General features: G+C 44.3%; 1 protein-coding gene across 3 annotated transcripts; it reads right to left on the reverse strand.

Annotated features, from left to right (window-relative positions):
- Positions 1-17,550: 17,550 nt before the first annotated feature.
- On the reverse strand, positions 17,551-43,495 carry chl1b (cell adhesion molecule L1-like b). Of its 3 annotated transcripts, XM_070903525.1 has the most exons (30): positions 43,396-43,495; positions 41,679-41,696; positions 40,761-40,869; positions 40,356-40,546; positions 39,602-39,724; positions 38,293-38,463; positions 37,993-38,019; positions 37,705-37,816; positions 37,342-37,523; positions 36,448-36,579; positions 35,481-35,621; positions 34,448-34,559; positions 34,008-34,174; positions 33,761-33,926; positions 33,542-33,666; positions 33,048-33,149; positions 32,562-32,759; positions 32,270-32,340; positions 31,265-31,487; positions 29,882-29,997; positions 29,487-29,691; positions 29,232-29,354; positions 25,509-25,688; positions 24,227-24,256; positions 23,319-23,390; positions 20,969-21,076; positions 20,624-20,785; positions 20,120-20,251; positions 19,045-19,117; positions 17,551-17,755 (listed from the first exon to the last, which is right to left on the reverse strand). In XM_070903525.1, exons 1-30 carry the CDS (start codon positions 43,493-43,495, stop codon positions 17,551-17,553), a joined length of 3,876 nt encoding a protein of 1,291 aa, XP_070759626.1. The 3 variants fall into 3 exon arrangements, with proteins under 3 accessions (XP_070759626.1, XP_070759628.1, XP_070759627.1); XM_070903527.1 differs by lacking the exons at positions 20,624-20,785; positions 20,969-21,076; XM_070903526.1 differs by lacking the exons at positions 23,319-23,390; positions 24,227-24,256; positions 37,993-38,019; positions 41,679-41,696 and having other exon boundaries at positions 20,936-21,049.
- Positions 43,496-72,089: the final 28,594 nt, after the last annotated feature.

Here is a 72,089-nt window from a genome sequence, read left to right on the forward strand (position 1 = left end):
TACTTCAATAGTCATTGTTCATTAGGGCTTTCACTTTTTATTCAAAATTTAAACCATCATTCGAACGTTGGGGGTAAAAGTTCATATTCAAACTGTACTGACCTGTTGGTAGCAGTTAATGGGCAGACTTCCTGCAAGTGTCATTGAGGATTTTTTCAAATGGTGGATCCTGCTGTTTAGCCTCTGGATCAGACTTTGAATCATGTGTTTCCCAATTTTCCCCGACTCCTCCTCTGACTTTAACGAGGCGAGGGTGGGACGGCATCATTTTAAGGGTTTCAAATTTGCAGCTTAAATGCCCAGAAGAATACTACACGTGCAGATCCCCACAGAGAAATGCTGGACCCAAATTAAATAGGTAGCAAAGACAACCTGAGCATATTGATTAGACTTGGACTTCCTACCACTGAGATGAAAGACGGCCTGGGTCTACATCAGCAAGGCCTTTTCTCTTCTTAATGGTGTGCTATGTACATTTCGTGACCTTTTACAGTATGTTAAAGTCCTTAAGATTTTCATGGTATCAAACCCGGTTTTTGATACTGCTTATGGTCAACTTTTTTTGTATTTGCATTATATAATAACCTTTCTATGTAGTAGCTTTTTATTGTTAGTGGTGGAGTCCGCCATTCCTGCCATGGATGCAATTGCTGTCACATGCGCGAGGGATTCACAAGTGAGCGTGGAATCCAACAAATCCAACTTTTATCTGAATTGCATAGTAGCCCCACTGTTTACTGTGTCCTCTCGTTACACCCAAAGCCCCCGCACTCTCTATTTTCACTAACTTGCAAAGTAAAAAAAATAATTTACTAGGATGACAGGTAAGGTGTCAAAATTCCCAGGGAGAATGCCATGTGTTTGCCCAGCAGGTGCACGCCGCATTGCCGAGAGTGTGATATTGAGGATATATTGAGGTTGCGTTGCTGTGATGTTGCTGCGACTGGATTGGCATTAGCTTTTTGATGTTAGCAAGCCTTTAATATGATACGGCGTCTTAACTGTGACCTTTTTGTTTTAAATAATAGCTTTAGGCTCCTGTGTAAACCCGGGGATAAAGAAAACATACATTTCTAGTCAAAATTCTTTATCTCATAACAAACATGGTATTAGTCATCGCTCAAGGCGTTTGCTCTTCTGTCAATTCAAATGCCATCTGGGTAAACACGGCTGCAGCTGCCCATCTGTTTGTTCAAATTAATTTTTTGTTAATTTCAAAGACAACCACAGCGCGCACTGCTTCTAACTTGACAGGTGGGAAAGGTGTGAAGTTGGCAGCGTGCCACAACATCACAGCCAGCAGGCCAGTTGCTTCTTTGTGCGAAACTGTAACTGTTGAACAATAATGATGATCAATATGACTGGCGTCGGGAGGTGGCTACGTAAGAGGTTTTAAAATAACAAGTCAAATTAGAGCGTGTGACAAAATATTCTCAACTCAAGGTTCACTTCCTAGTGTTTTCCACAGGTTTTAAACCCTGTCTTACCATCTCATGTGCAGGAAGCTGGCTTCGTGACATCACGTGTGATGTCGGTCAGGTGAGTGTCTTGAAATGTTGTGCACAAGGCTGGCGCTGACAGTCCTGGATTATGTCCTCAGGAGGCTTTTAAGCTTTTGTTTGTGGCATGTGAACTACAAACGCGCACATCCTGCGCTATCTATTGTACGCCAGGGGGGCATACAAATAAAACATTCAGTGACGAGCTTGACCAGAAGAACACCATAGACCAAACATGGCTGCGCACTCTGCTGTACAGCTCCTCAATGCCGAGGAAGAATTGCAATTCATTGTGAGCTCAGGTCTATTCATGATCGTATTCTGATGAAACCATGGTTGAATACACTGTAATTCATGTTCTCAGTTGTATTGTAATGAACTAACGTCATGTTTGAACTTTTTGTATTCAACAAAGCGAGGTGGGGGGAAAAAAAGCAAACAAAAAAATGAATATCGGGGGTCTATTTTCTCAACGCAAGAGGTGCCGGGCAGTCCTGCAGCAGATACTGACCAAACACGGTCCAGCCATACACCAGATTTCGCCCTAGTCTTGTCTAAACATGCTGGGAGAGAGGGTTCTAGTAGAACTTGAGGGTAGTTGCCCTTTTAAAGGGGCTTGAGCGGGACATAATACTAACACAATATGCATTAGATGGTCCAATCACATACAGTCTGCTCATCACATTCACAACACCAGCTCTTCTGCTTTCACTTTTGCATATTCACTTAAGAGAGTGTGAGAAATAATAAAGGAGGTGATTTTCCATCCATCATCCCTCCAATCATTAACCAACTCACAGCCTTGCAAAGACTGCGCAGTCAAAGGCTAATGAAGAGCGCTGGTCAAGGAGCCCCCCGTTTGAAAACAGACTTTAAAAAAAGCATTTGTATTGGAACATAATGAACCCCCCCCCATCCCATGGCAATAAACTAGTCTTTGCTGGCTCAGCAAACATGAGATGATAAAGGGATTGACCGATGCACATTTGATTCTGAAATCTCCGCTATAAAAGAGAGGATGAAGTGATTCTAAATCAACCATAAAATTGCAGATGGTAATCCAGTGTATGCCACTAAATATGTTAAATGACTATCATCATTACCGCCTCTCCCTGCCTGACCCGTGGCACACACCATTACCTCATCAATGAGATGGAACTCCATCTTTCTGGGAGGAAAGTGTTTTTATTTGATTTCCACAACAAAGCAGTCATTTTTTTCCCCGTCTTTTACAAATACAACGAAGCAACGTATTACTGGCCCTGATGAGGTTGTAAAATCCTATCTCCTGTCATCGGCGAAGTTTAGGCTCTACTTTTATGGATTAACCTTTTTTCCGTTCGCTAGGAACATTCTCGAGACACAGAAATAAACACAAAGCCTCGAATTGATTTATGCCCCGAGATCAAGTTAAGATATGTGAGCTCCGCAGAAGCAAAACAGTAGCAGCAGGATTCCGGTCAGTTAGACAACGAAATCAGATAATCTGCTCAGACATCAGATAAGACATCACCTCTCAACTTCTTTCATCTCCTCTCACGTGGAGAAGATCGATGTCAACGAGGTCGTCGCTCCTGAAAAGAATCTTCTGCCCTGGCACTGCTGGTGTGTTACGCCTTTCTAAGCTTTTTTTTTGGCAAGTCAAAACTCACTGTGGACCCAACACGCTATCACTATGAGCTCCTGCATACAAATGTGTGTGCAAATGTGTGTGGTCAATACATTTGGCTCCGTTTCCCCTGGAAGACATTTTGTCTTTTTCTCCTGTCAGACGTATAATTACAGGGAGCTGTTTGTTTTGCTGCCTAAATGCAACGTCACACAATACTTGGAGTTGTGGCATTAGTGTGCACATAGATGCATCTATGTATAGATTCCCCTCTGATCCTTAAAGTAAATGACAAAATATGGCGGCAGAGAGACTGAAAACACAGTTTATCGCATGTGTCATGGCTCCTCCAGGGCTGCGCAGAGTTTGGACTTATACTTACAGTGAGATAAGAATAGAAATGCCAGACTTATTGGAGATCAGGACTCATCCTGAGGACATCTGCTTCATTCCAAACAATTTGAGTGGATAAACTCTGAATTTGTGTGAGTGTGTGTTAGGGTGCTTTAGACAGACAGCTGGCAAACCGCACCACACCACAGCAGCTATGCACCTAGTATAACCTCATCATGTGGCTAAATAGAGCAGGTTGTGGTTTAGAATAGAGGAAATTATGACAATATGACATTAAGTTTTGTTAACTTGTACCATAAATGTTGTGTCAGACTGGATAATCAAACTGCAGCTGACGCTGTTGCTCCAGTATCATTTCTCTTCATGGATCTGGTCTGTTCCCTGTTGGTGAAGAAGGGGAATCATTCAGGCCACTAAGGTACCCTTAAAATCAGCTCCTGGATCGTTCCCTGTGCTGGAGTTCACGTGGCTGCCGTGGTCGCAGAGCAGCAGCACGCGGCGGCAAGCTTAAATACTCGGAACCATCATAAACTCCATACGCAGCGTTTTCATTGAGGACTATGAAGGCGCGACCACGAGCTGACCGAGAGCACCTTTACAGCCTCTCTGTCCGATGTGGAGGAAAGCACAGAATGAAAAACTCTAAAGTCAACATATATGAACGGATGCTTGTTGTTCATGGACCTTTCTTGGTGAATGTGGAATTTAAAAGCTTGGGAGCAGCCTAGTTAACCTATAACGTACAGCTGCTGTATATTTCTGGGGTGGCGAGAGACGAAGCCTGAGCGCGTGTCTCATGCCAGAAATGAATCAATTTAGTCATTTGTGCGCACAAATTATTAAATATACACAAATGTGTATTTTTTTTCTCTCTCCATGACACTGCCTGTGCTCTGAGACAATGATGAGCGCAAAGGAGGGAGTCAGCTCACCATCTCCATGGTAAGACATTCTTCTCAATGTAGCTATGAACACTGTCATGCATGAAACCTTTTCCCATATCAGACAATAAGATGGTTCCAGCTTTTTTGGCCCGTGCCGTTTTTCTTTGGTTTAATTCCGAAAGTATGGCAGCTGATGATTCAAATTGACTTAGTTGACTGAATTATATGAAATATAATGCTACCGTTTGTTGTTTCCTTATCTGCTTTGCATTCATCTTTGCAAACGGATGGACTTGGAGAGATAACTTAGCTCAGGTAAATACCGCTATTTATACCTCGCTGTCACATAATGTTAGCTTAGCGTTTATGCACAAACCATCTAAACCGTCAACCACTGTTTTTGCAGGCGCGTCCGTGACAAGTGACTTAAAGAGCCCGCTGACTCTGAGCATGTACACGTAGCACAGTATGTAATGTAAACACTTGCAGTATTTATCAGGGTGTGGGGGTGGAAAGTACAATATGAAACAGAAAATGGGAAACATTAGTCGAGTAATTATCTTTGGTAAAAAAAAAAAGAAGACACCTCATATTTGTATGAAAGTAATCAAAGTAATATTAAAGTGAGAACTGTAGCAAAATCAGACCAGTGACTCTAACCATAACGACGCAGCAACTTGCCAGAAATTGCCTGACTTTATCCTGTTGCCATGTCAACATAACTGAAGGTGGACTTACTTAGTAACTTGCTGATGTACTTGAAAACACTGCTCAGCAACCGAGGTATCTGCAGCTACTGTGAGTGACTGTACTGTGTCCTCGTTTCACACAGTAAAGGGTGTCTTGTATTCTGAGGCTGTGTCCAGCTGGTAATGGAGCTCTCAGGTCACGGCGGTCACCCTGAGACTTTCCAGACGCTGCTGGCCGCCGTCTTGTCGTCAGGCTGTCGCTTGACTGAAGCCTGACGCCTGCCCGGCGATGACTTCCTCCTCTGATGCTGTGAGGAGGGTCCTGGTGGGTTCCAGGAACACCTCATCTAACAGGAGCTTCATCGGGTCACTCAGGTGATCTGCAAAACATGGCGGATTCAACTAGCATGTTTTATCAGGGCCAGCCATGTACAGCTGCAGATGCATTTGGTGGTGAGTGGAGGAGGAGCATGTATTTAACAGGTGTGTGGTGATCACAGTGCTAACGTCAAGGTGATTACAGTATGACTAATGATGTCGTCCTGCTAATAGGCGCCACATCAGAAAACGCCTCATTGTGTTGTTCTAGAGGGCGTGGACAAATCTCACATTTTGTCATTTAGTTTGGAGTTGAAACTTGTTGGTTTCTAGCCAACAGAAATTGTCTGACTCTTTAGCTGCTAAATGCTCCGCTGTGTTCACAAGCTTGTTTACTTTGCCTGTCTGTTGTTTGGGGGGGGGGGGGGGGGGGGGTTTATTGGAGCTTTTTAGCTGGAGACAGTTACAGAGAGTGGAGTTTGAAGGCTGGAAAACCAAAACAATACTAAAATCCCTCGTAGACGGGCAGAGTTGGGCGGAAATCCTCTGTGGGTTAATCACAAGGGGGACACTGTTCTTAGTACACAGTAAGTCATTTGATCCATTGTTTATAGTACAGATTTGAAATAGCTAGAAAAGTTAGAAAAATGACATAAAAAAATTGCCATATTGTAATATATGTATTCCGTATATACATGTTCCAGCATATGAGTGAAGATATATGATGCTGACATCGAATTTAATATTGCAACCCAACATGCCTCATTACATAATATGAAAATGTTCCAGATGTCATATTGGACATTTTATACACATTCCCCCAAAGCTCACCGTGACATATTTGGCATCTTTATAAAAACTTTGACATCCTGTCTGGAATTATAAATAAAGTCCTGCGAGTTCGAACAATACTCAACATGCATTTGTAATGATGGACGCGCGTTCCGCTCCGGCAGGATGGAGGAAAACATCGGAGGAGGAGATGCTGTGCATGACAAATTCTAGGCCAGAGCGGCATGTTGATGTCAGGTGGAAAGGGGGCGACTACCTGAGGACACATTGCTCTGAAACAGAGAGGGCAAAGTTTTGACTCCCAGAAATCTCACCTCCTGAGCCATTTTGCGGTTTGTGTTAACAGAAATAAAATCAAAATTATTATTTCTTTGTTTACTGTACTATCCACTCTCTCGTCCTCCTGAAGGTCAGAAGCAACAGAGCCTACACCTCTATGACTCATCCTGATCCTCTCAAAGTAGGAGGGCACTTCAGGAGCCATATTAGGGGCTCGGTTCAGAGCTCATCCCGCGGTGAACTGCAGTGAAAACGTGGAGCGAATCTTTGGCGGCGCAGGCGAACTCACAGAAGTCCTCGCCTGATTGGATCGGGGCAGGCGGCGGAGGAGCCTTCTCGCCTGCGCCGCGGCAGCTGGGAGCCAGAGGGAAGGGCCACGGCGAGGCTTAGGCCACTCAAGCCAGAGAGTCATTAGTCTTACCCTGAGCTAAGACTGGGGCCCAGGGGAAACACCTCGCCTCATACCAAGCAAGAGTGTCAGAAAGAGGCTCTGTCTGATTGATTACACTACAGGAGTTTTTGCAGGATAACACACATTACTAAAATTAAAAGGACCATTCTATAACCTATATTCATGCGATGGGAACAGAATCAACTGCGTAGTGCAGTCGGTGCGCTGACGCCGGAGAAGACTTCTTGGTCAAAAAGACTGTTTTGCACAATTAGCTGTATTTATTTGAACATCAGTATTTCCCCCTGCTTTGCCTGCACATTTGATGCATCAGTTTGAGTTTTAGCAAAGACTTGCTTTTTTTTCGTCCTTTTCTTGCCCAGCTTTGAAAATCAAGTCAAGCACAGAATCATTAGACCATGCATTTTTTTGCCCCCCGCAATATTCCTTGCTGCACTGCAATAAAACTTTATTTGAAGGAGAGTTGCCAACATATGCATGAAAACCCCCCACGTATTCTAATCTGGCCACTGCATTACACTTCCCCATGATGGCCTGTAAATTAAACTGCTAATGCCCTGAACTGCTTATGACAACAGATACCAAATATTAACATATGTATTGGCACACACTTACATTGAGGAGTCCATTTGTCCTATGCGGAGGTTGTGTCCGGGGTAATAATTGTCAAACCAAAATACAGTGGAGCGGGATCTGCAAGGAGCCATTTGGACAATAAAGAAAATGTGTTCAGTGCCCTCAACGGCACTTCAATAAATAATCGAGGCAGCTCTGAAATTGCATTGTTATTGAATACAAGCCATGGGCAATTCCTGGATTACCCCCCCCCCCCCCCGTGTATCAGGTCACATTACACAGAGATGGGGAGTATTTACTATGGAGGAACTTTGATAGGGTTGGAACTTTTGACTTTCTGTAATTATCTACTAATCTAGCCGTTACACGTATTAAGTTGACAGTGACAGCGTTTTAGCTGGCTGAGGTGCAGCTAATCTGAACTACTTTATATGCTGTCGGGTATATGTTTCATAAAATCATGATGTGCATTTAAAATCACAATCTGCAAAGTCACCAGTACCACCACAGCTGTCAAATAAATGTGGAGCAAAAATCAAGAAGCACGCAAGAAAGCGAAGCAGCGGGATACAAAACGCTGTATTTAAACCTGCAATGACAAAGTGTTTGGCCACTTGGGTGCAGCGGAAACAAGTTGAGAACACAACATTGACATTATCACCTTTTTAAGTAGACAGGGTGAAACAGTGATTTGTTTACACGTCCAGGGGTTACCGAGCAACATTATCTTTCAGCCGGAGTCGTGTTTCTGGCCACTCGATGAATGTAGGTTCAACTTTCACTCCACCAGCTCCTGAGGGAAACATGTGGCCCTTATCTTCTTCTTAGGTTCATCACTGCGAGTGACCCCTTTCACATTGTTTTCCCATTGTCATTTGATACATAGCTATTATAGAAATATGAACGCTAGCCACTTTAATGGTATGTAATTATTCTTTGTCAACATGCTAACAGCATATAGCTGTGGGGTTGCTTTGGGTTTTTTTTTAACTCTAGCATTTAGTTTTTTTCTGACATGATTGCCCTCATAGCTAACAGGAAGTACCCGGATTACTGAATAAAATAACTAAATGCATCACTTCCTGTAGTATTTTTTTTTGTTGCAGGATGTAGGATAAATCTACCAGAAAGTGTTGAGGACAGCAAAACATGTATATATGTATATGAGCGTGTAATAAAGCATCACTTTAAAGTTGCACTAATCAATATTTTGATATAAACAATGATCAATGGAATGACACTAAGAAGCCCATACAGAATGATCACCAAACTCTAAGCTCTAAGTTGCTTCACTGGGTTTTTCTTTAGCTTCTTTTAGCTCAGTGTTTTGGTTTTCCAGAAATTATCCATATCAATTTGTTGTTTTGGTAAAAACAAAACAAAACAAAAAAGTTTTCATAAGAATTCATAAGCAATAAAACTCTTCTAGACTTAAGACTTTTGCTGCTACAGTCAGTTCAGTATGACCAGTAGCTTACGGTGGCTAATGTTAGCCAATGTTAGCCAATTTTATGTCAGATCTACTTGTAAGAAAAGTTGTGCTATATTTGAGCATTTACCATCGTCCTGTTACTATAAGTTGTTACTGTATAGCTGTTATTTCATCCAAGTATGAATCCTTAATTGAGCCAAAATCAAAAAGCATCACTTAGTTTTGCTGCTAGAAGGAAAAGCAGGTGGCTCTTCTTTTTGCCCGTCAATGCGGTGCAGAGCGAGGCGCCGACACGTGGCTGCAGATGAAAGGAGAAGCGAAGTCAAACATGGAGCCACCTGGATCTGAAGAGGCCGATGCTTCACTCTCTGACCTGACAGTGTTGGGCCGTGTCCAGGGAGAAGCAGAGCTATCTGAGATGTGTAATATAGGCCCATCTGCCTGCCTCCCCTGGGGTCCCTTGCTACCTTTGCCCTGCCATGTGTTCCCCCCCGTAGCCTACATTCCCAAACCGGTGGCGGCCGAGCCCACATTCAGCATCTGTCTGCGCTAGATACATCAGACTGTGCCCGCTCGCAGCCCCTCCACGACTACTAGAGAGGGTATTCTTGCACTCCAGGCGTCCCACACCTCTCCAGTAAATGATCACCTCCCCAGTAAGAAAGCGGTGTGTTGCCTGAGAGTTTGGATTACACATCATCAAGTGCTGGGCCCAGACAGTTGACATTGCTGCGTAATCATCATTACCCTCACAACTGCTTCTCAAGTAGGGTCACAAGGAAGTCAGCGCTCAAGTATCATACAATAAATGCTATGTAAATGCTTGAATGTTCAAACTGCTCCTTGTCTGAAGAAGTGTATATTTAGCTGAGCTCTGAAGATTTGGAGACATATCTGGGATAAAAGCAGGGCCATAGCAGCATTGAAAATATCTGTTTTGTTTATATGGTTCGTACCGGAACTATACAGTATATGAGGAAGTTTGTTTTAATTAGATTTAGGGATTGAAAACGTTTTTGTGTGGGTTAGGGTTGCAATAAATACGTCACACATTGGTCTAATTTTCCAAATAATTTCCAGTGGCAGAGTGGTAATCTGGAGGTTCGGGAGAAATCCAGTGGACCGGTACGGTTTCAGGCCCATGTGGGTTAACTCGGCCAAACCAAAGTCTGGAGTAAATGGTTCAGGTTGGAGGGATAACGGTGGTACAAAACTCTGTTTGTAAGTGGCTTCAGAGTCCAGTTCTGACTTAAAGTTGAAAATTGATCATTTTTTTGTTTTACTTGATTTTCAGTCAGTTGAATGTGTTTTTGTTGGCTTGAAGAAGTCAAATACAGGATTGTTGAGGTTAGACAATTCAGTATAATACAATTCTGCATAATAAAGTTTCCAATAATGATCAAAGAAAATTAACTTAGTTTTAAATGGTGCTTTTCCATCAGTGAACTGAACACTTCACTGCCAAATCACATGGTTCTTTCCAGGAAATGAAGGACACGTAAAGTAAAGCGTTAGCCAGTGTTCACACCCAAGTGCGTCTTTCTTCTTAAACTTCTCAAACTGGCAAAAAAAAAAAAAGAAGCATATATATCGATGCAAATTAAGTACATTTTGCATGGAGCATAACTCCACCATATACAGTACCATTTTTTCATTCATTTCCAGAGGACATTGATGTCTCTAGACGTGAGAACATTTCTGCTGCACCTCATCTGAGAAATATAGCAACCTGACAGGCTCCAGTTCATGATTAAGTTCCACAAATGCCCCTCAATGCCACATGGATATTCAGCCCTGCCAAAAACAGAAAAAAAAAAAAAAAAGTTTTGCTACATTTCTTTCCTACTTTTTTTTTTTTTTTTTTTTTTCAAAAGTTGCTGCTCACAGGGAAAAAAAAAAAGTGTGTTGATGAATGAAGCTCTCATACAATGTGAGTTGCTGACAGCTCCCGGAGACCTGGGGGACCAATTCATTTGCAGCGCAAGTGCGATACGTTGAGATCAGTCCCTCAGATGTCCCAGATGCCGGAGCACTTTGAAAGAGTCACAGGCCTGTGCCGGCACGGGAAATTCAGCGGCGCTCCAAATGAATCAGTGCTTCAGAGCACCCGAGCCCTCGCTGCCACTGTAACGCAGGATTTCTCATTACCTGACAGTGTGAGTCAGACATCCACCGGTTGAATTTCCACTTATAATTTCTGATGCATAGTACAATAGGCCGGTAAGTGGCTTTACATATCTGCCTATTGAAGAAGGAGATCGTAATGTGTCTTGCTTTATCAAGGAATATGAAGTCGTCTGGCATGAGGCACCAGCATGCGGACGTTTTATCACTCCTACACTGTGAAATGATAATTGGATCCACTGTTTCATTTGCTTTTGTGATGTTGGCCTTACGGCATTCTTTTGGCAACATGGGAGGAAATTTATATGGCAGGGGAAGGAGTCCATTTTTCCTCTTTACTTAATGCAGCTTTTTTTTTCTTTCCCCAGTGCGGAACCTTCAAGGCAATTCTGACGTTCATTTGAGTCCTGTATTATTTCTAACTCCGATTCCGATGAAACACTGTCGGAGCGCTTTTGTCTGGGGGAAAAAAAAAGGCTCTTTTGCGAGGTTGGCGCTCTTAAAAGTCCACCTTGTGCTTTAAGTCATTGACCCTCCCTCTCCTCTATTCATCACTCAACAAATGGCGATGCCCGTAGAGAGGCTAGCTTCTGCTCCCCACTGTGAATTCCATTAGAGGTGCGGACACACAATAGAGCCTTTTTTAAAGCCTTTGACTTTGCCATTGTAATGGACAGGGGTCATGGAGCGATATGTAGGGTATCATCCATAAAAGGCTGGTTAAATATATGCTACTGTACTTTATGGCTTTCACATTATAATCAAATCCTTTCACCCCTACCCTAAGTGCTGCTCCAGGGGTGTCGCATAGGAGTTAACCTGAATACATCATCGGCAAATTTATTATCTGACTCCATGACCCCAATGCACTCAACACAATGGGAATGTATGTGTGTGCGTGTTGGTTTGATAGTAACATTCATCTGTCATCATACTCAAGGTTCTCCTGGTACTGCAAGGCTTGTAAATACAAAACACAGGGAGCACCAGTGGCGTGGCGTGACTTTTCCACTAGGAGGGGCTACTAAATCTTGGCATGCTATCCGCCAAACTGTCACGTAAAAAAAACTATGCTGAGAGTCTCCACCGCGTTTTGGTGACAATTCACAATCACGAAAAGCAAGCAGGCTAACTAAAGCTTTGTTTATGCTCGCGCGAGCAGGCCGCCGTAGAGAAACCAAACCACGTGATGTGTTCTGTCTGTCTGTCTGTCTGGCGGTGTCCTCCGCTCCGTTTCAGTACTTCTTCTTGCTACCTGGGCAGTGTTGCCAGGTTGGTTCAAAAACGTAATTATTAGCCAGAAAATAATACCAGTATTGAAAAAAATTAGAAAAACAAATCAACAAATCAGGCTAAAGTTTTGTCAACCCACCCAAGCTAATTTTCCTACAGCCACCTAAAATATTCCGCCCCAGATCCAGTTATCTTCTGGTGCCGTGTCAACCAATCAGGGGTCACCAGGGAAAGCCGAACATATTACACACATAACGCCGTTGGGCTTCGGCACACAGACAAAGACTGTAGGCATCACACGTTTCTGTTATAATGTATGATTTATGTGAGAGTAACAACTTAAATGTATATACACACACACACAACAATAACATTAACGATTTTTCATTAAAATGTGTATTTGTGTGAAATTGAATAGAAAACCAAATGTGTTCCATCACGATGTAGTTTCAATTCAATTTTATTTACATAGCGCCAAATCACAACAAAAGTCATCTCATGACACTTTACAAATAGAGCGGGTCTAGATCGTACTCTTTATAATGTTATTACAGAGACCCGACCGTTCCCTCCATGAGCAAGCACTTGTGCAAGTGCAGTGGTGACCGGTCAATAGAGGGGCACACGTGCACCCCACTAGCCGCAAAGCTAAATTCAGAGTCAGCTAGCTCAATGAATTATTAAAGCTGAGCTGCTGGATGGAGGACGTTTGCTCCTCTGATTCAGTTGGCGAGTAAATGTGTCAGTTTGGAGTCAAAGCTCAGCGCGCCAAGCCAGACAGCATCGCTGCTTGTGTGTGAGCAGAAATAGTAATCAATAAATCAATAAATAAACAATTATAATCCATAGTAGTTCAACATTTTAACTCACTAATGAACACATAATGTTTTTAAACATGTACTTCTTTGTGAAATAAAACAGACACATCGTTGAGTGGGAGCTGCACGCTGGAAGTCTTTCTTGTTGGGTGCAGTGATGGTGCTTCCTGGAGCCTCATGTCATAACACAAGACGCTGTTTGTTAGTGTTGTTTGGTGTCACGTGTCTCATGCGTAATGTTTTCCCAATAAAACTCCTGCGTATCATTCAGCTATCATTGTTCATTCTTATAAGGACAGCGAAGCATCATACCCAGGAATATGTACAAGCTGTTATTTAGGAGCATGTGATGAAAAACCCCCCCTCTGCAAAGTCCTGCTTGTAAATATTCAGTGAATCATTTCACTTTCCGACATAAATGACAGGCATTCCTATCTTGTCATAGAAATATTCTGTTGTCTAATGCGTAAAGTCACCAGCGATGTGCAGTCGTGGAATTAAAAGAAAAAAAGGTAGAAAAAGACCCGATGTGACGCGCAGCTCCAGAAGCACGGCCTTCCATGTGTGTAGGGAGTGTGCACACATAAAGCTAAATGCTATGATAATAAGGGCAGGGGAAGTTATGAGCATCAAACACTCATTAGTGCACCGCGGCTGTTTTTTTTTTTTTAAACACGGATTATTAACTCCTCCTAACGCGAGAGTGGTCGAGGCCAGCTCGACTCAACAGCATCACTTCAAGTACTTAGAGCTGTGTCTTCCGTATTTGCATGTATCTACATTTGTGAGGTGGCATAATTACTGTAACAACTGCCTTCATTGCCCGTCTAAATAATAACGGAAAATGTGTGTACAGAAACGAGCCAGGGTTTGGGAACATGCTGCAGAAGTTCAAAAAAGTGTGAAAATATATTCGACAGGCCTTAAAATATGGGAACAGGTACATTTTAAGAAAAAGTCAAAGAAAACTGTTATTGGAAGTCACTTTGGATGAAAGCCGCTGTGCTCTATGTAGCAGCAAACTACCAACACTTAACTGACACCTTTTTAACAGGAGGCCTATGGGGGGGCGAATGCTGAAGACTAAAAAAAAATGTGTTGGTGATTTTACAGATGGGACGAGCACTTTAAACCAGACGTCTGGCGTGGTCCCGAGCTCTACTTTCCACTTCACCTTCTTGCCGCTACTGCTGGAAACTTCTGCGGCTTCCCCGCAATGTAGACACCCACCGAGCTGAATGAGATGTCATCTCTTTTTTTATTTTCTTTTTTTTATGCACCTTGCTGCTCGGTGCAATCTCCTCGACTGGACTTGTAGATTCTGCCGCACAGATAATCGTTGCATATAAAATCCTTGCAGGTATCCGTGTCAGGTTAAACAAGAAAGCACAATTTGCAAACAGATTTTAGCTGCCTCGTGGCTTCAGGGACAACTTCAATCATTATTATGTCCACACTGGGTTCGTAACCCTCAATTCATCATGCTCTAACTGTCAAGGTGTGTTCAGGCAGACAGCGGAGCGAATTTTCTTCTTCCCTTCTTGCGTCATTTGCTCAAATTTGATTGCTGGGCTGTTTGTATTTCTTAGCCCCGACCAGCCAGTGTACCAACTGTACAGACGCTGGCTGTGTAAGCTATCTAGTAACATACACACTGACCGTGAGTGTATGTCTCATGGATGTTTTAAGAGAAGTGGGTACAGCGTCGGGGGGCGGGGCCCCCGTTCATTCCTATGAAAGTTGCTCAGTGGCGCATGAAGCACGAAGTACAAAATAGCATATAATTATAGTGTCTCCTTTCCCAAACAATGCATTTCTACAAAGAATCTTGAAGAATTTTGTCCCCCAAAAGGAGGAACTATCACAGTGGCCGACGGTCAAAGAAGATTGCCAAAGAACTGAGGGCCTTCACTATGGCTACCAGAGGGTCCATAAACAACACCTGAAGGTCGTGTGTGTGTTGAAAGCTGAAGCCTCTAAACTGCGGCAGCTAAGGCAAAACCTGGCAGAGTGATGACAGAGTATCTGAGGCAGATGTGACCCACGCGGCGAGAACCCTGGCGCTGACACCTTCCACTCCCTGCTATCAGCCATCAGACATGATTACAGCTCTCGCTCCGTGATCCAGTGCCTCGTCCGAGCCCTCGCCTTTGATTTCTCATGATTCTCTCCCGCCGCAGCCGAAGCAATCACACGCGACGCCTCGACTCGGACCGAGGCTTGACCCTGGCGTGACATTTGTTAAAAGTCATTCTGCAAATAGGCACAATTTGTCAAACACTTTCCACTTTATTCAGAGGGAATGAGGACGTTTCACCTGGCGCGGCGTTCTCTCAAGTCATGTGTTTCACTGCTGACTGGAGGTGAAAGCAGAGATTTATTCAGTCATGTGTTCATCTGCTGGGGCAAACAAACAGCACTGCAGCTCTCAAGGACAGTAATAATCTTCCCGCAAGCGACGGCTGTGACCAAACAGGTAGACAGACCCATTACCAGGATGTAAGAAAGTAAAGCAATTTAATGACATCAAAAAACACCAATTAACATTCTTAACATGCAATGGCTGATTTTTTTTTTTTTTTTACAAAACATTGCAGTTTCTCTGAATATGGTGCTAACGTTAATGCTGAACAACATCATGATTGTGTTTTGATTGGCAGTCAAGGCTTGCTAAGACGCAACAGTGACTACAGTGTATTGTATCTCAGCAGGGTTGGACGATTACAGTGATCTGATATAATCCACTACAGGTACTATGGACTTTCCTCTTAAAGGGACACTCCACCAATTCACACATGAAGTTTTCGTGGCTCTGGAGGAGCAGTCTGAAAAAATAACCCTGATGATGTGACAGTGATCTCAACTTGGACTTTGAGACTAACTACAAATGAATGCGATACAAACTGGGGGCATGGGACGTGTAGGTTCTAGCTTTTTTTTGGAGCTTGACCCACACTCGGGACTCAGGATACCTTGGCCCCTGCTGCCTCGATTTATACCTACTTTTTTTTTTTTTTTTTTTAACACATCTCTGCCCAACTCCTCCAACATCATGGAAGTACAGTACTAAAATCACTGGAGTGCCGCTTTAAAAGAATAGTTGGATGTTTTGGGAAATGCGGTGATTCGCTTATAAGATGGACACCACTCTCACGCATGGATGCATTATAAGAACTGGGCACCGGACCCAAAGATGGCGCCTATTCAGTCAGTTGTGAACCAACCAATATTCAGAAGGAAATGGGTTTTTACAAAGATTAAACCCCCATGGCTTAAAGATATACAACGCAAAGAGTAATAATTGACCATGTTTATAGCTGGGGGTGTCCTGTCAACAGTTTTACAGCCGTCTCTTTTACAATGGTGGTCTATGGGGGATAGGCCTTTTGGGCTGCAGGGGATTTGCCACTGCAGTACCACAAGTGGCCACTGGGATAAACTGGAAGCGCCGTATAGGTTCTCACATCTGCATGCAAAACGTGAATTTTTGGGGCCGTTAATTGTTTTTGTTTTTTTTGACTTAGTAGAACAGTTTTTATAGAGACTGAACAAATGAGATATATCGCAACAACTTGTGAGCTTTAGAGGTGTTGGTAGGCGGATTCTGTTACCTTTTGGAAACAGCCAGACTAGTTGTTTCCCTGTTTCCCCTCTTTCTGCTAAACTGAGCTAACCAGCTAGCCGTAGCTTCATATTTACTGTACAGAGGGTCGTGTCAATTTCCTCATCTAGCTCTCGGAAAGAAAGTGAACGCGGGTGTAATGGACTGCTGCAAGGTGTAAGCACAGACTGATGTCATTTGCACTGTCCAGTGGATCTAAATGCTAAACAAGACATAATAACTCAATTACATTTCCTTCTAACATCACAGGGAGATTCATGACTCAAGAATCAGTGTTTATGATATGTAATGATATGTAAATGTCCTTGTTATCTTGTCAGGTATAAAACCACTGGGGAAAAAAAATAAGTTAATAAGCAACCTTTATACACATCTTACATCATATTTAATGGATCCATTTCAAATATAAAAGGTCAGTAATGTTTGCTCCGATTGAAAAATATCAACTTGATATCTCCACTTATCTGTGGTCTGCTACAAGATGACATCAGAGGCAAAGCTGCGTACTGTATGATGATGTGCAATGGAGAGTAACATTTTCAGTACGAACAGTACTGCAGCTGAAGTAATGGAGATACAAAAGAAAAGAAAATCCAAGCCCTCTACATTTTTTTGTGTAATAATAATTATAAAAAAAGAGAAAAAAGACACGCCGCACGTACAATATACACTATATATACACAGTATTTAGTAATGGTCACTCTGTTGCAACTTGACAAAACAGAGATTTATAAAATGAGGGTGGCAGTGTGCAGTTGGCAATGACGCATTACATATGACACAAAACGTGTGCTCGGCATGGGTAATGTCTGTTTCCTCTTTCATTTGTTCTTCCCAGCAGGTTTAATGAAAACGTTGTCCGGGTGGGGGGGGGGGGGAGGGGGACGGACGGCGGTTCTGTTCTGCTCCTCACGCCGGGGTCTGCGCGGTGGCTTTGATCTCAGCGGACGCTCTCTTCTCCTTCCGGCCGGCGTACTCGCCGATGAAGGAGCCGTCCTCGTTGAACTGGACGTCCTCGTCGCCGTAGTCCACCAGACTGTCCCCGCTGTCCCCCGCTTTGATCTCCCTGCTCAGCGAGCGTTGGCTGCCCTTCAGTGGCTTCTCATCGTTGTCGCTGCAAGAGAGGCGAGGTGGATTTAGAATTACCTCATTTCACCCATGGCTTCACTCTATGGCTTATTGGAGAGGACGAGAGGGAGCAGGCTGGAGCTACCGCTGCCTCCACGATGAGCCTCTGTGGCTCACACTAGCATTTACACACACACACACACACACGTTGAGACAATATTACACTATACGTGCGTCAATGCATATGACAAAGTGACAGATGTTACAGAAATTAGATATTGAGGGGAACATTAAACTGGCGCTCATTACTGAGGCTGCACATGCCGGCACCCTTTAATGCATTTTAACTGTGAGACTATTAACTGTCATGTGCTTCCATGTGACTGGGTTCATAAGTAAGTTACTTTTTTATTCCCTGGCGACGCTAGACATGAGAAATGAACCTCGCTTGCCCCACCTGTTTTCAGAACACAAGTGAGTACTATCATTAACTCAATTTAAACAGGTTGCACTAATTCTGCCGTAGCGATTATTTACTGACATGTGTAACAGCCGTGTAGCTAACTGGCAAAGCTAACATTAGCTTTCTAATCCATGACTATTTCAATTAAAGAGTAAAAAAACTATTGAATATGTCTATATTTGGAAGTTATGTTACAAGTTAAAGTGACTTCCTGTTTACGTTGATTTTAAATGTTCCCTAGCAACGGGGTTTTTTTACGCATTCTGCTGCAACCAGCTCCTGGAGTCAACATGACACCGTATACTTCCTGTCACACTGGGCACTTTTCACTTCATCTCATCAGCGTTTTGTTGTGCTGGGGCTCGTAGGCTGTTATGAATTGGACCACTAAAGGATTAATGACACGTGCCCAGATTTTTACTGCCCTGGAGATGAGCCGCTTTCAGTTTCACTGATTGGTTTTAGCCTCCTACTGTGCGCCGGACAGCCAGCCTTTAACTACCATCCGGACACATCTGAACGGTGATGCAATGCCTATCACAAACACCAACACAACACTGTATCTAAGATCACGGTGTCCTATGAAGGGATGCTACCACTCTGACACACACTGATGTGTAAACAGCTCAGGGAGGCTACTGCTGTTTATCACATACTTTCCAGTTACTCAGTCCATCAAATGTCTTGAACAGACGAAGCGCATGGCTCCACGTGAACCTCGTGCTCGCTGGGTTGTCTTTTCGGCGGGAGGAGGAATGCAAGAGAGAATTACCGAGAGAAGAGAAACGGCCGCTAGCAGAAGAGAAATTCATACGCTGTTGCACGTGAATTGCAGTGAGGTGGTGAAATAGTTCTCCCAGGGTTACGCTTACCTGTATTCACAAAATGTGTCGTCATTCATGCCCTGGGACTCCACGTCTGGGTGGAGGTCCTCTTTTTCTTTTACTGCACACAAAATGAAGAGAAGATATCAGTGATTTCCGCAAGAGACGGCTGCCAATGAAGATCACGGAGTCCCCTGACTGTAATGTTGTTAGAATGAGTCTCAGTCCCGGATTCCCTGCACTCATCCACTGAATGAAAGATCAATGCAAGCCTGACAAAATATTGCAAAATGTGTCAAATCAATGATTTCAAAGAAGTTCAAACACCTGTTTTATAATTGCTTTAAATATACATTTTATTTTATATAAAAATCCAGCTTTATCTCGTGTAAGATTTTCATCTCAATGTTCTGTTTATGTTAAATTCATGATAAAAAAAATATGAAATACAGTACAAGTCAAAATGTATAGTTCTATATGTGATGTACACGGCACAGCTCGGGCAAATGGAAGAAAACAAGGTTGCAATGGAGCAATGTTTGATAATGAGAACTTAATGAGAAAACAAAAGGACAGAGCTGCGTCTCTCGCTCTTTTTTTCTGCTGACGAGTGAAGCGATCGCTGCCCAGCCACAACCTGATGGCCATTAGCTGTGAATAATAAAGCCGATAAGGACTCTCATGTCCCCAATAGGAGGAATAACACTGAGATACCCACAGAGCTTATGTCATCACTCCCCGCGCAGCCACCCCGCGTGCAGCATTTGCATTTTGTCTCGCTGTGGGCTGCACTTTGCTTAGATTGGCGCCGGGGAAAAAAGCAGCGTGTCTAAATGATGCAAAATTCAAATGCCGGACATACAGTAGGAAAGCTCATTTTCCTATCAAGGCGCGAGCCTATTTTTCTGTATAAATTTGCATTGAAATAATTTGGTGGCCCGAACAAAAAACAACATATCAGCTTACATGTTCCTGTAATGGATTCTAGGATGATTGATACTTTCTTTCACAGCAACAAACAGTGAAATGGAAAATATAATGACGCTCAAAGCGGCAATTAGCATTCAAGCAAGGTGATGGCGTGCGTGTGTGTGTGTGTGTGTGCAGGTGAGTGAGCACCTACCGGAATACTTTCCTCCTTTATTTCTGTTGACAAAGCAGGCGATCAACACAATGAGCGTGAGGAGAGCGATGGCACACATCAGGCCGATAAACCAGCCCTGGGTGGATATTCCTCCGTGGACGCTGGCCAGACCTGAGGAGAACAATACCCGGTGACTTTGACACCCCTTGACCTTTTCATCAGGACACCTGATTGAATGTTTACATCGATACGAAGCCGATCTGGTGGGCGCTCGCTGATGGAAACGCTCCAATATTAATATTAAACAGCTAATCTTGCTTGTCTAATTAATCAAGTAAGGGACGCTGTACAAATGTAATTCCTCTCAGCGAGTCCGGGCTGGGCTAAATTAAATCCTAGTGACACCGCGGAAGGACCACACACCGCGGCTTGAGTCACAGCTCAAGGACGTGCTGGGTGCACCTGCACTCAATGAGAGGTCATTTAGTTTTTTTTGTTTGTTTTTTGAGTTAACTTTGAGTTATTTTGGTTTCCCCTCCTCACCTGTTAGCCCGGTGGTGATAACATCTTCAAATATACTAGAATTATCAACCCAGCCGTTAGGAACAAGGCGCACAGTGTACTCAGTCCCAGGTTCGAGCCCGTCAATGATGTGGAAAGTCTTAGAGGTGTTTAAGGCCTCTGATATCTTCCAGAGACCCTCACCTGTGCAGAGGGTGAATGATCAGTGGTGGGTTAGTACTCATGAGAACACACAGCTACTGAATCTAGTGAAGGTATGAAGGAAGAGACACGAACGACCATTTCAGACACAACACGTCTAAAGTCATCAGATGTTTCACCTACAGATTCTACTTCCAGAAACTAACAGAGAAAACATGAGCTTACGGTTGTTCATGTATGCAATATAAAACTCTGTGTGCTCTCCTCCAGATGTCCAGCTGATATTTGCCGAGCTGTCGCTGACAGCTGCGCTAACATTCAACAGGGCCGGGGCTGACGGAGAGGCGGGAGAAGACGAGAAAGAACAGAAATGGCAGAGAAGGGGTTAGTGAAGGACAAAGCAGATCAAAGACCAATAATGGAGGTGTTAGTGGTGTTTTGTCGGTATGAGGGATGTTGCGCTTCACCTTCTGCGCGAGAGGCGAGCGTGCTCTTGTGTTTCCTAACACTAGCGTAAGGGGACAGTCAGGACAATCGGGTGAATCCCACAACAGCAAACATGACAAGAGTAATGTGGATATGGAAATGGAATCACAGGTGGAGCCCACGAAGCTAAATGGAGATCTGCAGAGATCTTCAGGGAGATTCGCCATCAAAACTATGTGGAAGAAAGATATTGTACTTCACACACCCACGCCGGTCAACACTAGTTCAGAAATTATACTCAGAGCCACGGCCAGGACAGACCCTGTGAAAACATCCGGCTCTTTTCTTGTTATCTCATCTCTTTCATTAAATGTACTGTTTGGTTATATTTGCTGTAATGTGTATCTCCCTACATGACGATCTAAATAATTCTGGTGGAGAAATGCCAAAAAACACAGTTTAGTTTGAAAGGTTTTGCCTAGAAACTGTCAAATTTAAAGATGTTTAGTGGGTCTGCAACTCATCTATTAAGTAGCTCCTGCTCCCAGGCCTACAAACATCTTGCTTTGTCCAAGTGATAGCACAAAGCGTCACTGCATTTGATCCACAATGATACAAAATAGATAGAAGCAACACAATGAGAGAATGTTTGGCATGTTTGCATGATAACTTACTAATTACCAAACAATTACAGCTCTAAAAGTAAAAAAAATCAGTATCAGCCTTTGAAACCAACAGTATGTAATTGAATTCCCAGAAGCAGCACAGAGGACATGACCTCAGTGCCCTCGATGGTAGCTACAGCCCTTGTTATACTCTTTTTCTTTGAGCTATCTAATTATAAGTGGGCTTTAATAATCATATTAGTTATGTTATTTGCTTTGAAAGCAAGAGCCAATTTCATCTGTACCAAGCTTCATCTACCTCAGACATATCGTGTAATGTAGCCTTTTGATACCCAACCGGGAAGGAAAACAATCTAATAACGCAGTGAATGATGTGCATCATTAGTATGGGGAAAGTATGCCTTGACAGCAGCTGTCTAAGCTAGTCAACAAAGCACAATCCACTTCATTTCCCCATGGCAAACATGCAAATCTTCTGCTGTGTCTCCAGCTCAGGTGCGTTATTTGCTCAGGTGATAATTTAGCACACGAGGACACCTGCGTCTGCGCTGCCCATCGCGACCGCCGCAAATGACACTCTCTGACTAATGTTGATGGATTAGTCTGCAACTATGGTAATTCCAATCATTGGAACTGCGCAATGACTTCGAATGACACAGGCCCCTGGACTATAAAATATAAGGCTGGGCTGCTGCGTTTTGTCTCCGCGCACCTCAGCTTTCTATTAAGTGCTGCAGGAAGCAGCTGCTCACCCAGCAGGGAGCTGACGGCCTGGATGACGTCCCTTCAAAGTCACGAGGCTTTTCTCTTTTTTTTACAAGCAGAGGCCAGAAAATATTCTGATATAGGAGGCTTTCAACAGCTCCTACTTATCCACGTATCTCAGTGTCCTGTAAATATCACCCTCCCAGTGTGAGCTCACGATCCCCTCTTAGCTCAGGTGCTGCCCCGGACAACTTCTTGTCACAGGGCGCCGATGCTGTTTACCCAGTTTGAAGATCACATGGAAATGTCGGGTGACTGCCGGGTCAATACGCTGACGTGTACAGGAGGCCCAACAAATCAATCACTGACAATTAGACATATCTGTCGCCTTCAAGTGACTGCACTCTACAGCTACATTGTTGGGTCTGGATATAGATCTAGTATCCTAGATTTCCCTGCGGCACAGCAGAGAAATTAAAACCAGCCTTTTCATCAGTATGCACCTGTCTTATAACAAACAATAAGATGGAGCCACTTACTTTACATTCCAACCCTTGTTTCCACTGGAAACGACATAAACCGCAAATACAAAAAGAAGTGAAATAGCTGATTAGTTTGCATAACATAGAGGAGCCTTGTATGTGTTTGTGGTATCGATTGACTTTGAGCAGCAAAGCAAAATGAGCCCCGTTGTCATCCCCGTCACCTAGCAACTGCGAAACGTCGTGACAAAACCTAAACACGCATTCGGTTTCATATGTTTTATTTCTCTGCTTTTGGTGTGATGCTTGTCGTGTCGGAACGTGCTGCGGCTCTACCTATGGTGGAACGAGTGGGTTTGGTCGCTCGGGACTTTGGAGTGCTTGGAGGCGAGGGGGAAGCTGACTTGCCTGAAAAGAAAGACAGACCTCGTGGTTATCAATTAGGATCTTGCTTGGGGTCGCTACGTTCTACTGCTAGCACGTTATCTTCAGCTAAACGCTAGAATTAGTAACTAACCCCGAGGACTACTTGTCTACGGTGGAACATAATGCGGAATCAATACATACACAACGTGCACAAGGCCAGATGTGGTGATTTTTAAGTTGCCTTTTCAAAGTGAATTCATCTCCTTTGGTGCGCATCGTTACAGTAAGAGGAAGGAAGACGGATGTGTGGCGTGTGCCTGGTGCTCTTCTTCCAGGGGTTTGGCTCTTAAAGCATCATTTATTTCCTCAGCTTGAGCTGGGCGAGTTGCACTGCCTCTGCTGTTGCTAGGATGAAAGTCAATATTCGTTTACAGTCACTAATGAGCCAAGATTAATATGAATTTATAATTAGGTTACTCATTATCGCTGCTATTTGAGAGGAAGCCACAAACTTTATCGAAGAAGTGGACATTTTTCTAATGAAAGGAGGCATCAGAGTGCTCTCTGCTGATGGCAAGGGCAAACAGCAGACAAGGTCAATTATCTGCAGAGGAGCGAGAGTGTTTGGAGCTTTTCTTAATTCTGCACAGGCAAAATAAAAAATGCATTGAACTGTGTGAGACTGGAAACCCGATGATTTCTTCAGGCCCGCAGCATCCACACCTGTCCACATAAATCTAAATCTAAAGCATGCACCCACTACCTACAATACTAATCTGTTAAACATGTCAAAGTATTAATGTTACTACTACTACTACAGTACTTCAGAGCAGTTTGAGGTTCTGCATGTGTTTCTACATGAACACGGATCTACATACTGAGGCCGACAGCGGGTGCCAAAGTGGGAGCTGGGGGGTGGGGGGGGGGTGGGCAGAAAAAAAGACAGAAGCAAAGCATCGCTAAGCAGACGTTTCCACACTCGCACACATCAACAACACACACAGTGCGATCAAAGGTAATGCTCAAAGCAATGCACTTTTTAGTGGTGCGAGAGGAAGCAGGCAAGAGGACAATTAACAGAAACAACACTGACATGTTCACACACACACACACACACACACACACACACACACACACACAGCGATGGTAAAAATGCCACGAATCACTTTCATGCTCAAATCATTAAGAGTCTCACGCACACATACATGTAAGAGCTCCACAAAATTGCAATTCAGTACATAAAAAGATGTGTCCTTCTCCCTGTAATCATTTTTTTTTTTCTGGCTTTTTCCAGCACGCAAACAAACAGCCCCTAAGAGCCAATTAAGTTTCTTTCTGTGATTGTAAGGGTTCCTCCAGTGAATACTAAGCAACCTCCGGGATATTCAACACCTGCAGTGTGTTTCAACATTAAGCTGGGCTTTTTATTATTATTATTATTATTTATTTTTATTTTTTGTTGCATAACGCCATCCCATTATTCATGCTGACGGCGTCTGACGCTCCAGTCCGTTTTTTTGTTTTGTTTTTGTTTTGTTTTTGTTTGTTTTTTTTTTTTGCTCTGACACTCAGGTGGATCCCAGGACAGTTTCCTGTTTCGTTTTCCCGCCCGAACCTTGACTTTGAGTTTTGAGCACGCTGAAGTGCGGCGCGCAGTCCTCAACAAGTGACAAGTAGTTGAAAAGAAAAGATTACATGCTACAAGCCGGCTCATTACGATTACTTACTCACCGAGCTCTTTCGTGATCACACAATTTCAACATCAAAACCTGCAGTTTCCCTCCTGCTCAAAGCAATTCTGTTCCTTCACTGATTGTTTCATGGCTCGCGCTCTTCGTCCGATCAATAAGCACTTGCTCTCTCGTGACAGTGACAAATGGAAACCCCCACTGCGCCCATGTGAAATTGTTTATCCACAAAAATTACTTACATGGAGATATGAAAGGCTTGGCTGCCCGGGCGTATATCATATCCCTCTAGTTCAACGCCATTTTTGAAAAAAAAAAAAAGAAAAGTGAAATGGCTTTGTCGCCTACTTCGCTTCGAATCCTGCGTTCTGCGTCTCTCACTGTCTCTACCGGGAAGCGACACACTCGCCCACAAGCTCACCCACACTTGCACCACCTGGTCGTTTGTTTTCCCGAACCCTCCATCACTCACTTCTTTCCAGGGTAGTGGTGCACTCCTCGCTGACCACAGGCCCGCAGCCCACCGTGGTGCAGGAGCGCAGGTACAACTTGTATTTGCTCACAGGCTCCAAGTCGCGCAGGATCCACTGGGTGGTGTCGGGGTTGCTGATGTCCACCGTCTGCAGTGGCCCCACGTCCTCCGTGTCGTTGACTAGATGTAAAAATAGTAAAAAAAAGAAAAAGAAAAAAAAAAGGGGGTATCAGACTGGGTGAAAGGGAAAGGAAGAACTACTTTGTATACCCTGTTCTTACACAACACTGATGGTGTTGCACTGTCACTGAAAGGGGGCCCCTATTAGCTCCCACCCTAGTTCACACCATGTAACTAGATCGTAAATATATTGAAAAAGGGGAAAAGAAGGGGCTGTTTCATTTTACACACGTTGTAATAAGGCAACTTTGTTCCACGTTTTCAAGATCAACTTTAAATCAAAAATGATATCAACTTGATTACACTATCTACTGATCCTGGTCCCATTTTATAGTGTTTTTTGCATTAAGTTCTTTTTCTTTTCCCAGAAGAAATCCAATAATTCTGTCCACTTGACCCCCCCCCCCCCAAAAAAAAAAATCTGTGAAAACAATGGCACACCCTCACACTCCCCCCCTAATCTCCCACATTTCCAGCTCTATTTATCCTGATGGTGTTACACCTTTCACGAGCTGGAACTGCCCATGCGTGCTTTTCAAAGAAAGTTAGTGAAAAAAACAGAGAGAAACTTGACATGTGATTTGTGAGTGATGAATAGCTCGCTGCACTTTTCTGTGCACTGCACGTTGTCCAATACGTTTCAATAAACGCTGTGCCTGAGTGACAGAAAACGGTGTATTTGGCTTCTTTATCAGTTTATAACACGGTGATATGACAGGACATAAAAGCTGTTCTACTCTAACATCCACTTTTTATTGTCAGATGAATTCCAAGACTACATTACTATTCCCCAGTCTTTTATCGCCATTTCACAAACACACACCTCACTATTTGCTTCCAGTTTTTTGATATTTTGTTCACAGAATACTGTAAACTTTAAGCTGATCAATGAGTACTCCATATTTAAAAACATTTTACAATATCATTTCCCAAAGTCATTTTTTGTGAGGATATCAGATTTCAAAATAAAAGACACCATAAAGTTGTTACCCTCTTATACTCTAACCTGTTGTCTTCATCCCTTGGTTATTATTATTACATCTTTGTATTGGTACAGTATGAGGTGGTAAATCATTTCTGGTGATTCCTGTACTGGGATGTTTAACTTTAAGTTTGCACTCTGTTTTGGAGCCAAAAAACTAAAAACTAAAATACTCCCAATTGACACGTCGCAAGACATTTCGGCGATGCCAAACACAGCAAATGTCACTTGTCATTTTGGCCTGTGCGTTTAGCTTTTTTTGGCTGGAGCAAAAGACAACTTGCCATTTGCTTGTTTGGCTTAATACCCCTTTAAAATGCTATTTGCATCGAGCAAACAAACAGATTGCGGCCCGCACATTCACAACCAGAAAGAAATATTTGTGTTGTCTCTGTCTACATGGTGATGGGATCTCATTTTTCACCACGTAAAGCAGCCCAGTAGGTGGGGAGGTGGCATTTATGTTCTTTGTAACAAAAACAAACACAGCAGGTGTTGAGGTGACCTTTGCTGTGAAAGAGGTGCTACGTCTCTCTCTGGTAGGAGGCAACAGAAGCAATGACAAGAATGTATTGGTCTGCCTCTCTTTATTGCCTGGACACCACCCACTGTTATCAGACATTGCAATATTTTTATATTTGTTTTGTTTTGTCTCTCGGGATAAAAACAGCCCATTTTTGGTAAATTATGCTACAGAGAAGAGGCGGTAAGCATCATGTTTCTACCCTGTGGATGGATACTTTTCTCTCTTATCCGGAAACACTCAGGCCCGACAGCTGGTGCACATGATCTTCTGGAGTGAACTGGCTGAAGGTCGCAGACATTGGCTCTTCCGCTGACTTCAGACTACAATATTTCCAAATATTCTTCATGCCTACTGGGCCAAACACGGTTGGCCTTGAGTAGTGCGAAACAGACCGAGGCTGTGAGAGTGACCCGACAGCTCAAACGGGAAGAAAAACAGAACAAATTCCATATCGGTGGAGTGCAACTGCAAATAAAGAATCAATTCTTCAGTGTTTCATTTTAAAATGAGATTTGTAGTGTAACTGTAAACTGCAATGCAACATGTGCTTAAGGGTTTAACAGTAAATTGCTCTGATGATATATAAATAAATAAATATATTTTGAAATGACAGAACGGATCTTTTGCGACACACTTATCTTGGCCTTGTCAAGTGGTGTGACTGGCTCCCTGAGAGACAGGCTAGGAGCTGTTGAGTCTGTACTGGCCCACTCTGCCCGAGGCTTCAGAGTGTGTTAGCAGCTCTTTAAGGCAGCGTGATGATGCCACCCACTCAATGCTGAGGGGAACTGAAGGATACATTCAGCTTTTGCATTCAGGAATATATTCAGCGATTTAGAAAAGAACACTGGCAAGAGCTTTCCGTGAACAGCTATTATTATCACTACAAAGTGCACAGCTAAAGGAGAAACCTCTATCCTGTCCACGTTCTCCCACTCAGCAGGCCAGCGTGCTGATAAACTCACTGATCTTCTTTGGTGACATCTTGATACAATGATCGACTGAGGTCTCACACAGGAAACGTGCCACCTCAAAGCCGGTATTCCTGCATGCTCAACGTGTTAAGCAGTGTTACAGCAGCACTTCCTGTGAAACCTGTGAGATGTGAAGCTATTAAAGACCACCGCGAGGATGGGCGCGGCCCTGAAACAGCTGCGCTGAAGCTTGAGTTCCCCTTTGTGTCACTGATGATACCCTGACAGCTGGCTACATTATCCTCAACATTTCGCACATGACTTCCGTTAAGGGGAGTCACACTTCAAAAGAGTCCCATCAGCCTTTATTGCTGCGGCACAATGAAAACGTCCGCTCATGAAATACCGCGTGACACTTGGCCCCCTTGTGCCGCCGCAAAATCAAACTCAATTAGCCGGGAAATGCGGCGCTAAGATGTTGGTGGAAGTTACTCATTGGCTCCGTTATGACTTTAGTTTAAGGACAGCAAAGTGCGTTCAGTGAGGGTATCCCCTGGGACTGTGAGCCACGGTGAAGATGTCCCCTGCGGACGGGCCGCAGGGGCGGGGGGGGGCAGTAAAACTGGACCTTAACAGGCTGTGACACAGTGGCCTCGGTCAGCACTAGTTGAGCCATGATCGTGGCACGCAGACCGGCGGACGCCACCCTGACATGTTTCCTATACACACACTCATGACCCCGGCCCCATGAGAGCAGCACAATGATTTCCCCCTTTCTTGAAGAGGATCATGGGTTAGACAATCACCAGCAAGCCAAAGATCCTCCCTTCTCTCACCAATACACTCCTGCACTGTACTTGTCTGTCTACGGAGGCAGAGGCTCCGCATTTAAAACAGCGAGGCCGCTCAGGTCTCTGATGTGCAGTCACTGTTTCCAAATTGAAACATATGGCCTGTGTGTTTTTGTGTTTATACTCAATTTCTTTTCTCGTAAGAGGATACAGGCTGAAAAGGAACAGACGGATGTAAACACTATTAAACACAAGGAAAATAAACAATATATCCTGGTGGCGGTGCAGGGGCACCACCATTATATCTGAGTGAGGCGCAGGGATACGTACTGAGCTGATACTCGAGGAGGTACCCGGTGAGAATCCCATTAGGCTCCAATGGCGGGGCCCAGACCAGAGAGACGGTGTGCCTTTGTACATCCGTGACCCTGAAAACAGGATTTTTCTCGGGGACTGTGGGAGCAAAGAAGGTAATGCACCCAGTGAGCAGTCGAATTCTGCAACCCAGTTTCCTTGGCTATTATTAGATTTTCCCTTCAGTGGTTGTGAATCAATACACTCCACGCTGTTTTTCCACAATCCTACCTCCCTCTGGGGTTTTGAAGTGGACGGGATGGCTGCCGGGGCCGTTGCCCCGCCCGTTGAAGGTCATGACGATGAGGCTGTACTCGGAGAAGGGCGTCAGGCCCGGTACCGCGGCGTGGTGCCGGTCCCCGGGGAGCGTTAGCGTGTGTTTGTCTCTGTGGCTTTTCTTTGACTCCAACAGACTGCGCAGGCGCCACCAGTTTATCTGCATCGGGGAAAGAGACATACAGCATGTGTATATGATGTGTGAGAGAATGCAGAATGAGCTATTGTGTTTGAGCTGGCCGAGCGAAGAGGACAGAGTGGGGTGAGAGAAGCAAACGTTTCGAGCCGGGTCAGGGCCATTCCTTTTAAGCTGTGTCTAAAAGCAAAGCTCTGTTTTTATGAGGTATTACCCTGTAGCCTCCCAGATGTCCATGTAGCTTGTCCTTGTGTACAGGCGTCCAGCTAACCTTGACCGCTGAGCTGTTCATCACCTCCACAGCTACTTCGTCAGGCGCAGCAGAGGGAACTGCAAAGGCAAGCGCACATTAGAATCTACAGTAGGCTGAAAGTAAGTCAAGGAAAAGACAGACTTTCGACAATGACACACGACTTTGAGTTATCCCGAAAACAACTAAGAGCTACACCAGAAATGACCAATATATACTATACTACTAGCTACATTTAGTGATCACCTATTTACAGGAATGCCTAAGGGACTGATGTCAGTGGACTCTACCGACACTCACAAAAGCTAATTCAATGATAGAACCACTGAAACAAAGGGAGTATATATACTGCATTTAGTAACACCACGCTTGAGTGAGGACACAACAGAGGGAAGAGCCATGACCTGAGGTGACCTCCTGGGGGCAAGTCCAGAAGAAAGCTAAACAGAGGAAATACAATAAACCTCTGTACAGACTGCTTTGCTCTTGAGAAGACAGAACTGCTGCAGAGGTCAAACTCCAAGTCTAAAAACATTTCAACAAAATTGCAAAGTTCATAAATAAACAGTTTCACAAAATCCACCTGGATGTCAGAATTAAGCAGAAAGGGGGTGGAAATAAATCTTTCTCCATAAATTCACATATCCAAAAGCTACGCTGGCCGCTGTGCAAGTTCAAGTCAGTGAACTAAACAACCAGGACTATCTGGAATCTCCTTTCACAAAAAAATAGCAACAAGAAAAGAGATGCAAACCTCAAAGGTCTAGCATTTCTCTAGATGGATTTAAATTTGATTTACAGGCATCTTTTGTCATTTTTTTCCCTACAGAACAGTGTCACATTATCTCTAAGCAGCGCTGACTGATGATATAGTCGTCCGGGGGTACAACAAGCTGAATAACTCCACTCTTGACAAATTATGGCCTTACAAAGTTGTTACGGCCAGTGTTGCCAACTTAACGACTCTCTTGCTGGATTTGGCGACTTTACAGACCAGTTTAGCAACATTTTAAAGCTGTTTTTTACTTTTTTTTTTTCAAAACGCCTGAAGACAAATCCAGGAAACTTATACTGGAAGACCATAAAGTCTGTAAAGAAAGTTAAGTTTTATTTTTTTTCTCAAAATACACAAACTTTACAAGAGTGAGTTGATTCCAGTGTCTGCGATTTTAGATTTAAAACGCTCCCTAGAGATAATAGGAACTGCAGAGTTGGGTGATATATTTCACCATCAGCGACCCCTTTCCCATGTCTCATAGTAATTTGATCCATTGCTAATAGAAACAAATATTAACTAGTGCAGCTTTACATAAAGCCACATCAGGTCGGACAAAGACCACTACTCACAGTCCTCTCCTGAGTAGCCAGTGACTAGCTTGGGCTCAGGGCCCCAGCCCTGATGGTTCCTGGCTTGGATCTTGATCTCATAGGGCACAAAGGTGGGTGTGTTCTTCACCACAAACGAGTGTCTCTTCACCATGTGTTCCTTCCAGTCCTCCTCCACGTCCTGTCTCCTGTAGCTCACCTTATACTCCAGACCAGGGCCGTTGTGCTCAATGGGTAACAAGGGCTGAACAATGGAGGGAAAAGAAAGCAGGGGGGTTTCATAGAGACTTTCACAGTTGCATAAGACGCTTCTTGTATTTCACAGCTCAATGTCACTGCCTCTGTGGGATTAAAATGACAAGCTCGCCCAGTGAACTGTGCTCGGAACACTGGCAGCACGTCATCCTGCTATCTAATAAAACAATGGCAGCATTGACCTGGTCTTGCAGCATGGCTCTTCTTTGATAGGGCTCGCTAAGACATCGTGGATGAAAAGATTCATCTCCTCACAGAAGTTGGACCGTGAGAAATAGAATGAGATGCCATTATCCGCGAAAGCAAATCATTAACAGCGGGAGAAGCTCATGAATCCAGGATTCGGGGAGCGACGTTGCCATGACAGGGTGGCCAGATAATAAGTGAAGGAGAGATTTATCTTTCTACAATAAAGCTGAAGATATTGCTGTATGCGTTTAAAAGAAAAATCTTCTTTGTCACAGCTCTCCTTTCTCTCTTCTAATCAAAGGAAAGGAGCGGCTTTCAATGGAAACCCATTGAGAGAGATCACAGAAAAAGGCTTCTCTAAAGATCTGAACCACTGAATGAAATATCAAAAGTGGGCCATTTCTATTTCTTAAATTCCTATTGGTAATTGCCAATGAAACATTGATAAAACTTCATCTCTGGTCTGTAAAATCTTTAACTTCACAAAACTGTAGGAGATGTGAATAATTCAGGATGTGAAGGTGGCCAACATTACAGAATTTGCAGAAAGAGGATAATAAAAGACCAAACTCTATTCCTTACCCCCCAGTTGATATCCATTTCATCTGGCAAATGACCTTCGATTTTGATATTTTCAGGGTTCTTGTCAGGGGCTGTAGAAAAGAAGGAATATAGATTTTGTCGCCGTTGTTAATGGAAGAAATCTCTGGTGAAATAGGCACACAAGAGAGCCGATTTTCAACAAAAATGGAATCAATTATGGAGCAGGACTGAGTGTTTTGTAGTTCACGGAGCAGCAGTGTTGGCAGCTCAAGTGGCCTGGAGGACCTTATCAAAAAGTACAATGAACAATGAAAAGGAGGACGCCCCAGACCTGCAGCGGGGGTTTTGTATCGCTCTGTGGGCTCGCTGTGAGGACCCCTCCCCACAGTGTTCACGCCAGACACGCGGAAGCGGTAGTCGACGTGGCCGTGGAGCTTGAGGACGGCCGAGTTGTGGTTCCCCGGTACTCGGAGCAGCTCCTTCCAGTTCCCCGGCTCCCACTGGCTCTCCTCGAACTCGACAATGAAGTCTGTCGACAGGCAGAAAGACAATCAGAGCGGCGCCGCGCTGCTACGGCTCGTGCCAAAGGATTGCTTATCTAACCGCCAGCTGCGCGGAAAAACTCCTCAAACCCTGCTCCGAGCTTGTGTATTCCTCGGGGGGGGACTAATCGTAATTCATGCTCAGATGAACCAATAATAGATTCATATTGTACAAGATGGTATCAAACAAATCTATTTACATGCAGAATGATGCCCAAACGTGTGTATGTCATATTGATACTGTTCACAGCGAGAGGCGCAGATGCTCCTCCTACCTGTGGTTGAGCTGTTGTGATCGTCCCCGGGGATCCATTTCAGTTTCACACTTTTGCTCTTGTGCTCAGACAGTACCAAGTACTCGGGCGCATCGGGGACGTCTGAAAACCATCACAACAACATTGGCTTTGGAAAAATCACAGACACATCACTCTCTGCAGCAAAAATAAATAATAACAAAAAAAAAAAAAGGCCAAGGGAACAAATGTTCAATCAAATCACCCCGAGGAGCCAGAGGATGTGGAACGAGCTGCATCGCCGCATAGGCGCCCACTGTTTCTTTCAGACTTCAGGGATGACAACGGTAACTCAAAAGGGTGATTGTGAGAAACAGCAACTGCGCTAATAAAGCCATGGTCTGCATGTTCTCGCTCTGCTTTGGCTCCCTGACGTATTGATCCGTTTATCAATGTGTCATACATTAATGCAGCACGACGGGTCTCTGATCCTTTGGCCTGCAGCGGGAATATTGTTTATAGCGTTCATAGCTCACCTAACACCATGAGCAGCGCTGAGGCCGTGTGCTGGTCCACTGGAGTTCTTGCCACACATGTGTACACACCCTGGTCCCCGTGGCTTACATTGATAATCTGAAGAATACCGTCCTCCACAAAGTATCTGTTGACAGAACGATGGAGACACCGTATTGACTGACAGAACTGCTGTAAAAAAAAAAACAACTAAAAAAATACAGTAAAAATCAGTATCCTACCTTGAATTCTCTGTGTAGTTGAAGGCTATCTCCATATCATCTTTTTCCCACAGGAGCTCAAAGTCGTTGCTGAAGGACTTGTCGTACTGTGCGTGGCATGAGAGCTGGGCCGTGGTACCTATTAAGATCTGCAGGTCCTCCGGGGCCACGACTATTGTAGTGGGATCTTCCATAGACACGACCGCATTAGTTACATTTCAAGGACTGGGAGCCACAGCAAACACTTTCACAGGCAGAACTGCTGTACCTTTCACATAGAGCATGGTGTCGATGGCAGACGATCCCTCCGTGTTTTTAGCTAAACACGTGTACTGCCCGACGTCGCCTTTCTCCACGCTGAAGATCTCCAGCGACCCATTGTCGTGAACGGCGAACCTCGGCCCCTCCACGGATTCGGAGGAGTCGTCTTTGCTCCTGGGAAGCATTCAGAGCAAGCACCCGTCAAAAGTTCTCTCAGGTGAAATGAAAATATATAACACAGCTGCAGTTTAAACGGGTGAGCGCTGCACTGTGGCAGAAAAAGACGACATTAAAAGTTGCTGAATAGAACAACAGGGTCAGTTTGGCGCGTCTTAAAGGGACAACAGGTCACTACACGCCGTATACATGAGGACTCTATGCATCAACCAGTTGAGATCTACTGCTCTCTGCTGGTGTATGGGAGACAGGAACAAACTGCACACTTACCAAGTGATAGTGGGAGGAGGAGAGCTGAAGACCTGGCAGTGCATCATCACTCCCTTCCCCTCCACAGCAGAGTAGTCCTCCCCCTCCTTGGTCAGAATCATGGGGGGCAGATCTGTAAAGACCACGCAGCAGAATCTAATCATCAGTCTACAGCTGAGGAAATGCGGCAGAGGATGCGGCCCTTCACTACTGTGCTTTCAGGACTTTTGGGAAGTAAAAACAACACTGAGCAAGATCAGGTGCGCAGCTTTAAAAAAGCAGACAAAACAGGAAGGGACGCGGCAGGGTGGGTTAAATGAGGCGACAGCACTGCTGCCTTCCCTGCGCGTTAATTGTGGGCTCCATTGTGTCAAAAAATTATTCGGCTGTCAGGTTGTCAGAAACGTGTCGACGTGAAAATGAAATCAAAGAAGAAAACAATGGAATAATGAGTTAGCCGAGCGGGCGCACCTTATCAGTTGTGGCCAAAGCCTCCCATTAAAAATGGCCTGTCTCTCCTAATTGTTTACAAAGGCAGCAGCTGGGACTTCAGCATTCAGAGACCGTCCAGCTTTATTAACTCCTGTGTCACCGAGAACAAACTCCCCGCATTCGTGCGGCGCGACGGGAAACCATACACTCTGTCTTTTCCGTTTCTTTTATCCGCACTGCTAAGCCAGCGCATGATTGTCTCATGGCCCTGAAATCAGTATGGAATTGAGGGAGAACTTGTTAGCATATAAATGGCGGGGAACCGGGCTTGTTGCTCCACGGGGAGAACCGCTAGCCAGAATGAAGGGGCACAGCTTGTAGACAGCCCTCCTTCCCTGGGCTCCTCGCTGCTTTATGGGCATATGCCAACGTCAGCGCCAGCTCTCTAGCTTGACACATCAGTCAGCAGTCTCCCAGTGACTCACTGCGAGGTCTGACACGCACTCACAAACGCTGTGAGCCGAATACTCTTTTGCAACTTGTATCTTTCGAGGGTGTTTGTGTCCCGCGCTCGGTGAATGTGAAAACAGCGGCTCACTGGGATAAAAGCTGTCGTACTTACTCATAATCATGATGTTTGCGTTGGACAGAAGGGTCCCGTGTCTGTTGGAGGCCTCACACTGGTAGACCGCACTGTCGGAGGCTTTGGCGTTGTGTAAGACGATGGTATCATCTAACGCCTTCCTGTTGGCCGCAGGCGCCTCTGTAATAGACCAAACACACATTCAGTGAATACAAAATACAAAGGTTTTAGATCATCAGCATTCCTGCCGCAACACTGTATGTAGATTAAAGACAGGTATGAACTCACTACCCCCCCTTCTCATTCAACCCCACACTTGCTAACTATCTAAACTGTCCCCTCTCACAGTCTTAATCACAGAGAATTGACACTGCTGAACCTTGCTGCTGAAGCTGATGCTCCGTCAAATGTTTAACATTTTAATGAAAAAGGATCCAAAATCGATGCAGCAGAACAAGAGATTACATCATTTTTATTCTCCCTTGTCAAAATCTGATGCCTGTATTACCCACAATGCAGCTCAAGCAGTTTGGTCAGGGATGGGGGGAGCTCCTCATCTCTCCTCAAGCAGAGATGAGGAGCGGGGCTACAGAGGTCTGATAACGCCACACCCCCACCCTCATTTTCAAACTCAGCCCTAACCGGCTTCCTGACTCCCTTTGGAGCCACACGTTCTTCTTTAATAAAACATGCTAAAAGTTTTTGTTCCTTCACAATTTTACATCCAAATCGACTTTTTCGGAGAAAGACTTTATTGATCACTAGCGGGGGAATTCACAATAACAGGCCTCGTCCAGAATGTGAACCCAGGATCTCTTCCAGCTGAAGAACGACACCCCTAGTCCAACAAGCCGGGGCTATCTCTCCCACCCACTTTTAAACACTCCCCCCATGTTATATGTTGCATCAAAGAGGGAAAACAATATCTGGCCTCTCTGTTCATTTAAAACAGCCCCGTCAAGGAGAAGCGTCCCAAATAGTGAAGTGAGTCTGTGGAGGGACTGACCCCGCAGAGGGACCCCGTTCACCCTCCATGTTACAGTCGGCCGGGGACTCCCGCCGGCAGAGCACCTGATGAGCACGTTGGAGCCGATCATACTGAGCTGGCTCTCGGGCTCAGACACCCACTCTGGAGGCTCTGGGAAGACACAGTCAGCGTGGTGTTATCAAACTGATGAGGTTCATTATGAGAAAGAATATATATATATAGTGATGTGCACATAACCACGCTCCGGTCTTTCTATTAACAGAACATCCCCTTTAGCAGCTACAGTACACATACAATGTACTCTAAACTTCATCAGTGGAGGAAAGTGAAGTATATTTAACATTTAAAGTAAACAGAAAGTACATTTACTCACGTCTACGTGTACCGTACTTAAGAACAGTCCCGAGGTACTTGTACTTTACTTATGTATTGCCATTTTCTGCTACTTTATACTTGTACTCCACAACATTTCACACTTTTTTTAGTGACTAGAAATGAACTTTTTTCCCCCCAACTTCTTACATAAACACGCCCAGTGTTGGATTTCAGATGTCTGTGAGCTGTTAGTATTTCTGCCAGACTGTTCCTCTCTAAACGTCTCTGATGGTTTCATTTAAATCACTTTTTGAGGCCCAAATGATCCAATATTTCACAAAAAAAAAAAAAAGAAAGCTCAGAATGAGAATGAAAATATTTCTCACATATCCGTCACATTTTGTACGTACAGTGAGCGCTTTAAATTGTTCCTTGAAGTACATTTAGCAGACAATACTTTGTTTACATTGTTGTATTCGTAATATTACTGCAGTAAAGTACGTCGCCACTGAACATAATCTTGCTCCTTTTAAAGGATCATCAAATGCTGTTTTATTGGAGCTACTAATTCTTCGTGAAGGATCAGCCTATTATTACCTTCTACTGTCACCGTGAAGTAATGGGCAGCTTGTCCAAGCGCGTTCTTTGCCTTGCACATGTACTTCCCACCGTCCTCCTGCTCAACTCTCGGCACAATCAGCAATTTCCCGTGATTCTCCAGTTTTGCTTTATCGGGAAGTTGATGACCCATCTTCACCCACTCAACCTGTGGAGTTGGACTGACAGAGAGGGGACAAAGAGTGAGTCTGAATACTCCGAATGACAGAAAATGACAAACTGTGCTGACTTTTTTGGAAATGAATGTAAATCCAAATCCAAAAATCTACAATGTTGAAAGAAAATAAAAATAAAAATGTAAAAAAATATTATAGAATGTGTAAGAAACTCGTTATTACTCACAATCCCTCAGCAATACACTCCAATTTCAAGTCCTCTCCTTTGACCAGCTGTGTCTCTGATCTGTCACCAGAGGGCATCAGAAGAGAGGGTCTTCTCTCCAGGATTGCATTAGCTGAGGAAGCATAGCGGAGCATTAGATGACATAATAGGAATCACACAAGTAATGCGGTTTCCCAGAGGCTGCACTTAATTCTCATACATTCATATTCACACGCCGGCCTTGTGCACACAGCTGTTTAAAGATGATACTCAGCACATGTTACATTACTCTAAAAACTTCAAACTCACCAGTTTCAGGACTCGTGTCACTTTTTTCTGAAATGGGGGTGGATGAGACAGGGAAAAAAACAAACAAACAAACAAAAAAAAACAATGAACATGAGGACAGCATGGAAACATCATGACAAACATCACCAGGTTCAAAATCACAAAACAAAACCAAGGAGATGCACGTAAACAAGACAAGCACGGCTCTTGGACGGCTCCATGAATGAACGTGTTGGGAATGATCAGCGCTCTGAAAAACACAGCTGGTCTGAGAGGTAAACAGCACTTGAGAGATGGCAAAGAAGCTGGGGCGACGCCTACTTGTCTTGACAATGACGGACATGGCGGTCTTCTGAACGATGGTTCGTATCCTCGGGAAGGCGGCGAAGCAGCAGTAGTCTCTCCTGCTGTCCTTCTCCTCGGCGTGAGAGAAGTAAAGGTCTCCGTTCAGGCCCATAGACACCCTCTCGTCCTGCTCAATGTGCTGGAGATCTGGGCACAGAAAGAGGAGGAGTTCATGTGGATCTCGGCCTCCTTGTTTCTGGTCATTTGCCTTCAAACCAAAGCATTTCTCAGCCGTGAGAAAGTCTGACAACAACTGACCTCTATTTTAACACCACGACAATGTTTTTTTTTTCCCCCCCCGTTAAGTACATTTACTCTATTTAGTACTGTAGTACCATTTTCAGCTTCCAGCTTTACTTCCTGCATTAATCTGACAACTTTAGTTACAAGTTACACATAGTTATATTAATAGCTGGGTTTATAAAACACAACGCATCCAATATTTCACCAAAATAAGCAACAATTAGAGAAAAGTCCAAACAAATACACAAATTTGTGTAGCAGAATTTATTTTGTACCCCCACGAATGATCTCATGACCCTTAAGATTCATCTTGTGACCATTTGGAGGGGGTTACTCAGTTGGAAATCACTGGACTACACTACCTTTGTGCATGTGAAGTAGTTAAAACCAGCTCCATCTCAGCCTGCTATAACAGTAAAATGCTGGTTAGGCATTGATGCATCAGTATAAATGTAATAAAGTCACATTATAATAACATATCAGCCATTGGGGACATTTTTCTATAGAAAGGGTACTTTTAATTTGATACTTTATGTACATTTAGCTGTTAATACATCTGTGCCTCTACATAAGTGAATGAAGGACTGTTACTTGTAATGGAGTGATTTCACATTGTTGTACGATACTTGATACTTTAAGGCAATAAAAAGCAATTAATACATGTAATATGTAGTGTTACATGTAATACCGTTAAGTTACCGATCTGAATACTTCTTCCACCACTGCCGTTAGGGAAGCATTCAAAACCAAGACTTCTACCTGAGGGGACTTTGGGATCTCCAATCATCTGAATACAAAATGAAGTTCTGTGGGTCTGAACAATGCTTGTCTGACCGGTTTGTAATGGCCGACCCACCTTCAGATCGGCGAGGTTTAAAGGGGCGAATCAGTTCGGGGAATGAGGGGAATGTCCCTAAAGCTTGAACTACACCTACATACACAACATATCACGGGTGAGAATAAAAGCTGTTAAAATATGCTAAAATGTGTATTTTGAACTAACTTGCGTATTGATTTGTCATAAACAAGAGGCATCACTTACTGATAGTCATCCAGTAGATCTGCAGAGGAGGTATTCCTTTAGGGGGGTCACACTGTAAAACGAAAGGCTGGCCTTCCTCCACCACAACGGGCTCAAGTGTCTCTTTAGGAAACTTTGGAACATCTAGAAGAAAGTCAGAGCCTACGGTGAGTAAATGGAGTCAGACATGAATGAAGAAACTCAACCATGCAGTTCTCTTCCTCTCCAGAAGGTGGCAGTAATGTCATTCTTGAATTTAGTGGGAGGCAGAGCACGTGTTTCCTGAGCTCTGACTGAATTCTATGGGATTTTTTGTTTGTTTTTGTTTTTTCAGCGCTTGGCCTGCAGAAAACGAAACAGACATCGCTACTACTATTGTGCGAGGCTTGTCACCACTGCTGAGAGGTTGAAGCTGAGCCAAATTTAGTCAAAAGTCCCCGTTGGAGTGGATTTTCACGGAGAATTTATGTACTGTGCCTGGGAACAAAATGAAAAACGTAGCAAAGCAAATGATGGAGAGGCTGGTTCACATTTGATGCTTTCCCCAACACAGAGCTGTAGATGAGATGCTGCGAGGGGCGGAGCGTCCCGGGAGCCTCAATGACTTTCTGCCACGTCCAATACAATGAAAAGCTCACAATGGAGAGGTGCAGTCATTACACAGGACTGCTGGTCCTGAATCACTTTGAAAGCAATGTAACAGAGCACCCACACACACACACACACACACACACACACACATGCACACACACACTCACAGATGTATGTTACTCACGGGGCACAATGAACTCAATCTCCTTCGATATGGCGGTCCCCAGTTTGTTTGAGGCGTAACAGCGATAGGTTCCCTGGTACTCTGTGAGGTTCCCATTATTGGGTATCACAAAGGTCCCAGAGTTCTCCTCTTTCATCAGCCGGGGGTCTAGAAAGGGGTCGAATTCCTGGCCATTCTTCGTCCATCTGAATCTACGTGAAGAAAGCCAGTATTGAAATGTCAAGTCCTTCAGCTAAGACTGCAGCGTGCTGACATTCAAGTGATACAAGTTCTAAACCAAACTGTTGTTGTTGTTGTTTGTTATTGGTATCTGTCTGTCTGCTAACAAGCTCTCCATCCTCTCCTCCTCCTCCTCCTCCTCCTCCTCCTCTTGCCATCTGAAGTGACGCGAGGCTCTGTACTTACTCTGGCTCGGGATTCCCTTTGGCTTCGCACGTCATGGGGAAGCTCTCGTCGAAAGGGAAGGCGATGAGAGAGCTGGGCGACTGCGCTGTGATGGTGGGCAGCTGCTCGACTGGGCAACAAACAAACAAACAAGCATGAGAGTGTGAGAGACACAACACGGCGGGCGCTCCATTCAGAAGTATCACATGTTAAACATGATACTTAGGCAGTGGTTCCCAACCTTTGTGGCTCGTGAGCCCCTCGAACAAAGCAATGTCTACGTCGGACCCCTCATCGCAGGTCACATGGCCTCAGTGTGGGCATGCCTGTGAGAAGCTTTTACTCCTCAGACTGTTTCATTTGAAGGATTTCAAGGAGCCTGAAGTGGTTAAAAATGCGCAGTATTTCACACAAAAATGAGAAAAAGTAACTTGTGACCACTCCGATTCTTATTGGGGCCCTTTGTGGGGTCTTGACCCCCAGGTTGGGAACCACTGTACTATGACGTTTATTATTGTATGTCTCTACATGCAGAGTTCTACCCCAAAACAGTGTTTATCACAAAATACTGACAACAACGTTACTCAGAATAACTAAAACATGTGTGATTTTGTCTTTAGATGTAGTGTTGATGGTTTGCCATTTAAATGAATGATTTGGCATTACACTCTGAGCTGTGACACGTGCTAAGCATGGAAAAAAAGCCCACAACACAATGAGTATTAGTAGTACTTGTGAAGGGAAGCGAGGACATGCCATGAGTCCTAGCAGCTAGAGCACCAGTGTGATGTTTGTCATGACTGATGACACATGAGATGCAGATCCAACACATATGGCTGTAAGTGAAGCTGCTGCTGCTGCGGCAGCAGGCCGGGAGATTAACAGAGGAGAGCCGAGGATGTCACTAATACCAGCTACAGTGCGGCAGAGTGAACTTACTGTTTACATGACCTAAAACTACACGATCCACGGCAGCCGGGGGGGAAAATAAACAAAACAAAAACAGTCAGCAGTTTGGGAATAATCCCTTCACATCGCAAGCATTCTCCACACAAACCCTTCTAAACACACAGGAGTAATGCAAAACAGAAGACTGAATTAAAACGATATTCTGACATCAGTGAGCCCCCCGCCTCCCAAAAAAAAAAATGCTTTTGCCTTTTCAGAAAACCTGTTTGAACTGTTGAAGCCCTTAAGAGATATTTCTGAATAATTTAGAGGGAGAGGTTTGATCCGCGTTTCCAAGGAAACCGCGATAACACGCAGACTCGACACAAAGAAACAAGAGACCTGATTCAAACAAGATAATAGCTGTAAATATATTCCATTGACAGAGTTGTAACAGCTCTCGATGGTGTGATTTATTAGCCTCTAAATTATTCAACACCTTTTTTCTTTTTTTTCTGATAAAAGCACTTCAAGTTTAACCAAGGACAAGTTCTCTGTAGAGGAGCATAAACAATTGTAAGACTCTCACACATAACATGTCCTTGTTTATATGCTCCACAGACTCCTCTTGCTTCAACGACTGTCTTGAAGTAGCTTATAATGTGAGTTTAAGTACTGTTAAGTGTCTATTATTCAGCCCGATTCAAGCTGAATTGTTGGAAAACATCAAACAGCAATTTAGTGGAGACAACGAATCTTTTATCATTACGTTTTTTACTCATTTCAAGTTAATTCAACTTCATTTTGTTTCCTTTTTCAGAACTGATAAACATGAGGTCGTCTGACTTCTGCACCGTGGAGTTCCGTTCACTATATTCACTCATCAAATTTAGTTTCTGAACAAAAATGAGCAACATATTAGCAGGCTTCCCAGCATGCACTGTTCTCCAGAAACCCTTCTTCATTAACCTTGTAGTTTAAAGGAAACATACATGATGAAAACCGGGTGCGTGTCTTTTAATACATGTTAAATACACGTGTTAAAAGACATGTTAAGTTCATAGAAATTGTTTTTCTCAAGTTCAGTAAATTGAATTCAGTTTTTCTTTCCCAACTCAAGAGCCGAGTGAAGTTCAGTTAACTCACATGTTGAGTGAGGTTTTTTAAGTTGAACCAGTTCACGAAGTTTTAAAGAGCAATGGTTTAACGGGATGGTTCACTCAAATGATGTGAACTTCCAGCAAGCACTGTTTGAGGGGGTTAGAATTCTCCAGAAATGCTCCTTTATTTGTCTTGCAGTCTAAAGGAAACATACATGATGATAGGGCTGCACAATTATGGCCAGTATGGTAATCACAATCAACATATCAACTTACATTTTTAAAGTTGAAGCAATTTAAAATGTTTTAAAGAGCAACGATTTAAAGGGTTGGTTCACTCAAATTTTCTCACATACCCCTGAAAGCATCCCTCCACCCATCCCGCACAGTTTGGGTTTTTGAGAAATCTTTCTGTGTGATTTATGCCTCCGCGGTAACTTAATGGAAGTGAATGGATTTTTGTTTGTTTGGCACTGACAGCATTGAAAATGTACATTTAAAAACTCAACAGCAGAGCTTTCTTTCCAGAAACAATGTCCCTGTTTCTCTGGATATTCAACAAAACACTCTTCTTCTTTGATAGACAGTAGAAAACTGCTGACAGTGTGTAGTTATTTGAGTGACTATAGCAGCAGCATTGAAACAGACTGCAGAGTACGAGCACTCACCCTCCAGGGGGATGTCGATGGCTGTAGCGGTATGGAAGGCACAAATACAGGCGATCAAACCCAGCACGGCGACCAACCCCGGGCTCCTCTGCAACCTCATGGTGATGGCGGTAAATCTCTGGACGTCCTCAAGAAGCGAGCGCTCTCCCCCCCAGTCCTCAGTTCATTTCTCTGGCGCGCTGGAGATGCGGTACCTGTGGAAAGCGGCACAGACGGAGAAGGCCCCATGAATCCACCCACGCGCTGGCAGACAGGAAGGCGAGCCCCATACACAACAAATCCCCCGCGACTGGGAGCCCCGACTGCTCTCTGCTCAGCCAGGCATAACCGGGCGCATTTTTGTTTGCATCAACAGGGACTCGTGTTCTGCGCTAGTTCAAATTTTTTTAGTTGTGACAAAGGAACGCTCACATTAAAGCCTCCTGTCATCCCCTCCTCCTGGGACTGAAATGATTTTGTAGTCTGTGGAAGTGTGTAGCAGAGAGTGTGTTTTGTTTTTTTCCTGCGACAATGGAAATAAATAAATAAACAAACCAAGGAGCCTGTGGATTTATTAATGCATGGCAGATGTTCAGAATTACTGGAAGAAAAAAAGGCATTTATTCCGAAAACCAGGCCGAGATTGAAATCAAAATCACCGTCAAATTTAAGATAGCATTCAGCCGATTGAATCACTGTGCTGTTGTGATCTGTGCCTGCATGTTTCTGATAACAATGACGCAGGGAGATTAACAATGCCGCCACACGTTTATCTATTATTGCAGCAAATATGGCCGCCTGAGGGGTGTCAGGCATAAACAGCACGCATAGTTAACAGTCAGAGAGAGTAAGCTGTCTGCTCTCATGCACACTGACAGGCTGCAGAGTGCAGAGCGCCGGATCGCAACGGACCAAGAGTCCATGGGCCGTAATGAGCGCACGATCGGCCCAGAGCGCCCGAAGGAGGACGGCAAAGAGAGACGATGTATGGGGATTTTAGTGTCTGTAGCGGTGCTCTGTGGACCCTCCGGGGTGTCGGTTCATTAGTCTCCCTCGCGCTGGCTGACACCCAGCTCGGAAGGTCATGCTGGAGTAATTAGCTGAGCAACTAACGCACTCCCAAACAAAAGGAAAAATAACAGTGGAAAAAAAACATGAAGAGTTTTAGACACATGGAATCAAAATGGTCTGCGGGGAGTTCGCAGGTGTTCGCGTACAGTGATGAGGTCCAGTAATTGTCTGGAAAAAGGCTCGCGGATCTCAATGATGGATCCAACTCTGGGCTCCTTTCTAATCTTCTTGCTGCCTTAACAAATCCAATAGGAAACACCGGGGTCAAACTCCCGTTCAAGAGATGTAATTGAATAATTGACCAGGGAACAAAAGAGTCGATTTCATTCATTCAGTGCGGGGCTGTTTTCAGACAAACGTGCACTCTGAACTTCTCAACCGTGCCTCATGGTAATGGTATTAACTCCATACTGGCCTTTCTGAGTGTACTCGTGACCCCCCCCCCCCTGCCCCCTGACCCACCTACAGCATCACCAACATACTGTGAGTGTGCTGCATATAATATACATCCACCCCACTCAATCACAATTCCAGGGCCTATTGACTTTATCTCCAACTGAAGATTGGTATCTAAGAGTTATAAGTCATCCAGAAAAGAAAATGCCTCAGGCTCCTTTGTTCCAGTCTTTCCCAGACATGCAGATTTATGTTGCTAAACACAGATAGGTAAGGGCTCTGTGCTAATTGGCTTGTGCTTTGTTGGTGAGATTGGCCTGACTAAGAGGAGAGGGGGGGGGGGGGGGGTTACAATCCCCACAAGACAAGAAATGTGTTCCTATTGTCCTATTGTGCCGGCCAAAATCCTTTACCAACCTAACGCCTCCTTAGATGATTGTTCAGACTGTGCTTGATCATTTGCCTTCTGATTCCATTTGTTCTCCCCTCGTTAAACATTTATTGAGAACCGGCTCGGGCCATCTGGCTGATGGGGGGGGGGGGCACTCTGAGGGCTTAACTTCTGCGAGTGTTGATGTCTACAGTGAAGTTGTAGGGTATGGTGCCTGTTGGACCTATACGGTGACAGGGGAACCCCCCCCCCCCCCCCCCCCCCCCCGCCTGATTTACAGACCACAGGCTACTCTTAATCCCCGCCCCTTTCAGGCGCGATCACGCCGGCCTGAGATTGATGAAGCTGGCAGGAGGTTAAAAGCTGCTCAGGGTGGGAAGGCCAATATGAACCCTAACCTGACTTAACCGAGCCTCAGAGGGGACAGAAGCTCTGCGGTTGGGGTGGGGGGGGGGTGGGTGTACGGAGAGGGAAATGAAGAGATGTGGGCCAAGTGAAATCTGCAATCTGTGCTTTAAAGCTCTCTCTGAGTGACAGATGTAGAGCACTCTTTGACAAACTTTCAAAGCAAACGGCTCTCTAATGTTGACACAAAGGCCTCGGAACCTGATTCTTCTAATCATCATTAATTCACCACAATAAAAAGCCACCCAGCCGCTTTTCAAACTTCCAAATTTCACCCCAAATCTTGTCACTTTGACATATATCATGACATAAATTAAAACACTATTTAGCTTCAATATTTCCTTAATCTTGTCAGTCTAAATCCTTAAATCCCACAGTGTGAAATGCTTACAGCCAGGAAGCTTGTAGCTCGGGTGACTTTTTATATCCATTGATTATTTATTTATTCTCTCATTCCAGGGGATGGGTCTAATTGCTGGCGTTTGGACGCGTGGGCACATTTCCCGTCTTTGTTGGTGCAGATTATCGGCTCAGCTAATGGCATACATCACGTGGACTGTTTCAGCCGCGGCGATGGCGACGGCACAACAACAAGTTGTTTCCTAGAGCATTCTCCACCCTTGCGGGTCGTGTTGTTTAGTAACGGGGCGGGGTCCAAGCCCACCCATTCAAAGTTCACTACAGTAGGCTCTTGAGCTGGCACCATCTGCTTCTCGCTCGCACAAAGACAAAACGGGCAGAGAAGTGTGGGCCTACTGTAGTTTATGTGCGAGGCCTGTAATAGGATTAAGCGGATCCTCGTCTTGTCAGGCTGGATTAAAATATTCTCTCCGCTAAGGACCTGAGACGGGGAAGACAGCCGCTCCGCACTCCCCTCTCACGGTCCTGATAATGCCTCCGCACTGATTCCCATTTGATCATTCGAGAACAATTAAAACAAAGGCCGAGCTGATTAACGCTAAGCGGCAATTGACTCGCGTTGCTTCTGATGCGCGTAATGAGTGCAGAGTTATTTCTGTTGCTGCTCGACTCTTTTTGTCTGATCAATTGCTCATTTAGCTGGAGAATCTGACGCCCTGTCAAGCTCCCGCTGAAAAACAAAGCTCGTGTAAGTGGTCAAACTTTCTTCATGCAGAATTCATTTTCCTCTGAGCTCAGGGATCTTGTTTTCCCTACTTGCTCTTTGGAATTTGATTGTATTCTGACCTTTGGCAATGATTCGCACTATCCGACTACACGCTTAGCCATGCAATACATCTATTATTAAAATATTAGTAGCGGGAGAAAAAAAAAAAAACAACAGAAACAAGACGCCAAATGAGATTAGGAAGTGGGAGCAATATTAGATAATGTGCTTGTCTAATTGAGAATTGGCTCCATTTTACTGCACTTCAGAAAGCATGACAGTTCAATTACCCCGCCATTAATATTTCAGGGGTGTGCAGCTTTAACGGGATGAGGCGGCTGGAGGCTAGAGCTGGGCCGAGGAGTGGCGGGAGAAGGGTGGAGGAGGCTGAGGGTGTGGAGGAATGGGGCTCAGTTGGAGAAATATATAGAGCGGCTGATTTAACCCCCCCCCCCTCGTGCTCTGTATGAAATAATGAAGAACGACCCTCGTGACCCTACATGATCTCTCCTCACCAGGGAGAGAGCGGGATACAGCACGCACAGCCGGCAGTGCACTGCATGCGGCGCTGCAGCAGGATGATCGTGTCTGGGATCCGGTCCCGGAGCGAGTGAACGTATGATGTGGAGCTGAAGAGGTTTGCAACCACTCGAGGTTTTCAACTTGTCAATGATGTGCATTTTTCTAAAAGCTTCCACTTTCTTCGCGAACAAAGAGCATGAAAGGCTTTCCCCAGCCTCTAATTAGCCGCTCTTTTGTGCGTCTGAAAGCTGTCTGTCTCCGTGAAATATGAAGTTCTGCTCCGAATATTCAGCCAAAACCAGAGTGAAGACTGCACTGAATAAGAGCTAAAGCAGCACCTCCCTAAAGACGCTAACCATCACCTTTGCTTTGGATTATGACTTTCCACTGATCAACCGGAGCACGTCATATCAGATGACAGTAAATGATACAGAATGTCTGTGCTGTATGGACTGAAACTACACAGCCGATGCTGTCCGAGTCCTCACTTTGAACCTGTTAATATGTTTAAAGCAAAAGAAAAGGTGCAGCGCAGTGCACCTGTGTGCACCACAGCTTACAGCTTTTTCTTTTTTTTTTTTTTTCATCTTCCCTCTGCTTTCTGATCTGCTCCCTTTGAAGTCCCACAGGAGTGCGCCTGGCCCAGGACAATAATCACATTAGTGTGTGATCCTCGCTGAGTAGCCGGCAGAGAGATGAATTCACGAGTTGGACTGCGGGGACTGGAATATTACTTTGTGTGAGCCAACACCGCGTGCTCCTCTCCACATTCATTCACTTCGTCTGACTGACGCTGGCAATTTCCCCAGACGAAAACTGTGCCACAGCGAGACATGATCGATGGCTCTTATATCCCGAATCCTCACCTCCATCAGACCCCGAAGCAATTTATTTCTGCCAACAGCCAAGAATTTCTGATGTCCCTACAGCACACAGAGCAGCAGCAAAACCACATTTTCAAAGAAACACCTTTGCTGCTTCATCCATTTTTTTTTAATCCCTTCAGGTGTTCAACACGCACACAGTCAAAATCATAATTTCGGCCTGTGAAATGAGAGGCCCTCCGCTGACTGTAATTCAGCATTTTGAATTTCCTTTTCCGCGCAGGAGCCGAGCATCTGGACAGCGTTACTTCGGGTAAGCTGTTTGACACAGCTGTGGGATATGTGGCCCACTTCCTGTGCCTCTCCGCCACTTAACAGGGTTGAGCTGAGGCTGTGTTGAGGCAAGGCGAATGGAACGGGCTCAAGGCCAGACGCTCGAGGTTTAACAATTTGAAATGTGACAAAGGCCGAGCCTCACTTTTCATATTAGATGCTCACGGTCGACAGACACAGCAACAATGAAGCCATCTGAATAAGTCATCCAATCTACTATTGAGTCTAATTGTGTTTTTTTTAATGTGACACAAAAAAAATTTTTTGTTGTATTTTTTTGTTTTTGCTTTGTTTGTTACTTTCATGCACAACCTATGTGTGCATGCATGAGTGCGTACATGTAGGTGCACATGTGCACGTGTGCCCAAGTTAAAAACAAGTGTATGTATGTGTATAAGTGTAGACATGTATATGCATATATATATTTTGTGTTCCTGTTTTGTCTATGTGGGCGTACATAGTAGTCTAATACAACAGTCAATAAATATACCCTCATGAGGTTGATAATGTTTTTTTGTTGAAATGGTGTTTCTATTATTTTGGCCACCCCATTCATATCAACAGTTCAAAAGCAGCGCTCTTCTGCTTCTCTGTGTTTTCCTCTCTGAAATAAAACGAATAAAACTCTTAACAGATAACTTTGACACAAATCTCTGAAGGCAGTAAGCCAATGAAGGCAAGATGCTTCGAAGAACCAACATTTCATCAACTCATTCAACAGTCTGGATGACTGAACATCTGTCATTTCAAGAAGATTAACAGAATTACCTTGTAGATCCGAAATAAGTTCCATGTGACAGTTTTTTATCCCATAATGAAACAAGTTATCTCATAATGTCAATATTATCTATTTTATATATCATCGTGCTTTAAATATTCAGTCCAAAATAAATTGAACTACTTGGAAGTCTACAGTGATGCAACTGGAGGTCAGTTTGAAGGTCATCACCGTTACTGCTCAGGGTCAGTCTGATGTAAATTTGCTTTGGCGAGAGGCAGAATGTATTTAAGTGAGCGTGGATTTGTTCTGTATTTGTTTAGTGAGTGTTCCACAAATCATCATGAGTATATTGTATGTTGAGTCTGTTGTACAGTACAATACACTTATTCCAGTCTGAACCCAGTGAAGTTTAAGGCTTCCGGAAGTTGAAATCGCGAACACGCGACTTCAGAATGATTCAACTCCTGAGAAACAAAGGATGAGCTTCAGAGCTTTGAGATCAACGAGCCGGTGTAGCCAGCTGGTGTATTTATTTTGCGTGTCTAATCTCACTAACTTCATTAGTGTTCGTTTAGCCAACATACGTAATTCCACTGACTAAAGGAACTATTATTTTACATATAACATGCGTTGCATACCGCTTGCATTCAGTCTTAATTGGCACAATTTCAAATTTACATCTGCAAACACCACAGATGCTTCTTTTAACACATCTCTCATGAAACACTCATGATGTGCATCAGACATTGTCGTAATAAAACGAGAATGTCTCAGGAAGTAAACATTTTCCTCGTTATAAACAGTTGATTTTTCAGCCTGACAAGTATTTGGAGTTGCAAAGTTCTGAAGGCTGCCTTGTTTAGCCGTAGAGCTGGTTTGGCTCTGGCTCAATTGTTCAAAACTCTCTAAAAGTGACCCTGACCGAGTAGAAACAAGGGGGAAAAACATTTTCTTCTACTACATGCTACAGAGCTATTACATTTACAAAAAGCAGGAAAACGACTTTATGTAGCTATGGCAGTTCAACTCATTCACAATGTGACTCCCAGAGTGTCTCCCGCGCACGGAAAGACCAAAACACGCTCAACCCAAATGTGCTGCGGCAGCTTTATAGACATCCCTAGATGCCATGCGATACTTACAAGATTTTACTCCATTCTCAGCTCTGGGCCCCATGAGAGGAGCGACTATTCCCTTCCAGGTAATAACGTCCGCAAGAGAAAGGAAGCCGAGCGTTCGGCAAAATCAGAGTTGCAGAAAAAAACGTAGAGAGTGCTGAGCCCCGTTCTGTGTCGCGTCGTGGAGGCACAGAGGCACTGTAGTCACATATGTTGCCAAAGCCTCTGGCTTGGCAAAGACGCTCATTAAGCCACTGACAATCATTCCCACAAAGCCCGATCTAAAGGCTATTCACCGGGTGTGTACAAAGGAGAGTGGAGGAATGCAAGTTCCATCTCGCCCGCACCCCCCGCCCCCCCCCCACCGCGCTTCAGCGTCATTAAAGATGTTCGCTGCACCTGAAGGCTCAATGAAAAGTGTTTATTTGCAATGATTCAACTGAAGAAGAGACGAACAGCATGCTGGGTGGGGGCACAGATCACCTGCTGTGTGAAAATCTGTTCTGCTGCAATCTTCCCCTGTCAGCCAGTGACAATCTCCTTAATTTGCTAATACTACTGAAGATTGTCGCCCAGCCTTAATCCAGCATTGTTGGAGCTCTGAAGCACGCTCCTCTCTTCCTGCTGTAAACGGCTGTTTGATTTGATGAATGTGTGACTTCTCTTTTAATATGCGACCGGATTCAAGCGGACCTTGCTCTTTACTTTGCAGATGGACTTGAGGGGAGGCTGGGTGACATGTCAGGGGGAGAGCTCAGTGCACAGAGAGTGCTGAGACTGTCGATAAGAGCCTTCCACTAGCCCAATAAAAAAAAAAACCCCAGCAGCCTCTCTCCCACGACACACGAAGGGGGGAAGGGAGGAAGCACCCCCCTCCAAAGTCTAGATGATGTATGGTGTGGACCCTAGCCTGAGTAGCCTGAGACTTGTGAAAATGAAAGGGGGGTGGAGGGTCATGCTTGAATTATGCTGATGCGGGTGGCAACCGGGGTGGAAAAGCAACCAAAAGGCACGGCTGCTTCGACGGAAATAACAAGGTTATTATCAGTCGGGCCTCACGGCTGCTGACGGCTGGGAAATGGCGGAGGTGAGACTGCGTAGGTTTATAGGACTGGACAGATAGATCTGGTCATTTAGCAGCTTGCTATGGGCGATTTAAATATATTATTTTATTACATTGCCTGCCTTTTCTGTTATACTGAATACAACAGAAATACATCTTGATTTCTTGATTTGCTACTTGAGTAAATGAATGGACTGACTTTTTATTTTATCTTAGCTTGAGGTTTTCATTTAGCAGGTTGGATTTTAAAAGGCAGACGGAGAACATGATGAGGGAAATGCTGATACTGGAGGCTGAGATTCGGAGCTGTTGAGTGTGTGTGTGTGTGTGTCGGGGGGGGGGGGGGGGGGGGACACTGGTCTTTTCATAATGAGAGCAGCCAGCCAAAGTCAGTAACTGAGAACACTCACACGCCTCTGCAGCGCCAGCGCGAGGCCCTCAGAGCCCATAAGCACTCTTTGAGCTACAACAGGATGGAGCTGCCATTATGGCCACACAAACAGAGGGAAGCCTTATGAACTTTGCACAAATGCTTAGTGCTCCGGGGCCGGACAGCTCTGGAAGCCAGGGGAGATGGGTAGGTACCGGGGCGGGCTGCCAGTTCCGAAAAGCTTAGTGTTCATGCACTCGGGCCAGACAAACCTGACATTGTCCTGGGCACTGCCCCGGGGGAAAGCCTCTTCCCCTTTCTCTCCGTGACTCTGGCTCATTCACACTTCCAGCCCAGTTGATTCACTGATTTGGACATGACTTACAGAGGCAATAAGGCAAACATTTATTCACACTTTGAACCGATTGTTAACATGCCATAAAGGAAGTCAGGGAGAAAGTGTAAGCAGATCGTGCAACTCAATAAACTCCCATAAATTCAACCGGCTCATTTTCTGCTGACACCCTGCTCCACCGGCACCTGCCGCGCCGCTTGTCACATTTCCCAGTCCGATATGTTTTGAGCACACGCTCCGACTTCACTTGGGTAGGACTCATTCAGAAATGAAATTTAAAATGCAATAATCCCCCTGCGCTCCCGCGGCAAATGTTTACAACACCTTTAATTTATGACACATCTCTTATCTCCCTCAAGCAGCAATCACCGCTACAAGATGGAGGCCTGCAGCCGCATTGTGTCGGAGGAGCTAAAATAATGCTCTCTTGACCTGCTGAACCCTCTCTTGGGCAAGACCAGGCCGAATGAGAGGGACGCACAAACAACTGCAGCCATGTTACTCCCCCGCTGTCCGCTTCAAAGGCAGAGAAAGAAAAACGCAGGTGGTTACGCCTGCAGTTCACGGCCCCACTAAAACCTCCAAATGTAGCCATGTGTTTCCAAAGCACGTGCTTAATGCGGTACCTAAAAACATCCTTCAACCTGTTGAGATGAATGTTAAAGCATTAAAGGGAAGAATGAGTGAAGGTAGAACCATCAATATCCCTGAAGGACAACTAGATTGCTGAGGTGGCACGAAGGCTGATTTACACTTTTCCCACCATTTGGCAAATACGCTGGCTACACACACAGCGTGAGGCTTTTAATTGAACTTCGGGCACACGGCCCATTTCACCAAAAAGTCGTCTGTTACTCAATCTGTCAAAAAACGGTCAATAAGCCTCTAACCTGGCACTCGCAGATAAAAGCAGGCCGACCTGCCTTTGGCTGATACCATGTGCTCCATTCTCTGAGCTGCGAAGCAATATGAACACTTTTTCTCCTAAGTTGTCATGGTAACAGGTGCCCCTATCTTCATACTGATCACTTTGGCACTGATGAAAAGTTGTCCCGGGCTGATGCACTGGGGAGCTGTTTCAATGCAGCATGCTACATGAGCGTGTTTGTGCATTTCTGTCAGGTCACAGTTTGGGGATTCCGTCACAAACTCCATTTGAACTCAGCAAGAGGCCGTGGGTTGCTGCCAGAGATGTGACTGGTACTGTTTATGACCTGCGACTGCAAATGAGAAACAGACAAAATTCCAGCAATGAAATTGCCCACATTTATGTGCAATTCTCCATTATTCGTGGCGCTTTAACAGTCTCCTCAATTATTTCCAGAAGCGCGCTGACAGCTGATTTATTCTGCGCGGCACACTACAGAGAAACTGATCAAACATTAGATATCTAAAAACAGATAAATCAAAACACCTCCAAGGGGGGGCTGCACACATTCTGTGGTTTATCTGAGCTATATAACATCTTTAATATTGTCATAGCGGTGTAGCTTAAAAAGTGACTGCAAGCAAGTGTTAAGAGCTTCCAGGTCTTTCAAGACAAGTGAAAGAGCCCACTCACAGGAGAGTGTGAAGGCAGAGCTGACTGCAGAAAGAGACTGTACCAGACTGTTATCCAGCTCTCTCAGCCAGACTGCCGGCCGTCAGAGTATCACAGATGGTGCACTCAGCGATCATGGCAGTGATCAGGGGATCTCTACTCCTGATTAGCACACCTACTGAACACAATGTGCACAACAACGTCTGTTCCATCTCCGGCTGCACAACACAGTAGGCAAGCAAACATGACTTTTACAAACATTGCAAAAATGAGTCAAGCGCTCTGCCGCGCAGGCTGCACAGATCGCCATGTAAATTATTCAAGTTCAAGTTCAAGTTTATATATTTAACCAAAATTGTCCAGCCCTTTTTTTACTTAAAGCTACTTGAAACTTGAAGTCAGCAAAAAAGTGTCAACCTTTTTCTAAAAAAATAGAAGGGAAGCAATGAATTGAACCACATCAAAGAGGAAATAGTAGACCAGAGCCTGGACAAAAGCACACTGGCTCCTTCACTTTCTTATCGGCTCTCCTGTAGACAAGTTCAGATGAAGTGTCCACTTAGACCTCAATTTATTCAAGTTTCCCCCCCAAGAATCAATAAGCTATTTCCCCCAGGTCACTTTTAGCAATGGGAAAGGCCTCTACTCTACAGCTATTTAGAGTGTGTACACAGCTGACAGAGAATACGGCGGCAAACATAAGCTTGAAAATGAATTCATTAAGATAAATGCGGTGTCTCTTAGTAAAATGTGTAGGCATGGAAACCAGGCTTGGCTCTGTTTCCAGATACACCCTGGACACACAGCCTTCCAAATGGCTGGAGGGATCAGTATACACACGCTGGCACAAACGCAGCGTGCACAAACACACACACACACACACACACATACACGCATGCACAGACCTGCTCACACAAATGCACACCCTCGCCTGAATCAAATCCCCTTCTCCGGAGAGGGTGGCTCAGTTGTGATGTGATTGAAAGGTCCTGCGGGCAGGAAGCTAAATGAAAAGATGAGCAGCAGCCCACCTGTCAGAGAAAAGGGTTCATCAGGAAGCACTCAAGGCACTGGCAACATGCTCTCCTCCATATTATTATGCCAACAATAGGATGAATTATTTCCAGAAAACAAGCTTTTTTTTCCGCCTTTAGTCCTACGACAAGGGAAAGCAGGGCAGATCATTTAGTTGCACGCCCACTCATAATAAGCTGTGAGGATCTAATGGCCTTCTAAGGAGCGTCCTGCTGGCCACCTCTTCACACACACACCTCGGGGTCAGCCCCCCAGGAGCACTGAGGCGGAGCGGCCCGTCGCGCTACACAGTTAATCCTGTGGTGGAAAATGTCGGTGGGCTCCGTCTCGCATGGACGCACAGCAAGAGGTGAGGAGGCAGACCAATATTTGAGAATTAAAGATGTGTGTGTGTGTGTGGGGAGGGGGGGGGGGGGGGGGGGGCGAGGCCTCGTCTGTGTGTGTGTGTGTTTTTACACAGACATGCTCGTCAATAGGCTGGCTGCACAACTTTTCAAGCTTCATGCTCATGGCCATTCACAGAGCACATAAAAAGAACACTGGCAGGTCTACTTAAGGATGTGTGTGGGCTGACAATATTGTCTCCATGTTTCTTTGCCTTAGCAACAGTGGCCAATCCTCGATTGTCCAATATTAGTCTCAAAATGTGTCCATTTAGGAGAACCTGCCATGCAGCAGCACCACACGTTTCTTAGTTGTCTTTACTTTTGGCCATGGGAAGCGTGCATTGTGGGAAACCCGTCGCCCTGTTATTCTCAGAGCCTCTCTTGATAGCCAATTAGCCCACGTCGGGCGCACAAGCCCACAGGCACAATTCTATAAAGTACACTATTACACAAATATCCCACCTGGCCTCACTTGACGGATCAGTGTCTAGTTATGTTATTACGCTACATATGTTTTAGGAAAATCAAGCACAGCACGGGATACTTGGGGCTCAGGGTAGCAGTGGCTTATAAAAAACTTAAAATCAATATAAATGATTCACTGTGTCTGGAGAGGCTGCTTGAGGAAACGCAAGAACTTGACATTTGCCTACAACTTCATGAATAACAAAGATAGCTTAAGAGTACCTGAGACATTTATGGATGAGCATAAAGCAGCACCTGGTAACAGGTACAGGTTTCTCATTGGGTGTCACGTTGAATGGCCAATCAAACCAAAAAAATGGCTGGTTTCCATCATTATTTCACAGTTAAGTACAACGTGGAACGAATCGTAGAACTGAAACCACACAACTATCTACCCAACATCAAACCATCGTGACAGATGTGGAGTGTCTCACCAAATCAAGAGCTTAGAGCTCTCGGTGTTTCTAAGAGCTGGTGCCACTTGAAAGGACGCTCGAACAAAATGAAACAAACGCCTGCTTCAAGCTGAAATGTGAGGCACACCCAGAAAGTTATCTTTTGACAACTTGAAAGGACACATGGGCATTAAAAAAAAAAAATCCAGTGAAAAGGGCTTTTGGAGATGGCGCCTTTGTCAGGCTAACATCAAAAGCGCTGCCTGAAGACAGAATATAGCTTTGTGTTTTCTGTGTGTGGGTGGAAGTCGGCTGTTTGCTGTACTAAAAGTCACATAGAGGAGAGCTGCTGTATTTGTTTCCCACATATTGGCATTTAATATTACGCTTGACAACTGTTTTGTTTTTTTAAAATCCAGTTCCAGTAGAACAGTATAGAGATTGTTTAAAGCAGATTTTCATCCCGATCTTCACGTAATAGAAAGGAGAATAATAAGGTAATAAGTACAAAGCAATTTTAAAAAGCGCAAATGAAATCTAATGTTATTTGCAATGGTTTTCACCCATTTCTGTATTCAAAATGCACACAGATAAACCCCCAGACTGTTTTTGAAAAAAATGAAAGTACTATTTACTGAATATTAGAAAGCTCAGATAAGACTTTGGGGGCAAAAATAATTGTCTAAGACATCCTTATTAGGAAAAAATAACACTTTGTTAACACACAACATCAGCTTATAGCTCAATAACTAACAGCACAGTGAGGTTGAGCTCTAGAGGAGATGATTAAAGGTCCCCTCTGTAGGCCAATCAATGCAATTTGTGTCCAGATTATGAGCCATGAGTGGTGACATTAGCTGCAGTTCTCATGTTTCCATTTACCAAACAATTTTGTTCAAGTAGGTTTTGACAATTCAGAGCCCACACTCATAGCATTTAAGCTATGGAGCTTTTGGAAAACCAGGCAAAATATGCATTTAGTTTGTCAATGTTACACGTTGCATAAAGCGTTAAGCTGTGGGAGGTTGAGGGGCAAGAGCAGTAAAAAGCTCTACATTTCAAATGAGCAAAGAGGGAGTTAATTCAGGTCTCGAGAGGTATCAAGTGGTCAGAGCAGAAGGAGGCTGGCGTCCTCAGGTTCGGAGTATGTGTTCAAGTATCGATGCAGCGTTTAGCTGCGGTCTGGCGTCCGAACTGAGTGGGACCAAATCTAATTTGCGTAAGGGCGAGCGAAGGAAATGTAGATAAAAATCATTAGTGTCGTCATGCTATCTGTATCCATAGACTTGGCCTTGGAAAAGAAGGGCGTGTTCTAATCATGCATGCTACTTCAAACACGGGAGCAATATAGATTCTTTTTGTGGTCTGGACCACATCCCAGTAACTGAGCTTCCGGTAGCTCCATGTGTTGGCGGGGTAATCAGGTTAACTGATGAGTGAACACACAGCATTGTGAGCTCCACAACAGGCCGTACAAAGGCCAGCAACACAAAAGTGAAGAGCAGAAGGTAGCAGCAACCTCAATCTCATTATTCCTCATGGTGCACGTCAACAGATTAAAAGCAAAGTCAATGATGGGATGGCGAAGATGAAGTGTACAAAGCAAAGGTGGATCATCAAAAGAGGATGTAGCATTGACTAAGCAAAGTGATTTTTGTCGTGGCATCAAAGCAGTCCATTTGTTCAACGCTCAGACATTTGACCTAATTGTTCTGAAAGATTGCTTTGAATAGCATCATTCTGACATGGTGGGAAAACATGCACACTATTGACTTGCATTCAGAACTCCTAAGTTTTCGTTCAATAAAACAGACACCGACATTCTTTGAGATTCTTTTTGAATATAATAATAAAATACGGATGATAAAAACTAGGGATGCATCGATCCAACTTTTTCCCTCCCAATACGGATTCCGATACCTCAACTCAGCGATCCAATACCAGTGCTGCTTTTCCCAAATTTCAAATCCGTACACCTTACTGTGATAGGAATCATTTTTATGCAAGGTAACATGAGGACAGGGATTACTGTGGGTAGAGGAAACAAAGTGGGCAGCCGGCCATGACTGAATGAACGTAACTGATAGTGGAAACACAGAATTTGACACACCTGAGGACAAATGTTGACATTTGGTGCGTGTACTTTAGGTTTTTGAAGTTGTTGAAATGAGGAAAGACACAGGGGAAAGCGCGCTGTAATTCACTGCTGTTGAAAAGTAGCATTGACTTCTTGTTGTCCTAGCATTGCACGATCCATTTACACCAATGTTTATCATGTACTCGCTGTCAAAACATCGATGGCACTTTTGAGAGTGTAGTCTTGAGAGATTCCGTCTCATTCTCTGAATAGTTCGATAATGTCAACCCCATGTTTGTCTTGCTCGGCGCACATCTGTTTGAAACAGCTGCACGCTTTGGGTCATGAGATGACATATTGAAAATGGAATTAAGAGTTGAGAGAAAAGTCTGATTGTCTAATCATTCACACTGGTCAATACAACACTGAAGCTGTTCCACAGGTGGACCAGAACGTCACTCAAGAAATACCTTTTGAGCAAGTTGACATAATATCAATCCAAACCGGCCTGGAGGCTGCAGTCTGGCTCTGCAGGCTGCCTTCTAGCACCCATACAGATAAGGAGTAATTACTTTCCCCAGCAATCACTAAGCCCATGCCTGCCCTTCATTTATTTGCTTGCAGAAAGTTTTTCCAATACAGACGCGTGTGGTGCCGTCATTTACATATGGGAGCACACATTTACTGGAATTCAATATCACCCACTGGAATGGCCAACAGTTCCAATGACAGCACCTGTGCTATCGGCCACTTCATTGCCTCTTTCTTCACGTTAACAAGTCCACGGAGTGTATGACTATGCTGTTGTGGAGGCTGTAACAGTAACAAAACCACGCAATGCCAGTGACTTTTTATAGATATCTTAAATGTCAGGGGCCGTGCTCGGTTCCAAACAGAGGTTTCAGTGACTGTAGTCATTGTGAAGAAAAGAAACCTCAATGTTCGGCGTGACACAACAACAAAAATAAGGGATTCAGATGCCCTGTTCCCCAGAAAACCAGCAGTCTTGTTGTCATATTTGTCAGGTTTGGTAATGTGTCTGGCTTTTTCATGCAGTCTCCAACCACAGCCACCATTAGGGAGGGCTATGCCATGTCGTGACATGGGAACCCTTATAAACGTGTTAAGAGCCGGAGGCATTAGCATTTTGGACGCTACTGAATAGAGGCATTTGTTCCTTTTCCTGTGCCTCCCTGAAAGACTCTATTAAAGGAGGTTTAGGAATTGCTCTGTTTCGGACATATTGAAGTTGCGACAGCATGGAGAGCATCTGACAGTAGATTTTCCTCGAAAATGTGTTTTTATTCGTTAACTACACACAATTCTTTACTTTTATAATTATTTGTATTTAGACATATGTATAACACATGTCTATATTTAAACTACTCACCCCTTTCCTGCCTTTAAAACATCTTTCTCACAAAGTTTCAAGAAACACTGACGTGTTTTTGCTGTCAAAGTTTGGAACATGGTGCTCAGATACAAATACTGTATGCTAAATGCTGTGTGCTCACTAGAAGGTTAAAATAGAACAAGTCAATAAGAGCTGACTGTGCCTCATTTATGACCTTTTCCGGCTGGGACAGAGGACAAAATCGACCACAAAAGAAAATATGTGTGCTTTTAATAGACCCTAAATAGTTACAATTTACACTTCGACTGTCTTTTTTTTTTTCACATACCCACAGATGTAGCAGTACGGCAGTAAGACACAAAGACCAAAGTGCTTATTCGATTCCACCTTGTTGCTTTTCAGGAAGCTGGTGATAGACCAATCCCAATCCCTCTCCGCTGTTGGCTCCATTAACGAAGGCTTTGATTGATCTCTGATTCAATCTCATGCTGTGGTCACAGCAGGTCCGAGGCAGGCTCTTCGCTGTCTGACATCGCAGCTTTCATCTCACAGCCTTTAACAGTTAATGTGTTACACTTAGAATGACTACATCGTCCATAATGCATATTCCTCAGCCCTGTCTGATGATGAACAATGGTTGGCACACTGCATTTTAGCAACATCCGCACACCTCTCAACAGAGATTTTCTATCGCCACTTGTCTGCGGTGCCCGAGCACTCAGCTGCTCATCCAGAATGATGTTATTGAAAAGCAGATCAAATATCAACTACAAGCAGTATACCTCTCTAACAAGCAACTGTAAGTCCATGTCAATACATTTCGTTTTGGACGTGTTTTGTTATGTTATTTCTCTGTTTTACAATAAGCACATCCAATACTGATCCGTGTGCTGCATGGAAGCGTCATCAAGAGATATATTATGAGATTTTTAAATATATTCCTTTAGGAAAAGCCTCTAATTTTATTTCAATACCCTAATAACAAATCCTAGCATGTCTAAAAACACGTCGAATCTGCTGGATTTGTAAAAAGCAAAACTACCAAAGGACACGCTTGTCAGAGGACATTCAGAGAGATTGAACAAAAACGTAAGTACCTTGGACAAGTGACTATAGCCTTTTGCCAGCATACCAAATTTTGGGTTTTGGGTTTTTCCATTTCCATAAGGCTGATGAGATTACCCTCGTTGGTCAGGAATCAAAGGTAATTAGCTTAAAACCAAATATTAGAGCCAGGCTGGTATATCAGAGGGCTGATGTTATTGGCAGATATTGGCTTAACAAAGACAGATTGGTATCACAATACATGTGAGCTGGCTGAGTAGCATATTACAAATGAGAGAGCCAAACCAAGAAAACCAAGTAGTACCATCCTACATCCTATTTGGTTAACCTCTGTAAGTGGCATATACATACCATAACAAAACATACAGTCTCTGCCATGACATAAACGAACCTGTACGGTGGCAAGGACAACAGGGAACCACACTGATTTCATTCTGCGCATTACATACAGTGAAGTGACCACAAGCTCTCAGGGGCACACACAGTTAAATTACTGTGAGACCCTATTGATTTGTAAAGTGTACATTTGGACGAGGGGCCGCTTGTGCCTGAAACCAGGGAAAGGGCAAAGCACAATGACTGCAGGCTCTTCAGTAAAGAGTTCATTTGGGGGGCTGAAAATCTATACTGCCACTGCAGAAACAACAGAAAGGGGGTTAGACTATGCATGTAATTGGAAAAAGATGGCCATGTAAAGCTTCTCGCCATGACCCAAGAAATAAACAAACTTGATGAATGTGCCTTGTCACGACCCTGTATTGATTTTCAAATATTGCACTTAATACTTTCTTGAGAAATAGAGGTGATAAATCTTCATCCTACCAAAGTATGCATTCAAACATTCACTACCCCACCTTTTGATGCTGGAATATTTTCCATTTGAAGACGCTAATGTGGCTATTTGAAACCTTAAAAACGAAATGAAGAGCCCAGGGATAGCACATCCACAGCACATCCATTTTACCAGCCCCATCCCCCAGTTTAACACTGCCACCACTGTTCGTCCATCCCCCCCGTTCCCCCCTTCTCAATATTGAAACGAGTAAACAACGCCATCTTTTCCAGCCTTTTAAATGAAGATAAACGAGGACAAACTCCCCAATTAGCCTCCTTTGATGATACGAGGGTGTTTGAAAGAGGACAGTCCCCCCTAATGCACTTGTGGTGGCTCTTAGCTGCAAAAGGTTTCCAAGACCTGCATCCTGCTTTCGGGCAGGAACAGGCATAGTGAATTCATCTCCCTTGAATGAATTCATGTGTTCACACCCTCAAGTCTCAGATGAGCCCTCTGAATGTGCCGAGGCAGCAGAACAGGGACAGCCATTAGTGTCCACAGCAGTGCAGCTCTAATGATGATGGCTGTGGACTTGCTGTGCTCTGCATTCTGGGCCCCGGAGCTCCCAGCTCTGGTCAGACTAGGAAGGAATCCTCCAGCATGCTCTTCTGTAGATGGGAGCCTTTCTGCATTTGCTGGGTCAAGACAGGAACCAAATGGCTCAGAACAACATCCCTTTGACGCACTTAAGCACACACAGCTTTGATCAAACCAGTTTTTTTTTTTTTCTGTTTCTCTCTCTTTCATGTGAATGTTATACACTGCTGTTTACGCCTTATATCTCCTGTTATAAGATTGAGAAGTCTGCAAAGAAAAAAGAAACATCTACAAATCAAGCAAATCAAAGCAGCAGCAGCAGACTCCAGTGGCCAACCCCAGCCCTCAAACTGGGTGCTATTTACTGATAGTGACAGAGAGGCAAAGCTATGTCATCAGTTTAATGGCCCCACCTCCTGCTTCAACACAGCAGCAGAAAACTGGAGACATGCAGACTTATGAATCAAGGGGGGCATTTTGATTCCTTATTGAGCAAAACAAACCCCCCTCTGTTCTGGTGGGAGCCAGTGTGGGGTCTTTTCAGGCTGAGCATCATAATACAATCCCCCACCTAGAGCTATGCTCACGGTTGGCTTGATCACTATTGCCCCCCCCCCCCCCCCCCCATTCCATTTCACAATTTACAGAAAAGAGACAGACAGATAGATGTGACTCCACTGGCAATGCACACACTCCCAGCAACAGTATGCTCCTCCAGCTACACACAATATGAATCACCTCGCAGACAGCCTCTATACAGTAGATGAAAAGCCATTACTCACACCACATATTCAGTGTCTTTCCGTCTCCCCGGGGTGGTAAGCATGCACACAATGATACAGACCTAGTAGAGTATTTTATATATTTTTTGACTAATCCTTTCAATCCCAGCTGTGCTACCATCTATGATGTTAAACCATAAAGATCATTTCGATTACGGCTCAAACACCAGCCTGTGTGTATACGTTAGACTAATGCTGTTGGAATAAAAAGTTAAGAAAAGATGTTGAGGAAATGTGATCTTTGAGAGTTTAACATATTTGAATAATGTATCTGAATAGTACAGATTTTTCACAGTGTGTGTATAAAAATGAATAGCAAACAGCGTCCCTGTAGTACTTTACATCTCCCTGATGCAGCAGATCAAAATACCACCGCCGCGATTGCTGGAAAACCCTCCTCTCTTCACTGTGATGCTAACATGCCTCTGTCTACTTACAAGCTGAGCATCAGGCTCTCTTTGAGGAGACTCATTGTTTTTCTCTCTGTTTGAATAGCTCTTTTCCCCTCTGGTCTTGTAGCGAATGAGAGGAAGGATGTTGTTTACTTCATGACTGCGATAGCTGAAGCCAGCTCAAAGGAAGGGCAGCTTTGGTCTGAACAGGGCTGAAAAATAAGGGTTGTGTAAATGGGAAGAAAAGAGTGTCCACTGTTGCAAAATCTGCATGAAGGTTCTTTGAGAGCCGGCAAAGTATGTCCGTGCTCGCTGGAAGGAATGCAGTCTGTTCTATTATGAAGGGGGGAAGTGTCTGCCAGTGGGCTGCCCTTCATAGAAAGGCACAATGCACAGGGTTAATAGCAGTGCTTCTGGCACACTTTCGACCCCCAGCTAAAATCCCATCGCACTACAGGTGGTAAAGAAAAAGCGGGGCTCAAGTATTAAAGAGGCCTCCGTGTGTTAGTAATGACATTCGACACGGAACACCAGAGGAAGACCTGCCCGTAACCTTCAAACTCCCCACACCTCTTCCACTGGTGAACCACGGGAGGAAGCGAAGCCATCTGTAACTTTGGCTTTGGCTGCAAATGGGGACCCAGGGACTGCTCCCTGCTCAGGGATATGATCCGAATGTTTCAACAGCAGGTGAGTTACACCACACAGCAGAGCCAAGGGGCCTATGCAGCGCGGGTTCATCAAGAAGACAAGAATGCGCACCCTGGGGGAATCAGGACTTGTGGACAGACCTTCATGAGGGGCATGTTGGCCAGTGTTTCGCCCACTTCACACTCTGAAAAGGATAACCACAAATCCATGACACTGGGTGCAAACTGTGGCTCAGCTGGGGCAAGTAGCTGTTAGAAAAGGGATTACTGAGGTGTAAAATGGTTTAAAAACAGGAGGTATGAATTTGTTATCTCTAGTCGAGGGAAGGCACACGTGAATTCATCAGCTGTCAGAAAACTGACAGACCTCAAGGCTAATGGTGTCAATTATTTGTGCTTTCTGAGGTGATCTCTGCGAACATCCCGTGTCAAACTGTCATCCCATGAGCACCATGGCCCCCTAAATTATCAAGACCCCTGCGGAGCTGGCAGCCTCTTGTTCCGACTATTTTTGTAAGGTGGATAAATTGCAGAAGTGACATCAACATGACTTGAAAGAGCTTTGGATTAATACACTGATTTTTCAAATGAAAACGTAACGCTAAACAGGTGTTAGTCCCCTTTTAGTGGCACTGCAGCTACAGGGTATGTTGAGGTCCCTTTTAGAGTGGGAGCACATGTAGAGATGTGTTAGAACACATGTCAGCATGCACCAGAAGTCAATCTGGGCTCCATACTGTATAGTGACAGAGCCCTGGGTGTAGAAATGTAAGTAAAATGTTCTAAATTCAAAAGGTGTTGAAGATAAGAAGTCCAGTTCTGCACCAGAGTTAAAGTCTGGATCTCTCCTTCTTTTTTTTCTTTTTACCTTCAACAAAGAAACACCATTCTGTACTTTCTTTGAGTTTAATTTCCTCTCCAATGTGAAGAAATATTTTCCCTTTTCGACAATTAATTCATAAGAAAAGCCATCACACATGACTGACTCGAATTTAATCTGCAGTTTTGAGAGAATTTGTGAAACACAAGTGGTCTGTGGCTGGTGTGTGGCTACAGCACACTACGAATAATAATCCTGCTTCTGTTATCGTACTTGGTGGCACATGCAAGAGAATTAGAGGCAAAGCCGCCGACAGAACTCTTGTCACTCTCTCAAGAAAATAAATCAAGAAGTCAATTTAAATGCAAATGTCAATGTTTAAGACAACAAATGGTCTGCGGCCTACTTGCGGTGCTGAAGTTGAATCATACAACATGTCTCCTCTTGGATTTTTTTGTCAGCTGCAGGGGGGAAAGGGTTTTGTTTTGTACGGTTGGTTGGTCGGCAAGCGCTCAACTTTATGAGACGTTGGGTTAGGGTGTTTCATCTATTGTCTATTGTATTTACGGCTTCAGCTGCAAAACATGATCAACAGTTGAACTGGTCTTGAGGATCTTGAAGACGAGGAAGTGGGCAAAGTGGGCAGACGACGCGTCTCTCTCACTCCTCTAAGTGGAGGGAGAGTGGACGGCCGTTCATATGAGTTCAGTGGGGCGGACAGCTCTGCAGAGCTGCACAATAGCGACTTCATGAAGCAGCGGCAGCAGTCATTTTGGAGCGGCTTCCAAATGTATATCCTGACGCCCTTACCGGGAAGATGACACACTGCCTCTGGCTTGTGACACACCACAGGAAGCCAAAAGGGTCAGCAGAAAGCCACAGAGAAGCGAGCATCCATCCGGACAAAAAACAAAAAGCCTGTGTTGTCACACGAAGACTGATGGGAGCATTTCCAGGCTGAAGCCCAGGATATCAAAGCAGGATTTCTCTAAGATCACCTCTATTGATCTGTTTTTGTTTCTCAAAGCCACCGCTTCAAGCCTTTAAGCCATTTCAAATTGGCAAAGCTCTCACACTGAAATGGTGCAGGGATGGTTCACACACACAGACTTAAGAATTTTGATAGAGCTAAAAAAAAATTCTGGCTCAGACCGATGTGGATTCTGTTTGAACCTGACCAGAGCCTGAACTACTGCAGAATGTAATGAACCCAAACCAGATTTAACCCAGATTCTTACAACAGCCTGCAGATGTCTGCTGCTGTACAACTTTGGTTTTCTCTGCCAGTCCTATTCTTATTTGTTGTTTTTTTGTCAAGCACTTTATCAATGTTCTTTGAGCATAAAATAATCTATAAGTAAGAGTGCTACAAGTGCAACCCTAGATAAGACGATTCTACATTGATGAATGTACGCAGACAAGCCACATTTTTACCCGTAAAGTATTTCTTCTTAATACCAACAGGATTAAACTGAAACAAACATCTATTCCTTCCCCCCAACACATCTGTAATCCCCCAACATAGCAAATTAGCATTTGGCTGTTAATCATGCATTGCCTCTGCGACAGAACAATGTCATCATTATTTTCCTGCACCCCTCCCTTAAAGAGATTTTCGTCTCAGGTAGTGCATTCTGCTCAGTTTTCTGTACTAGTTTATCACCAATATTCCCTATTTGTCTTTCTGCTATGGAGAAACAAATAGTTTGCACGATGCACAAAAATGTCTCCTCACTCTTGGGATCATGGCCGATAGAAAGACCCTGCGGCTGTATTTCTGTAAAGGAACTAAGCATGGATTGCTATTTCAAGAAAAGTTGCAGGAAGAACTTTGGGGTCAGTCGAACTGTGAAACCACACATTTTACTATTGTAATCTGTTTTCTACAATACTACGAAAGAGAAACAAGGTTCAAATAAACAAGGCCATATACAACATTCACAAAAACTTTCAAAGTAAAAAGTAAAAGCCTATTGTAATCTACCTACTACACGATCCTCTGGAAGACGAGTTCCAAGCTGCTATGTTACAGTGTCTGGATGCAATTTTTGAAAAGGAAAATAATTAAAACGGATGCTTAACTGGTTGGCCTTTCGTAATGAGCACTACATTCAGCCTTGCTCTAGGAGTTGTTTTCAGGAAAGTCTGCATTACAGTGATTAGCTAATGCAATTAAACAGTATTTACCCCAACCACTGCCCTCTCGTGTGTTCAAATGAGTCAATTTGTGACTAAAATGCTTTAGAAATTTAGCACCAAGCTATTTTCTTTAAGCCTCAACATCATAATAGCTCTACCTAACCAGAATGAGACGTCGTGACTGGGCTCATTTTGCTGGCAAAAACCATCCCCCGGTACTCATTAGAACCCCGCTGTAAACCGCAGAAAATGTTACAAGGTGAGATTGTTTGCAATCCGATATGAGGCCATAAAACCGCGCTCTGAAAGAAGTCTTGGTTTCTACCCAAAGAAAAATCTGAAGCTGTAAAAATAATGAGGTCAAGAAGGTCTGCGGTTCATAGCTGGTGGTCTGCGGGTCACACTTGTAAAAATGGAGATTGGCGCTCCCCCAAGCTGATGAATTAATTTGGATGCGTACCAGCTTGGCAAGATTCTTTTACTCAACATTTGCTCTATCTGGGGGTGAGTACATTAAGAAACAGACACGCTGAGCTCTGGCTCTTTGTAGAAGACCATAAAGGACGACTGCAAAGACTTTCCCAAACTATCACAACATTAAAAAACTGCCGAACATTTTAATTATGAGGAATATAATTTAGTTCTGACACATAAAAAGAGCCACTATGCACTTGCGGTCAAATACTGCAATGGTGTACCTTATGGCCAGTAACAGAACAATACTGCAGGACCAGGCTATCTCTTGTCAAGTTTTACATTGTGAATAAAAGTCTTTAAAATCTAATTCCCATTAGGATGAAAAGGTCATTTGCTGTCTGCACATTCTCCAGCTATGATCGAACCTAAATGACAAATTGGGCCAAATGAATCAATGCAACAGAAAACAAAAAAAAAAAAAGGACTCCGCCTCTTGCTCGTGTGTTATCCCACTTAGCAAATTGACCACTCAGCAGCACATCCTCTTTGTTTCTTGATTCTAATCATGCTCTCTAATCTTTCATTTGGAGGATAGTGCTGTGCTCGACTCCGGGCCTCACTGGGCCGGTAAACAGGCTCTTACTATGCAAAGCAGACACTGGGCTTGCGTGTTCGCACCGAGTCGACACACATGGAGCTTCCCTGGCTTGGGGCTCCCAGCAGTCCACTTACAGCACCCAATGGAGCCCAGCTCGGTGTAATGAGGTCCCAGGGGAAGCCTCTGGACATAGAGCGCTGCTGCCCTCGCTGCATACCCTGTCACACTGACACATATTACTCGCCTACTTCCAGACAGGCTACTACAGTACTGAGGGGATACGTTATCTCACGTACAGGTTTGTACGGTACAACAACACATTTCTGACAGGGATTTTCTTTTTTTCTGAATATGCAAAAGGAATTTGAGCTGCCTGACTTTAATCAACCTTTTTCACAGCGGACATTTTGGCATGTCATAGCAGGGAAAGCACAGGTGTAATTAATAACATTATACATGACTGCAAGCGATCAAGCTATTTCGGCGAACTAGTTCAAGTCAAAATGTCTGCTGTGAAAAGTTCTATTTGCCTTAAGTACTAACGCTGAAACAGTATTTTCGATTCCTTGCGTGTATATTTTAGCCTTGCTAGCAGCGTGGCAATGTCAGTCTGTCGGTCCACCACTGTGGTCCAGACTGAAGTTGGATGGATCGCCACGAGATTTATTAAAAGACATTCATCATCCCCAGATGACGAAGCCTAGTGACGTTCCTGATCCCCCGACCCACCACTATGAGGTTGAAATTTGGGTGGACTGCCATGACATTTGGTGCAGACATTCATGCCCCCCGTCGGGATGAATCGTAATCATTTTGGGGATCCCTTTTCATCTAGTTTGCGTAGTCTGTCCTCTTCTAGGTTTTCCACGGTGGAGAGGAGGTCGTGTAGCTCAGGTCCTATCTGTTTGGCGACACCTGAAGTTGCCCAACGTCCTCCCGCATCCATTCTTCATATATGTTACAATGTATTTAAAATATTTACTGAAGGTATATTTTGTCATCCTGACTGTCCACACTGTAATTTTACTAAATTGGTCTACTCTGTACACACTCCAATGGCATGTCTGTCCGTCCTGGGAGAGGGATCCCTCCTTTGTAGCAAAGAAACAGTTTCTTTTTGGAGGCAATAAGATGACTATACACACACGCAATTCCATAATTATGTGTGCAAAATACGGGATTTCAGGGATTAACAATATATCACGAAATTACTGAAATAATCAACAGACATGACATTAATCAATAAGACTTTAGAGAATCGATTAACAAAACGGTTGCTGGTTCCAGCTTATCAAAGACGAGAATCTGTTTTATATGACTGTAGACTGAAGGAGGTTTTGGTGGTTTGGGACTGCTATTTGGACAAAACAAGCGATTTGTGGAGTCAGAATTGAGATGGACATTTCCATCAAATGAACTGGTAAATAGTACCAGCATCAGCGGTGTGAGGCGTGTTTCACTTCTGTCCCGGTACGTCCTCTGTGTCCCCTGCCCGTCAGATGTGTCCTCCCTCATCCTCGGTTGCCCTTCACTTCCATGTCCCAGGGGTCCCCTCGCAACCTTATCCACGCAGCCACGCACAATACCCTTCATGGGACACAAAGCCAATGATACCGCGCTCCTCTCTTCCATTCTCTACATTTGTCACTTTTATTCCTACGCTCTTTGTTCGCCTTACCTCTGTATGCATGAGTTCTCCCAAATTGAGCCGGCAATTGAAATGGAAATTATCCCTGTATCGCACTGACTTAAGGGCAATAACTTCTTACTCTTTGAGGCATGGCTGTCATGTTTGTTGTTCCTTGGAGAATCTTATGGCTGTGTTGCCCTTTTCACCAAGGTTTTTAACATAAACATTGAATTTAGAGGATATGTACCCTGCACTCTGAACAGGCATGCAAGAAACGGAACAATACAATTTGAAAATGAGTCTGAAGCTGACAGCAAAGCACAGTGGGATTAGAATTCATCTCCTAAAATATCCCTTTATTGGTTTTCTTTATTGGTTATGGTTTTCATGTGAGTCTAATCTAAATTGATTAATTAAACATAAAAATTACATTTCTAAAGCCATCTGAGGCAGAATAACAGTACATATCGCTGTCTTTGCACTGAATCCAATAGAGGATGGGAAATTTACATGGAAAACACATCCACAAACAGCCTGCAGGAAAGGATAACACAACAAGTGGAAGATGTGTGCAAATGTTGTCGCTTGGACATAATAACGAGACAAGTCTTATTTTTTTTTCTGAATGATGACATGTAAACACCAAAAAAATTATGAGACATGAAAAGCTTGCAGCAAAATACATTATGTCTGGGTACATGTTCCAGCTTTGAGAAAACAGCCAATCTATACCTTCAAGGCAGGGACGTGTGCAAAGCATATCGCTAGTGTTGGCTGCTGACCTCTCATCCCCTCCTGCTGGGATAAGAAGCACTGAACATATGAGATAACGCTGACATCACCGCCGGTTTGTCCTTCACTTCACTGATTAATTGTCTGTGCAGCGCGAGACGCCATTGATCATTCTCACCCAGTGGCCCCAATGATGCAGTGGCCTGTTAAGAAACAAACCTTGATTCTGATGATCAGCACTCTTATCTTTGCATCTCCTCTCTCCCCCCCCCCCCCCCCCCCCCCATCAGGATGGGCATCACAGAGGAAATCATTTCCAACACTCCTCTATCTCGCCTTTGAACCGGTCACAGGTATCATAAAAAAAAAAACCCGGTGAATAAATCTGCACACTGCCAGAGAGCAGGCAAGGAAATTAATATTTCATGTAACCAAACACATTTCCAGGACATACTGGCTAGAATGTGCCTTTCCGGCTGTCATCGGTGACAAACATGAAAGAGGGGGTGCTCAGGTAAGCCGGCGCTGCAGCACAGGGCGTCGTCACTGTAATTGCTTGCAGCGCTGGAGCCTGAGCTGAACCTCAATTAGGGCCCGGGTACTTGCTAGGCTCCACGCCTTCCTGTCGCATCTGCAAGCCGCTCCGGGAAACACACTAACATCTCAACACAGCCCGGTATCAGTGCCATGTTTGTCGTTATCAGAGTTTAGGTTGTGTGCTGTGCAGGGATCAGCGTACCGGTTCACACAGCTGTAAGAGACTCTTCCTAGAGATCACCTTTTTTTTTTTGCATCGCCGCCAACAAGACGCCCTAAACAGGGCGATTACAGGGCATCTTAAATGGACATTAGTCTGATACAGCAATTCACTCCTGCTCACCGTTGCTCGGCTGCTTTTTCTAATCTCTAACAGCCATCTGATACTCCAGATACCACCCGACAGACTGAATTAAAGCCAGAAATTACACTGCCGATGCCGATAAGAGATGCATCCACTACAGGCCGTGCACAGAAAAGACACAGGCAGCCCCTTTAGAGTGGTTTAAAAGCACACATTTGCAGACAGAATGCATCAGATACCTTCTATATCCAACATGGAGAATTCAGGTTCCAGTCTTCCCTGGCTCAACTTGCACCCACATATCACTGAGGACGAGGGCCTCCGCCACACTGAATCCTGACACATCTTTCAGTCTGCACTGTTAAAGGCCAGGTGTATACAGCACCGGCACAAAGAAAGAGCTCTCTGTGTCTCCCCTTTTCACTCTCAACCCCTACCTTTCTCATGTACACAGGACGACAGAGTGCACACACACACACACACACACATACAGTAAGTGCAAACATGTCTGTCACACGGCAAACACGCACCTGTAGGAACAGGGAAAGGCTAAACCACAGCCTGCCTCAAATCTTTCGCGTCTTCAATGCACTTCCAGCCTCTGAATGCCAGTTTGTGAAGCTTGTGCAGAAGATGAAAACAACACAGCAAGCTGTAAGCTCAGCTTTTTATCACTTGTCTGTGTGACTGAGTGTCAATCTGTGTGCAGCAAAGACAGCCAGATACCACACTGCATAATGCCTCACTGACGTGCAGGAGGAAGTTGGAATGTGGAAGTTTCATCTCAACATCGGAGGTCCCAGAATATTGTTGATTTATCAGACTGGCTTTAAGAATGCTGTTGTTGAAAAGGATTACATTAGAGGCCTGCTTGTCTGCTGAGACCGGATGTTATGTACTTTGCTGCTCCTTATTTCAGTTCAAACTGAGATGCTGGGACGCCAGTTTGATCAAGTAACAATAACTTTCAACAACTGTGCGATTTCTCAAGTCTGACAGCCAAGAACCTCAATCTTCCTCCTTCGCTTCTCCTCTCTTCTCCTTCTCTCTCTCTCCGTCTTGTGCGCATGTTGTCTTTGTCTCTCTCCCTCCCTGTGTGTTTCAGGGAGGGTGACATCTCTTGCATGCCTGTCCGTCTCTGTTGCTTTTCCCTTAAGTTTCTTCAATTTTTTTCCCTTTGGTGAAGTTTTCCTTATCTGAACCGAGGGTCTTAGATTATTAGGTTAGGTCATTTCTGATACTGGGTGTCACAAATTTTACTTGACTAAACAGTTGCTGTCACCTTAACTAGGTGTTTCCTCGACATATGAGCAGACATCGGTTCGTGGCC

Source organism: Enoplosus armatus, chromosome 3, assembly GCF_043641665.1.
Source record: "Enoplosus armatus isolate fEnoArm2 chromosome 3, fEnoArm2.hap1, whole genome shotgun sequence".
Classification (NCBI taxonomy): domain Eukaryota; kingdom Metazoa; phylum Chordata; class Actinopteri; order Centrarchiformes; family Enoplosidae; genus Enoplosus; species Enoplosus armatus.

What these genes read in the sequence shown, in the direction of transcription:
- chl1b (XM_070903525.1), bottom strand. Translation starts at nt 43,495, where the DNA reads ATGAGGTTGCAGAGGAGCCCGGGGTTGGTCGCCGTGCTGGGTTTGATC. An exon ending in GAGTGTATTGCTGAGGGATT is followed by an intron (nt 37,524 to 37,704) that starts GTGAGTAATAAC and finishes CCTCTCTGTCAG; the next exon opens with TCCAACTCCACAGGTTGAGT. An exon ending in ACCCACTCGTTCCACCATAG is followed by an intron (nt 21,077 to 23,318) that starts GTAGAGCCGCAG and finishes CCTCTCCGTCAG; the next exon opens with CCCCGGCCCTGTTGAATGTT.